General features: G+C 43.0%; 1 protein-coding gene across 1 annotated transcript; it reads right to left on the bottom strand.

Moving 5' to 3' along the window:
* Nucleotides 1–17,377: 17,377 nt before the first annotated feature.
* On the bottom strand, nt 17,378–50,360 carry MCUR1 (mitochondrial calcium uniporter regulator 1). The gene is made up of 9 exons (XM_034762371.1): nt 49,987–50,360; nt 47,812–47,934; nt 46,916–47,019; nt 38,568–38,669; nt 35,778–35,819; nt 34,508–34,579; nt 28,049–28,102; nt 24,436–24,550; nt 17,378–22,139 (listed from the first exon to the last, which is right to left on the bottom strand). Exons 1-9 carry the CDS (start codon nt 50,075–50,077, stop codon nt 22,084–22,086), a joined length of 759 nt encoding a protein of 252 aa, XP_034618262.1. The 5' UTR covers nt 50,078–50,360; the 3' UTR covers nt 17,378–22,083.
* Nucleotides 50,361–72,089: the final 21,729 nt, after the last annotated feature.

Genomic DNA, 72,089 nt, shown 5'->3' with positions numbered 1-72,089 from the left:
AGCCACAGAATGAGAATGGGCACGTGCTGAAATTAAGTACAGTAAATTTGGAACAAACAAAAGGAAGTGCTTTATTATGCAACATTTGTCAACCCATGCAGTTTGTTGCCGCAGGAGGAATTAGAGGCAAATAATTCTGTGGCTGGATTTGCAAAAGCATTGGAAAATTGTTTGACCAGGAACAGCATTTGCAGCTAGGGAAGCTAAGAGTATAATAAGGGTAACTACTTCATGCTTCTTTCCATAAACTGGTTGTCTGCAGGAGGTAAGGAAGGAATATCCCCCTCAGATCAAAGTGCAGTACTATACAATTGGCTACCCACATGGTTTCCTTTGTGGCCCTTCTCTGAAGCATCAAATATTGTCCCATGCTGTGCAATATCAGGCCTTTTCCAAGGATTAACAGTTGGAGCTAATAAGGTATTTATTCTGTGGGGTAAATTTTCAAAATGGTTGGGACAGGAGTATTCAGCTCTGGTTTGTACAGGCTTTAATGAAAGCTGTGCTACTAATATTTGAAAATATTTTTTCAGGCTGGTTGGCCAATAACGGCACCTACCCTCCAATGTGTATTTTTGCTGCACTCCATTTTGACCCCATCTTTCATTTTATTATGTAACTGAATAAATTTTAAACAATGCCATACTACTAAATACATTTCTATGCCACACTTCCTTATAGCATCTGGGCACCACTGCATTTAGTAGGGATACCATAGTAATGAGCAGTCTAAAACTAGATACGTTAGATTGAAAGAGGAACTCATATCACATCCTCTCCCTTTATAGACTAAGACCATTTATAGTGTTTCAGAGTAGCAGCCGTGTTAGTCTGTATCTGCAAAAAGAACAGGAGTACTTGTGGCACCTTAGAGACTGACAAATTGATTTGAGCATAAGCTTTCGTGGGCTACAGCCCACTTCATCGGATGCATAGAATGGAACATCTAGTAAGGAGATATACATATACATACAGAGAACATGAAAAGGTGGGAGTTGCCTTACCAACTCTAAGAGAAAATTTTTTTGTAGTGATAATCAAGATAGCCCATTTCAGACAGTTTGAGAAGAAGGTGCGAGGATACTTAACATGGGGAAATAGGTTCAATGTGTGTAATGGCTCAGCCATTACTTATAGTGTAGCTCTACTTTGAATAATTACTAAAAGCTACCTTGTGGTGTTTACATGTTTATTGCCTCCCTATGTATCAAAATGCGTTCAGTTTATAAGTAAGTGACACCCCCCGTCCCCACCTTGCTGTTTCTAAGGGCTTTAACATGGCTTGTGTAATCACGGCAGAGAGCTCTCCCAGCACTATAAAAACAAACACACACCCACCTCCACGAGGGGCGTAGCTCCCAGAGCTGGTGAACTGTCTACACTGGCGCTTTACAGCACTGAAACTTGCAGCGCTCAGGGGTGTGTTTTTTTCACACCCCTGAGCGAGAAAGTTGCAGCGCTGTAAAGTGCCAGTGTAGACAAGCCCTTACTGTCAGCTCTGCAAACTCGCCCTATGCTCTCAAAGTCCCATTGGATTCCTTCCTTCTCACACATCAGTGATAAGGGTTCTGTAGGCCAAATTAGGCCTTGTTTACACTGCCCAACACCACTGTTTTCAAGATGTGCCCTCAGCACTAGATACACAGGTATAGCTGATTGGAACTTAGTAAACTATTTTGATTATGATACACAAGATGGAATTGAATCCAGCTTCTTCTCTCTATGTTGTGTTGGTTCTGTAGAGATGACCGGAGTAAAAAAGCAGTAAACATTTGTTGTCATCACGAGTTAACAAGCCCAAAGTCAGTTGGTTTGATTCTGACTACTTACAGTAAGCCAGGTATGCTTTCAGAAGACTCAAATATAAGGGGCTCATGGTCAAAGGCATTCCTTAGGAAGATAGAGTTATGCAACTTGGAATCTAATTTATTCCCAATATTGTATGTTCTTGGGCAGAAAGCTAATGTCACATATAAAAATCAACTTTGTTTTCTTCCCTTTCGTTAAGCTTTAAAAATAAGGGTCAGGAAGAGATCTTGTACAAATATTTCAGCCTCTGTTGAATTTCTTCAGCTAAACTACAAACCTCCATCCAGTGTCTTCCAGACAGCTCTCCCCCACTCCCCAATCATGACTGGCAAATAACTGACTACTTGGTGGTAGTCTCAGAGACATTACCAGGATGTGGAGACTGAGCTATCATATTGTCCTAAAAGTTTTTCCTCCAGTTCAAGGATAAAGCACATGGAAAAGGTGATCTAGGAAAGTTTGCACTACCATTGCCTGGATGGCATATGTTCTGCAGATAGGTATCTGCAGTCTCCTAAACTGTATCTAGCCTCTCTCACTCCATCCCCTTCCCAGAGAACAAATGGAATTCTGACTTAATGGAGAAATGGACATCACCTGGAGTTCTCTGCTCAGTGTCCCATCCAATATGACTGATCACAACCCCCCCCCCATTTCCTTTTTGGTGACCCCAGTTCCTTTTTGCCTGCCCCCCTCATTAAGAGGGTGGTCATCTGTGATAAATGAAGGCGGGGGGGAGGGAGGGGAAGGTGTAGCTCAGCCAGCCAGAACACTATAAAATCCTTCTTAGTAGCTGTTCTCTACTTGTTTTACCTGTAAAGGCTTAAAAAGTCTCACTGCTATGCATAGGTAAAAGGAAGTGAGTAGGCACTTGACCAAAAGAGCCAATGGGAAAGCTAGAACTTTTTAAAATGGAGAAAAAAAACCTTCCCCTTTGTCTGTCTGTGGTGGTTCTCCCGGGGAGAGGGGGACAGAGCAGTGATGCTGTAAGAAGCTTTGGGCCAGGTATGAAAAATCATCTGCATCATACCTAGAAGCTACTCATTTGAAACCCCAGATATGCAAGTAGATCAGGAAATGTCCAGGAAGACACAATTAGGTGTATCATTTCTTTATGGCTTGTGGATTCCTCTGTGCTAACCCCAGGTACTTTTGTTTTGCTTGTAACCTTTAAGCTGGACCTCAAGAAAGCTATTCTTGGTGCTTAATCCTTGTAGTTGCTCTTTTAAAATCTAGCAATAGATGTATTTTCCTTCTTTTTAAATAAAATTTACCTTTTTTAAGAACAGGGTTGGAGTTCTGTGTCTTAAGCGGTTTGTGCACTTTTAAAAAAATTATTATTAGCTGGTGGCAACAGCTGATTCCTTTATTTTCTCTCTCTCAGCTCTTCCCCGGGGGTGGAAGGGGTGAAAGGCTTGAGGGTACCCCACAGGAAGGAATTCCCAAGTGTGCCTTCCTGAGTTCTCAAAGGGGTTCTGCACTTAGGTGGTGGCAGTATCTACCCATCCAAGGTCAGAGAAAAGCTGTAACATTGGGAGTTTAATACAATCCTGGAGTGGCCAGTATTAATTTTTAGAATCTTTGCAAGCCCCCACCTTCTGTACTCAAAGTGCCAGAGTGGGGAATCAGCCTTGACATCATCATTTGCTCAAAAAGAAGTTCTTTGAGGGGCCTTGCCTATTCCTTAACGTGAGATCAAATAAACTGGCCTGTCATCACCACTAAGTAGAAACATCTGGAAAGTTTCCCCAGGATCACCTCATTTCTTCCCCTCCTCACTCTTATAAACCCACACCATGACAACTGGCCCCATGGCTGAGTAGAGCAGGATACAGTTCTTCAGTAATGCAAGAACTATGCTCTTTACATAAAGGCTAAACCTGGTTACTTCCTTAGCACCCATGGTCCCTGTTGCTCCAGAGGAAGAGGTACCTGAATCCAGATGAAAAAGGAGTTATAATGGAAATGCTGACACAGTCTCAACAATTTAACCAATGGAGACATATGATATTGATGTCTTTAGTAATCATTTCTCACTAATGAGAATATGTACAGCTTGTGTTATACACAGGTAGTTAAAAATGCAAACAAGACAGTGTCATTTCTGTGTACTCCCACTACAGCAGGTTTGCAAAAAAACCCCAAAAACAAACAAACAAACAAAAAAAACCCACCCCCCCCCCCCCCCTCTCAAATGCATACTTCGTTAGGTTAGCTGCACAATGGAAAAAGCCCCGATAAACATATTTGCCACAGAGATCAGAACAATAGCCCATCAAGGCTGGCATCCTGCTTCTGGTAGTAGCCTATGCCAGTTCTTTAGAGCAGGGGTTGGCAACTTTTCAGAAGTGCTGTGCCGAGTCTTCATTTATTCACTCTGATTTAGGGTTTCGCGTGCCAGTAATACATTTTAAAGTTTTTAGAAGGTTTCTTTCTATAAATCTATAATATATAACTAAACTATTGTTGTATGTAAAGTAAATAAGGTTTTTAAAATGTTTAAGAAGCTTCTTTTAAAATTAAATTAAAATGCAGAGCCCCCGAACCGGTGGCCAGGACCCGGGCAATTTGAGTGCCGCTGAAAATCAGCTCACGTGCCGCCTTCGGCACACATGCCATAGGTTGCCTACCCCTGCTTTAGAGCAATATGAAAAGCTAACTCTGTACTAACCTAATTATAATGTGCTGCACATGGGGGAATAGGTCTTTCTTCCCACTGAAGAGGTAATGAGCGTTTATCCACATTTGTCATTTCCTCCAGTTATGTAGTTGATGAGTAATTTTATTGATCTGGACCATATGGTGGTTTGAAAAACAAGTGAAGAGACCACAAATAAATTAAGAGCACAAGCCTCTTGGGATATGGTTCAAATACCACACACTGATCTACTCTAGGACCTTCCTATGATTGGTGCACCATTCCTTGTCTTTACGGACTCTGGGATCTGATCCAGGAAGAGCCTTCAGCCCCCCACTATCACAACAGAGGACTGAGGGGCCACCTGCCACTCAGCAGAGACTCTATGTTGGGATCCTACACATCTCCAGTAGAGAACCTTCTGCGTAACCCGCATGCTGGGGTGGCAGGATGCTCTCTCACAGCCCACCCATTCCCTTGGTGGGGCCCATTTCTCCCTATCTTCAAGCTGGGGTCCACACTGGGAGGAGGCAGAACTCAGGCACTTGCCACCCCTAGCAGAGGGCTCTCTGAGGACAGGTCAGAAAGTACCCTTCTGCTTTGGACAGCTGGGTTTCCACTTAGCTCAGCTGGGATAGAACTGGGAGGACTGGTCTGATGTGGGTGGGGACAGAGCAAGGCAAGCAAGCTCTCCTCCTGACTCACAGCTCTGGGTGGAGTAGAAACTATTGCAGCTCCTCCCTCTTATAAAGCAGATACCTCACTCAGCAAGGAGCTCCTTGTTCCTTTCAGGCTGTAATAACAATGACCTCATCAAGTTATCATGTGATCCCTGAGCTCGGGGTCCTAGGCACAGACTTGTTACTTAATCAAGCCCTGCCTTTAGGGTATGCTAGCAAAAATTGCATTGCAAGCTCCTATCTAATTTGCTGTTTGTTCATGGTTACTTCTAGGTCTCTTAGCATTACTGCTTGCAAGGTTTCTCCATCCCACTTGAATTCTTTCCCCCCAGAAATATCAGTTTGCTTTGTACCGTGAAGAATCTAATTTTGATGTTTTCTGCCCACATATATAATCTCTCTCTTCATGGGTACTTGTAACTCCTTATGATTTAGTCTCTTCCGAGAGTTTCACCACCATACTGCTTATTCCTACTATATCATTAATGATGATTAAGCACACTTTCCTTTCAGTCATTGACAGTGTATACAAAAAGTATAGGTTCACGTTATGCCTAAACACCCTACATTAGAGTGACATTACATTTGAGATTTTAAAAATCAACAGAGGTGGACAATGATGGTCCACCCAGAAAATAATCTATAGTTAACTAAACTAAAGTTAAATAAATTTCTGACACACCATCGCCACTAGTTAAAAGAAGGGGTAGGCAGCCAAAGGCAGTTCAAATGCATTTGTTAAAGTGTAGCTCTCTACTACTACATGCATTCAGGCTTATTACAAAGAGCAATCAGGGGTACTGCATACCTCTACTCGTATATGGACTGTGGATAAACCACTTTAGTGATTTTTTTTCTCCCACTTGCTACTATTTAGTCTAATTAAGGTGTTTAAAAAGCCACCATGCTATGTGGTATAAACACCTTTTCATGCTTTTCTATAGGTATGTTTATCTATGTTCTTGTCTTACTCCAATACTAAAGTACCTATTGTGCACCAAAACAGCATGGCCCACATGTTGATGTTTTAACAGTACATTAGCTTTCAAGCAGCAAGTTGTTTAGTACAAAAAAAAAATCTGACTGATACAGATTATGTGTAAAAGTCTCATTATCAACTATCCCATTGACTTCAGAGTGTAAGGATTTGTAAGACAGAGGTCTCTGGGGGTATGTCTACACTACGAGAGTACTTCGATGTCACTTAAATCGAATATGTGGAATCGATATTACAAAGTCGAACGTGTGTTTCCACACTAAGGACAGTAATTCGACTTTGTGAGTCCACACTAATGGGGCAAGCGTCGACATTGGAAGCAGTGCACTGTGGGCAGCTATCCCACAGTTCCCGCAGTCCCCGCTACCCATTGGAATTCCGGGTCGAGCCCCTAATGCCTGCTGGGGCAAAAAATGTGTCGAGGGTGGTTTTGGGTAACTGTCGTCATCCAACCGTCACTCCCGCCCTCCCTCCCTGAAAGCGCCGGCGGGCAATCAGTTCGCGCATTTGTCTGCTGAGTGACAGCGTAGGCGCCACAGCACTGTGAGCATGGAGCCCGCTGCGACCATCGCTGCAGTTATGGCCGTTGTCAACACCTCGCACCTTATCAGCCACCTTTTCCAGAGGCAGATGCTGAGAAATCGGGCGAGGAGGCTACGGCAGCGCGATGAGGACATGAAGTCTGAGAGTGGCACAGACCTGTCACAAAGCACGGGACCCCGCGCCGTGGACATCATGGTGGTAATGGGTCATGTTGATGCCGTGGAATGGCGATTCTGGGCACGTGAAACAAGCACTGACTGGTGGGACCGCATAGTGCTGCAGGTCTGGGATGAATCCCAGTGGCTGAGAAACTTTCGCATGCGGAAGGGAACTTTCCTTGAACTTTGTGAGTTGCTGTCCCCTGCCCTGAAGCGCAAGGACACCCGGATGCAAGCAGCCCTGACTGTCCAGAAGAGAGTGGCCATAGCCCTCTGGAAACTTGCCACGCCAGACAGCTACCGGTCAGTTGCGAACCACTTTGGCATGGGCAAATCTACCGTGGGGGTTGTTGTGATGCAAGTAGCCAAGGCAATCGTTGATGTACTGCTGTCAAAGGTAGTGACCCTGGGAAACGTGGAGGCGATCATAGATGGCTTCGCAGCGATGGGATTCCCAAACTGCGGTGGGGCCATAGATGGAACTCACATCCCTATCTTGGGACCGGACCACCAGGCCAGCCAGTACATTAATCGAAAGGGCTACTTTTCCATGGTGCTGCAAGCACTGGTGGACCACAGGGGACGTTTTACCAACATCTACGTCGGATGGCTGGGCAAGGTTCATGACGCTTGTGTTTTCAGGAACTCTGGTCTGTTTAGACGGCTGCAGGAAGGTACTTACTTCCCGGACCACAAAATAACTGTTGGGGATGTGGAGATGCCTATAGTGATCCTCGGGGACCCAGCCTACCCGCTAATGCCATGGCTCATGAAGCCCTATACAGGCATCCTGGACAGTGAAAAAGAACTCTTCAACTACCGGCTGAGCAAGTGCAGAATGGTGGTGGAGTGTGCTTTTGGATGTCTGAAGGAGAGATGGAGAAGCTTATTGACTCGCTCCGTTCTCAGCGAAACCAATATCCCCATTGTTATTGCAGCTTGCTGTGTGCTCCACAATCTCTGTGAGAGCAAGGGGGAGACCTTTATGGCGGGGTGGGAGGTTGAGGCAAATTGCCTGGCTGCTGATTACGCCCAGCCAGACAGCCGTGCGATTAGAAGAGCCCAGCGGGACGTGCTGTGCATCCGGGAGGCTTTGAAAGCTAGGTTCCAGAGTGAGCAGGGTAACCTGTGACAATTTTGTTGGTTTACAGAGAAGCTGAACCTGCCCCCGTTTCTTTACCCAGTGACTGTTCACTATCCTCTCCAGTTTCATACCCTGTTCACCCCCTTCCCCACCTTCCAACACACGTTTAAAAATAAAATCACTGAAAATTTGTTAATGAACAACGTTTTATTTATTACTGTTTTCGCGGTAAAGTGTTGAAACTGGGACGCAGACTGTGGTGGGGAGCGGGTGTACAGTACTCATGCAAAGGACGCTTCTAAACTGGAGGAATGCCAGGCTCCTTCTTCTACAGTGGTCCGCACTGGCGGACTGATTGTTTGAACGGAGCCTGCCACCCCTCCTGTTCGGGACTCTGTGTGTGGGGGCTATGTGACTTTGTGGCAGGGGGAGGACGGTTACAGATTCCCTGCTGCGTGACTCTGTGATCCAGGATAAGGACCGCTGCATAAGATCTGTAACCGCCCTCCCCCGCCAAAAAGTCTCATAGCCCCCCTCCCCCCCCCCCAGACAATGAAAACCACCTCCCAGACTGACCAGGGTGCCTAGTGACTGCACTGTGTGTGTGACCTGCTGCTGAACCTGCCCCCGTGTCTGTACCAACCACCTTTCCCCCCGTTAAAACAGACTGTCCTCTAAAAAAAACCATGATGGAAACAGCAATTAACAGAAACGTATTTTTTATTAGCAAATGAACAATGAAACTGGGATGGGGGCTTGGGTGATGCGGGAAGGAAAGGACTGATCAAATTTTGGGGAATGACAGCCTTCTGCCACTTGAGCAGTCTGCAGGGGTAGAGTGACAGTTTTCACGGGCTCTGCAGCCCCTCCTTCTTGGTACTTTCGGTGAGGGGGGTATGGGACTTTGTGGCGGGGGACGGTGGTTACAGAGAGACTGCAGCGGGGCTCTGTCCTCCTGCCTCCAGTCCTGCAGAACATCCACAAGGCGCCGGAGTGTGTCCGTTTGCTCCCTCATTAGTCCAAGCAGTGTTTGAGTCGCCTGCTGGTCTTTCTGCCGCCACCTCTCCTCCCGTTCCATGTGTGATCGGTGCATCTGGGACAAGTTCTCCCTCCACTGACTCTGCAGGGTTGCCTCGGCTCGGGAGCAGCCCATAAGTTCAGAGAACATGTCGTCCTGGGTCCTTTTCCGTCTACGCCTAACCTGCGACAGCCTCTGGGAGTCTGATGACAGGGTAGGTCGGGAGACAGCCACAGCTGTGGGATGGGAAAAAGGGAGTGAATTCCTCAGAAAGATAAAATTTTGAGTGAACAATGAAAATAGTCTCTCTCTGTGAAAAAGACCATTCACAGCACCTATCACATGCGCACTCAGAACAAGGTAGAATTTTCGGCCTTCGCATTCAGTCCCTGGGGTCCTGCAGTGCAGATCACAGAATCGGAACAGCACAGCAGAATTTGGGTAGCGGGCTGACATGGTAAGCCGTAGACTTGTGGCAGCTTAAAACTTTCATAATAGCAGTGCCCTACTTTCACGTTCAAAGCAATGCTCCTAGCGTTGGCCAGTTCCTGCTGCCAGCAATCCGGCAAGCATGAACTCTGCCCCTGTCCCACCCCCTCGCGGCTGTCCCCGGGAAAGATCCCTATATGCTGCCCCTCTCCCGCCTCCACCGCATGGCTGTAAACCGGCAGTTACAGTTCTGTAAAGGAACAGGGAAGCAGTCCCAATACTAACATTGCCCTAATTCAAAGCAGGTGACCATGACCGACATCACTCTGATGCGTATTTCTGACAGCGAGAAAGAACGCATGCTTCGGGAAAGCCTCCAAAGACCAGGGCCATATGCTGCCATGCTGTGCAAGGCAATGATCCCGGAGTACTTGATGGTAGCCTGGCGCGGAAACGTTTCCTACTACGGAGGACACAACAAGGCCGCTCTCCCAAGGAACCTCATGCAAAGGCTTTCCAATTACCTCCAGGAGAGCTTCATGGAGATGTCCCATGAGGATTTCTGCTCTATCCCCGGATATATTGACCGAATTTTCCTGTAGCTGCACTGGCAAGGGCTAAACAGTACAGCGCCTAGGGCAAACCAATCAAGATTTACCGGACATTGTTTGATTTTTTTGCAGCAGTTGCACTGCCAAGGACTAGAACTTTAAGTGCCTAGGACAGTCTAATCATGAAAAAGCCAGAGTTAATATTTATATTCTTTTATAAATAAATGTTTACATGTTTAAACCACTTACCGGCTGATCCTTCCCCTGATTCTGGGTCCGGGTTAACGGCTGGGGACGGTTGGTAGGGGATCTCTGTGAGGGTGATGAAGAGATCCTGGCTGTCTGGGAAATCAGCGTTGTAAGCGCTGTCGACTGCCTCGTCCTCCTCATCTCCTTCCTCTTCTTCCCCGTCCACTACCATCTCAGAGGAAGCGGGCGTAGACAATATCCCATCCTCAGAGTCCACGGTCAGTGGTGGGGTAGTGGTGGCGGCCGCACCTAGGATGGAATGCAGTGCCTCGTAGAAACGGCATGTCTGGGGATGGGATCCGGAGCGTCCGTTTGCCTCTTTGGTCTTCTGGTAGCCTTGTCTCAGCTCCTTGATTTTCATGTGGCACTGCGTTGCATCCCGGCTGTATCCTCTCTCTGCCATGGCTTTAGAGATCTTCTCGTAGATCTTTGCATTCCGTCTTTTGGAGCGCAGCTCGGAAAGCACGGACTCATCGCCCCACACAGCGATCAGATCCAAGACTTCCCGATCAGTCCATGCTGGGGCCCTCTTTCTATTCAGAGATGGCATGGCCATCTCTGCTGGAGAGCTCTGAATCGTTGCCAGTGCTGCTGAGCTCGCCACGATGTCCAAACAGGAAATGAGATTCAAACTGCCCAGACAGGAAAAGGAATTCAAATTTTCCTGGGGCTTTTCCTGTGTGGCTGGTCAGAGCATCCGAGCTCGGACTGCTGTCCAGAGCGTCAACAGAGTGGTGCACTGTGGGATAGCTCCCGGAGCTATTACCGTCGATTTCCATCCACACCTACCCTAATTCGACATGGCCATGTCGAATTTAGCGCTACTCCCCTCGTTGGGGAGGAGTACAGAAGTCGAATTTAGGAGACCTCTATGTCGAACTAAACAGCTTTGTTGTGTGGACGGGTGCAGAGTTAATTCGATATAGCACTGCTAAATTCGACATAACCTGCTAGTGTAGACCAGGCCTGGGTTACATTATATTGCATTAAAATTACTTTGCTTTGTGTTAAAACCCTAAAATGAAAGGAAATGCAACTTTGTTGCCAACTCATGCTTTTATTGTGACTTTCACTATTTGGTGTTTTTCTTCATGTCACTGCTCCTGGATTCTTGTGAGTAGGTAAAATTCTCAGCTTTCATATTTTAAAAATGTATGTAGAGAAAAAAAAAGCTTAAATAGAACCAAGAAAGTTCAAAAACCAAAAGACAAATTAAAAGAATCCAATATATTAAAGTCTCATGATTTTTTGAGACTATGCATGATTTTATAATGCTTGAGGTCAGCAATATTCTATTTTTGACTGTACTGGGGTAGAACTACAGAAATGCCATTTTATTTTTTGTTTCTACTTGAAAAAATATATATTTCCTTTTTCTATACATATGTAAATATTGGCATGCATGAGAACGGCGGTGAAGTCCTACTAGACATTTACCCCTCAGACTACATGCCTTTGCTTTGGCAGGTGGTTATTACCCAAGTTTGCTATATCAAAGTAGATTAACTTCATTGGAAAAAAAAAAAAAAAAAAAAAAAAAGACACCCAACCCCTGAGAACACCTTGTTATCACAATCAAGTTTATAACTCTAAGTGCAATAAGGATCTGCCAGGCAGGTTAGGAAGAACCTGGTTGTCCAGCAGCCCAGGATAACCAAACATCTGATTTGATCAAGTGAAAGTTATCTGCTTACTGCCTGCTGGAACCAACACTGTTGACATTTCAGGAATCCTGGGTGCATTTGGACTGAGTAGTTAAAAGGGAAGTATGAAGGGAAAAGCAGCACCCTTTTGCCCCAGAGCCAGTCTTTGAGGTGTGTGACCATAACCCCATAGGTTCCCTCAAATCTGAGAGGGAAGGAAACCAAGCAACCGGTTGGATAATGTGCTGCATCATACACAATGGAAATTAACAACTATATTGGACGATATTACAACTTGATTTATTGTAATAAACATTTTCATTGAACAATAAAGGCTTTATGGATCTGACTGCAATATAGATGCAGTGTTTTAGACTACTACTGATGTCCAGATATTGCAATGAATATTAAAAGTGTGTTCTCACTCAAAAATTATGATTGAGCAGCAGAAAAAAGGAAAGAAAATGCCGTTTGAGTGATATACACGTCACAATGTTGACAGTTATAGCCAGCAGACAGACATGCAGATTTGCTCAGGAAGCAAGAATATGAAAAATCTCTCACTCGTTAGGTGTGGTCCTTAGGCTCCCAGCAAGTTACTGGTGCAGACGCCTCGGTTATAAACTCACGTTGATCACTCCTTAGCCTGCCACTTTCCTAACAAATTCAACCCTTACATAATATTCTAACAAACATTCTCCTTTACTCAGCCTAACAAGTCCACATTCATTGATGTCCTCTTTATAAAGGTGAGCATCAAATAAAAAACTGAAGTGGAATTAAGCACAGTTCTATGATGCCTGTCCCACTAGCCTGTTTGGGACATTTAGCAGAGAAGTAAGTTTCAACTCACCTTTTGAAAAATTCTTTTTTTCCCCTCCCATCTTTGAATTATCATGGTACTTCCTAGTTCACCACATGTATCCCAGAATGCTTCATTTGGTGACATCACAAATATAATGTTGCAATGACAGTTCTGGAATTTGTGAACTCACATTGAGATTCCTTCAGTGAAGAAACAGTAAGATTTTAGGGGAATTTTTTTTTTAAGTTAGTTAAATTGTATTTAGAACCCAGTTAGTGGGAACATTCAACTCAGAAACTTATCTCACTAAACAAAGAATGAGAGCTAAACTTTCACTATGGCCTCCTTTTGAAGACAACTAAGAAATAATACAGTAATTCCTCACTTAACGTTGTAGTTATGTTCCTGAAAAATGTGACTTTAAGTGAAATGATGTTAAGCGAATCCAATTTCCCCATAAGAATTAATGTAAATGAGGGGGTTAGGTTCCAGGGAATTTTTTTTCCCCCACCAGACAAAAGATATTTTACATATACATATACACACTAAGTTTTAAACAATTTAATACTGGTACACAGTGATGATGATTGTGAAGCTTGGTTGAAGTGGAGGAGTCAGAGGGTGGGATATTTCTCAGGGAATGCCTTACTGCTAAAATGATGAACTAGCAATTGGCTGAGCCCTCAAGGGCTCACACTGTACAAGACAGCAGGAATGGAGGGAGGGGAGACAGCATCACAGATAGAGACAGAGACACATGCCGTATGTGTGTGTGTGAGTGTGAGAGATGCACATTTCCCCTTTAAGTACACTGCCTTGTTAATTAGATCAGCTTGCTGAGACCTCAGCTGCTGCCAGCAAGCTCCCTCCATCCTGAGCCCTGTTTTGTGTGGGGGACCTGCTCTATGGAAGATGAGGTAAATGGGGTGCAGGAGCAGGGGGACACCCTGACAGCCCCCCTCTTCCTTCCCTCCCCCCCGCACAGCAAGCAGGAGTCTTGGGGAGCAGCTCCAAGGCAGCGGGCAGGAGCAGCTGGGCAGCTGCAGCACAGGGAATTTAGGGGAGCAGGGAGCTGATAGGGGGGCTGCCGGTCCACCCTGGTTCCAAGCCCCCACCAGCTAGCTGCAACGGGCTGCTCTTCCTGCAAGCAGTGGACAAAGCAGGCAGCTGCCAAACTACGTTAGAAGGGAGCATTGCACAACTTTAAACGAGCATGTTCCCTAATTGATCAGCAACGTAACAACGTTAACTTTAAGTGAGGAGTTACTGTACAAGGAATTATGGACATTTGATCCCTTCTTCCACAATTCCCAGAAGAATCCTAGGTTGAAGATCTCCCAGAAGCAACTGCATCAGTCAGCTGTAACTGGTTCTGTGGAATAGGAACCCAGCAGTGCGACTACATCTATGTAAAACAGCACTGGTTTTGCACCAAAAACAGCATGGCTCATGCGTAGGGTTACCATACGTCCGGATTTTCCCGGACATGTCCGGCTTTTGGGGGCTCAAATCCCCGTCGGGGGGGAAATCCCCAAAAGCCGGGCATGTCCGGGAAAATCGGGAGGGCTCGGTGGTGCTGGGCCGGCGGTGCGGGGCCGGGGGCATGGTGCCGGGCCGGGAACCAGGGGCGCAGTGCCGGGCCAGGGTCACAGTGCCGGGCCGGGCGCGGGGCCGGACGGGGAGCCGGGGGCGCGGTGCCGGGCCGGGGTCCGGGGAGCCGGTCAGCCGGGCCCGCGGGGAGCCTGGGAGCCGAGCCCGCGGGGAGGCGGGGAGCCGAGCCCGCGGGGAGGCGGGGAGCCGAGCCCGCGGGGAGCCGAGCCCGTGGGGCGGGGAGCCGGGGAGCCGAGCCCGCGGGGCGGGGAGCCGGGGAGCCGGGGAGCCGGGCCCGTGGGGCGGGGAGCCGGTCAGCCGGGGAGCCGGGGGCCAGCAGTGCTGGGCGGGCCGGGGGTGGTCGGCCGGGGCCGGGGCCGGCACCCCAGGGCCCCAGCCGACCCAGGCTGGAGCCGCCGGGGGGCCAGCCTGGGCCGCGCCTCCTCCCCCCACACTCCCCCTCACCTGCTTCAGGCTTCCCGCGAATCAAATATTCGCGGGAAGCAGAGGAGGAGGCGGAGACTTTGGGGAGGGGGCGGAGTTGGGGCGTGGGCGGGGCTGGGGGCGGGGCCGTGGAGTGTCCTCCATTTGGAGGCACAAAATATGGTAACCCTACTCATGCGGACATACTGCACTGTTTGTGCTATCTCACTAAATCAGTTTTCTAGTGTAGACAAGGCTTATGGCACTAACTTGTCTTCCAACAATTCTCCAAAACTAAAGTAATTGGTTAATTCAGTCAGGCCTACTCATTGACCTCTCTTTTGCCCAGCTACTCTGTAAAACAAAGGATCTCTGCTGGTCGGACTACAGCCAGAGTCCACTCTTTTCTGTAAGCCTCCACACAAATAAGACTGTGCTTAATCCACAAAATCCCCTTAACTATTGTAGGCAGCCATTTAGGGGTCCTGTCAGCAAGGCTCTGTACATTTGTCCCTATGGAAAATTTCATACAAATATTTGATACAATCCACATAATGTATTTAACTGTACCTTTGCCATAACAAGATGATGGATAATGGATAAAACAAGAATTGCTTAGGACTAAATTCTGATGCCCCCTCACTACAGGGCATAATACTTCAAAAAGTTGCATTGTCTGCCCAAAGAGTGCCACACAACATCCTGACAGAAATTACTCAGGAGCAACAGAGAGGGTGCTTATGGATTACAAGCTGGTTAGACATATTTTTATAAACACACTGACTTTATCTTTTACCCCTAGGCCCTGCCCTGCTCTCCAATCCCACCATTTCCCTCCTGGTTATGACTTTGAAGGCCTGCATCGAGATGCAGGCCAAGCTAGGTCTTGGCTTCTAAATTTTCCAACACATACAGGGATATTCTGCACCTGCAGCTAAAATAGCTTTAAAGCCATGAAAGTGAGTCTAATTTTGAGCTAATGAGGGAAATTCTTTTCAAGGCAGTGAACTGTACATACATTTATCTATGTACATTATAAACATTAGGAAAGTTTTAAGTATCGTAACAGTTTGTGACCACATGCTCTTCCATGTCCTAGGCAAACACCAGGCTTGAGTAGGACACAAAAATGTCTAGTTATTGAGGCAGCTTCCCACACCTTACCTGTGAAGGGATTCTCTGCAGCAGTCTTAGAAGGCCCCTCAGGCCTCTCCCAGGTAGCCCTGACTGAGCCAAAGTCCTTTTATAATTAAGCAAAGAGAAACTCAATAGCTTTGGCCACGCCTACCTTCCTCCACAGGGCTCTGGAGTCAGCAGTGTCTGCAGAGATCCTGGCCTAATCCTTTCTCTCAAAGAGCAACACATAACAGATCTGTTCTTCTCCTCCATCAGCCAGCTACTGAGCTGTCCCCCTCCCCTTTTAACTTCCCCTTCATTACCTGATTGCAAGGGCAGCTGTAGCTGTTTGGGGCTGAGTGGGCCCACAGCAGCTCTTTAGCCCTTGCTGGCTCAATGTGGCCTTGGTATATCCCATCACACAGTTCAATTTAAAATTCTCGGATAACATTGTATACGCACAACTTATCCTTTAAAAAACATCTGCCCAATATCTGTAATGTGAAATTTTACAGATACAGCAAGAAGGGACTGTCCATTTAATGTTAATCACAACTTTACTATTACAAAATCTGTAATAAAACTGAGCAACCAATGTGCTTTTAAAAAAGAGCTTGACAGGAGGTGGGCATAGGAAGACCTGCAAGGAGAAGTTAGCATAATTGGAATATTAGGCAATGTTCATCTACCTTGAGGACAGGAATAAACATTAGCCAAAATTATAGATTTTTCTGTAAAAAAATTGTTTTTCTGATATCCTTTGTTTTGATTTGTTACCAAGTAGGCATCACCCCAAGAAATTAAGTCTCCATAGGAAACAAGTCTTTAAGGACAGGGTGTGGTGGGGAAATGCTACACTAATACTCAGCACTTTTTATCCCAAGCCTTGTTACCAACCGTAGATTTTTGCAAGTGTAGACAACAGGCATCTACTGGTGGTGTTGAGTTTAGAGACATGCACAGACAAAGATTAGCCATGTTGTTCTGCACTACTTCAGGAACAAGTTAGAAGCACATGTTGCAAACACGTCAGCAATGTAGTTTTCGTAGTGTAGTGTAGACAAGGCTTCATTTAGTGCCAAGTCACTCAGAAAAGAAAGTAAGTGTAGACAATACTTTGTTATTCCTTAGCTACCAGCTTAGTGGCTGCTCTTACCTTTACTTTCCACAGTGTATGTATGCTTGATTTGACTTCTCTGTTGCTATAAAAACTTATTTAATGTAAGCCACGCTGATTTGGATACCTGACTTATCTGGTGCAGTAGTTGGCATCTGGAGAAAACTGACTACAGAAGAGACAGATGAAGGTAAATGTCTGCATAATGGATCACAGGAACAGAAAAGGCAGGACTCAGACCAAACTTCCTATTTCCTCTAAAGCAGTAGCAGAGAACAGCTAGTGAAGACTATTGTGGGCACACAGAAATCTGAATTCTCTACAGGGAAAAAGGCAACAATTATTTCTAAATAACTTCTGTCAGGAGCATAACAGTCTTTGAAGTGGTAGAGGAGCAATGTTCAGAAAAATGGTAAAATGTGATATGCTGCTAAAAAGTATATTCCACTTATCTTGTGCTAGGAAGAATAAAATTCTCAATTATATCAGCTTTGATAAAAATAATAGGCAAGTCATTTTGTCAGCATATATGCTTTTATTTCAGATTAAAACAAACACCAAATATTCCACGCATTTCATTAATGGCAAAAGTCAGTTTTCTATTTATGCACTTAACATGAACAGTTGATGATGTAACAATTGCTCAAATGGAACACACTTTTTTAATCTGTAAAAATATAAATATAAATTCAATAGCTGTACAATTAAAAACAAGATATGATAAAAACAATTAAAATGCATTATGAAACTAAAAAGTGATCAAGGAATATTTATTTTTCAAATACAATTCTGTTCCACTATATTTTAAAAAAATCAGTATATCTATTTTTATCAACTTTTAATTTATAATGCAATTATATCATGAAAAGTGACTATGTATGCATTGTGCTGTTTCACGTTCAGTGTCTTTCAAATAGAATTTGGTTAGTTTAGAAGCAAAAAAGTTCCCTCTATTTGAGCCTTGAAAACGTACAATGGGATGTGAAAATCAGTCTTGCCCATGCATTGTGACCAGTAATAAATTGGCAACTGGAATTCTGGCAATTGGAATTCAGCTAACAATTATACTGATAGAAAAAAATAAAGTTGTGCTGTGTTGACTCTGCAGGAGAGAAAACACAAAACAAAACACTTTTTTTCATGGAAGTAAAGCAGACATGACTTGCAATACATGTAGGGTGAAATCCTGGCTCCACTGAAGTCAATAAGGAATTTTGCCATTGACTTCAGTGGGGCCAGGTTTTCATTCAGTGAATACATATGTTAAGAGAGAAAATGTCATTTTATATGCCATAAACACCCTGTAAAGCTTTTAGTATATTTTTAGTATAGTCAAACTTTTGGCTTGAGATATGATCCTAATTTTAGATGGTTTTAATGATCATTCTAGTATTTTGGTCAAATTGCAAGATCCAAGGCAGTTAACATAGAAGCAAACAGTTTAAAAGTGAGACAAATAGATGAAGTGTTAGTGACAAGACCTTGAGTGGCTAGATTGTTTGCTGGCATAGACACAGAGAGGCAGAAGAATAGGGAAAAGGATGCAGATTACCTATGCCAGGGTGTATAAAAATGGATAAAGAAAGAAAGAAAGAACATTCAGCAATTATATCAGAGGAATCAGGTATACGTAGTTAAAAGCAATAGACTGCTTGTGGTGCTGTGAAGACAGATACACAGTACCTTAACATTAAGGCAGATCATGTGTGTAGAAGAATCAAGGACCATTTCCAGTTAATGCAAAGAAAATATCTAGTTTTAAACAACTCTTCTTTCTCTACTCATGGTTTTAGCACATAAGCCCTTAACACCACACTTGAAAAAGGACACAATCAAGATTTTTAATATCTACAGGGCTAGGGTAATTTAACTCTAAGGAAACAGAAACAGGTTAGAACTTACTAGGGAAAGAGGCCTTTTTTGGTTACAGATTTTAACTAAAAAACAAAAATGTAAGCAAAATAAAAAAGACTGTAAGAACTCCCATCTCAGTTACTTCTTCCTACTAGTATATTTACATGTAAAGTTTGTTTTGTGAGAGGTCCTCCTTAATTCACATTTGCTCCCCAGAGCCCCAAGGCTTATTATAGGATCAACCTGTATTTCTGGCAGAGGAAGACTGCAATGCTCTCTCCGCCCTACCCCCCCCCCCCATACAATCCCCTCTGCAGAATTTTCTATTCATGCTGGCCTAAAGGTACTCAGAACCTGAACTCCCATTCCCTGCCCAGCAGCATACTGTACTATTGACAGAAAAGTAGGCTGCCTTGAAACTTTCAGAATTGCAGTGGTTTCATAGAAAGACAAAAGCCCACCCAGTTTGCAGCTATGCCAGACAACCACACCTTCTGAACTGAGATCTGCCAGTACAAAGCCAAAATTTTGAAATCTGATACGGAAATCCATTTCAAATTCTGATGAGAAATATACTATAATACTGAAGACATTATGTAGCATGTGTGCAGAAAAAAGCTTTTAGAGAAATTAAGGAATGGAAAATTAATGGCAGTGGAGTTGGGTTTCCCAGTTGCTGCTTGTAGTTATCATTTGTTCTTTGGATCAAATCTTAACATTCCAAAAACTAGTTCATGGGTTGCTGATGTGCTTGCTCCTCATTGATATCAGTAAGCTGGATTTTGATTTTAAGGATCAGATTGGAAGGGATTTATTTGAGCATTTCAAATGTAGAAAGGGATTTTGCACTTTTTTTTAATGCCAGTGCAGGTAAAGATATTACAGCTTGTGTGAATGTGTCAGAAACTATCATAACTGATCTGCAATGGCTTTTAAATGCATAGCAAACTGTACCATGTTCCCTGGTCAATGAAGGTTTTGCATCTAACAACATATCTGATTTAGAAATTTCATGGCCTTGAGCACCATACTTGGAGACTTTATAGGCTTGGAATACTGAATGTTTCCTATTTTTTATGTTGCCCCTTTTCGTGAACTTTATTAATTCCAGTCTACAGCAAACATTGAAAGTGCTGTTTTTCCTTCAAGATCCATTTCTGGAGCAAAAAACAAAAACAAAAAGCAAACAAAAAAAAAAACCCTTACAATCTTGCAGCTTTATTTCACTGCAAAAGTCTCAGATCCTCTTGTAGAAGAATCTCACTTTTCAGCAGAATTCACTCATTTGAAATTAAATATGCAGATTAAATTATTTACAATTCACTAATATTTTAGTCATATGAAAATTCACTAATTGCTCAGGCATCCAGGTGACCAGAGATATAGTCTTGCTACCCTGGAATATATAGTTCCCACTAACTGAAGTAGATCACACCTAACGTTTACCTAAATTATAATGCCTGACACTTTAAAATAGTGACATTTTAAATAAATATAAAAATCTAGCTTTAACACAACCCTTAAGAGTTGCATAATTATTATAGCTTTTCCACACACACAAAACCAATTCAAAAGATGCTGGTAATTTGGAGGATGTTGTTTTGTAATACTAGCTTCCTTTACACTGCCTCTTGAATGTTCTCTCCTTTTCAGTGTTTTATAGAAGTATTTTTATTTATGTTGTTTCTTAACTCTTAGCAGCTGGGGTAAGGTTTACTAAATTAAGAATCACTACTAATAGGAAAGACCAAATAATTATTTTTATTAAGAGTGATTAAACTCAGATTATTATTATTAGTTACATTTTTAATGATTATCCATTAGCTGTTAAGTCCAGCGTAGTTCTAGCTTTTGTAAGATACTTTTATCTCCATCTGGCCTCCTCTCTGCCTTCATATAACAAATGGTAGCCCCAACAGCCAAGGATGTTCAATGGCTACTTGGGTACATATACACAAGTTAGCCAGCCTGCCAGGACTTCAATAAACAAAGTAGGGAGCAAAACTGGTATGGTACCCTGCCAGCCTTTACCATCAGCCCACAGAGAGGGAAAAAACAAAAAGAGAAGCTAAGCAGAGAGACAGGACCCTAGGTTAATGAGAGTGATCGAACCTGGCAGCTCTATTTGGTGGTTGACCCTGGACACATTAGCCCCATTTCTCCTCATTGCTACCACTAGTGGAAGCATTAATGTAGAGAAGGCATTGATATTGTAACTACCATTTCATATGGCCTTGCTCTGTGCAGGATTAAACAGTGGATAGTCTACATTAGTGCTCCTACCATTGCTACCAGTAGAGGAGCTGTACCATTTGTAGAACCAGTGGGAAACTTTTGGGAAAATGGCTTGTGTAGATGGGTGAAAACATTATTCCCTTAGTGAGCACAGCCCTAAGGCTGTCACTCTAGTAAGTGATAGCCAATTGCTCTTTCCTCACTAGAAGAGAACTAATCAGCTTTAATTCTCACCTCAAGAATAAAAGAAGCAATTCTCTTCTATCAATCAAGCAGTGACAGAGAGCAGTTTGTATCTCTACATAGGCTTGTAGAAGAGATTAATATCAGCTATTAGATTTTACTGCTCTTCAAATGTCTATTCCAGCTTTAGTACAAAATTTACAATTAGCATGTGCAATGAGTTTCAGAACGTTGTGTGTCCTAAATATGAGTTCTTAAAATGCTATGTAAAAAACCAAAAAGGTCTTAGAGACACTGCTTCATGAAACGTAATTGTTTGTTTGGATGGCAATTTGGAAAACAAACCATGTTGCAAACGCTTTAAAAATTAGCGTAACAGATAGAAAAAATATTTCTTTACAATATATGAATACATTTTATTAACAAAGAGGAAGTGTGTGGACTGTGCGTTAATTCAGTAACATTTCACTCCAAAGGCCTAGGTCCAAAATTGCCATAAGGTCACTAATTAAATACATTTGGCAATTTTAAATGTATGACCAAATTCTGTTCTGATACATACAACTGCTATTGCACACGCATATCTCAGCAGAGTCTGGCATAATTCCTAGTGCATTCTTTGACACATCACACAGTCACTACACCATTTGGTGTAACTTGCAGTTGGCTTAACTGAGGCTCTAAAACTACAATAGGAAAAGGATGTTGCAGGTCAGGATTGAGGGGAATTGGCAGAGCTGTGTAGACTATGCCTGGTTTGTGCCAGAGGTAATCTTGTCTCTATATTTATTCCCAGGCACATTTTGGTTACATTTTCAATATAGATTATTTTAACAAATAAATATAAATAAAATAGTATCGACTCGCTTTAAAGTGAAGACTGAATTCTTGAAGCTAGGAGAAAACATTCTTGATTTTCATAAGGCAAGAGAGGCACAAGTCCTTTTAAACAGATGCTTTATTATATCCACAGACGATAAAATCCCAGTGCTACAGTAAGACATGTAAATACTGAACCTGAAAGAAAACACAAGAGTTAGCGTGAAAATGAGAAAAGGCGAGAATACATTGTTAGTTCTTGTATTGCTCCCTCAGGAAGCAGTATTCCAACAGTTAATTGCAAATACAATGAATTTTTACAAGTTATGGCTAGATTCTTTATTTTTTATTTAAGAAAACAAGCTATTCATCTCCAAAGTACAAACACAACTTCAATAGGGAGGTGACCACAAAATGACAAAAGAGAAGAAAGGAAGGAAAGAGGGAGTGAAGGAAAAATGGGCCGGAAAGCTATCAGTAGTATTGAAAAATCCTATCATTGCTTACCATTCCAAATAAGTAAGATCAAGTTACGGTTACGAAATGAGGAAATAAAGATAATATAAATATTAGTAGCAAAGTTCAATATCTTGCAAATGCTATAGTTTTTTAAACCTCTCTTATAAAGAGTAGATATGATCAATTTAATTAGTTGAAAAGTTTATCCCTTAACAAGTTTGCAATTCTGTCTTTATGAGCCCTCATCTCCTTCTCCCAGTCACCCTCCAAAAAGTAAAGAGTGTTTTACCTTTGTCTTTAATAAGAGTAGTTACACAATGCTAAGTGATCACACAAACATAAGAACGGCCATACTGGGTCAGACCAATGGTTCATCTAGTCCAGCATCCTGTCTTCAGAAAGTGACCAATGCCAGATGCTTCAAAGGGAATTAACAGAACAGGGCATTCCAGTTCCAGCTTCTGGCTGTCAGAGGCTTAGGAACATCCAGAGCATGAGGATGCATGCTTGACCATCTTGGTTAATAGCCACTGATGGACCTATCCTCAATGAACTTACCTAATTCTTTTTTGAGCCCAGTTATAGTTTTGGCAATGTGTGTTGTGTGAAATAGTAATTATTTTTCTTTGTTTTAACTGTGCTGCCTATTAATTTCATTGGGTGACCTCCTGATTCTGTTATGTGAAGGGGTAAATAATACTTCCTTATTTATTTTCTTCACACCATTCATGATTTTATAGATGTCTATCATACCCCCCTTCCCCCCCTTAGTTGTTTCTTTTCCAACCTGAACAATCCCAGTCTTTTTAATCTCTCCTCATATGGAAGCTGTTCTATTCCCTTAATCGGGTTGCAATCACTTTGGAGGACAGGACTAGAATTCAAAATAACCTTGACAAATTAGAGAACTGTTCTGAAATCAACAAGATGAAATTCAATAAAGACAAGTATAAAGTACTTCACTTAGGAAGTGCAATCAAATGCACAACTACAGAATTGACTAGATGGTAGCACTGTTGAAAAGGATCTGGAGGTAACAGAGGTTCACAAATTGAATGAGTCAACAATGTAATGCAATTGTGAAAAAAAGGCTAATATCATCCTGGGGTATATTAACAGGAATATTGTATGTAAGATGTGGGAAGTAAATATCCCCACTTTGGTCAGCACTGGTGAGGCCTCAACTGGAGTTCTATGTCCAATTTGGGTGCTAGGCTTTAGGAAATGTGTGTATAAATTGAAGAGTGTCAAAAGGAGAACAACAAAAATGATAAAAGGTTTAGAAAACCTGACCTATGAGGAAAGGTTAAAAAAACTAGGCATGTTTAGTTTTGAGAAAAGAAGACTGAGGGGTGAATTGATAACAGTCTTCAAAAATGTTAAGAGCTGTTGTAAAGAGGACAGTGATCAATTGTTCTCCACGTCCACTGAAGATAGGAAAAGAAGTCATGGGCTTAAGCTGCAGCAAGGGAAATTTAGGTTAGCTATTAGGAAAATTTTGCTAACTATAAGGGGAGTTAAGCTCTGGAATAGGCCTCCAAAGAAGGTTGTGGAATCCCCATCACTGGAAGTTTTCAAGAACATGTTGGAAAAACATCTTCAGGGATGGTTTATGTTTATTTGGCCCTATCTCTTCGCAGGGGGCTGGATCTGATGACCTCTCAAGGTCCCTTCCAGCCTTACATGTCTATGAAATTGTTCTTTATGTACAAATGCCTGAAAGCTGAAAAACTTCAGCACAAGTATAAATACACAGGACAGTATCGTACAAACTGAACCGTTCCAATTAATGAATAAGGTTTCCATTACATCACTAACCACTCTTGACAGTTAATCAGATCATTTCTCTTTTAATGTAAATAAATTTAAGCACGATTCAACGAGTAAGCATGTGCCTAACTTTAAGCACACAAATAATCCCACTAAAGTCAAAGAGTCCACTCAATGTGCTTAAGTACCTTGCTGAATCAGGCCTTTAATAAGAGAGCTGAACACAACTCTAACATGAGTGCATATATTTGTCAGAATTCCTTACCTGCTAAGTATTTAATATTATCAAGTTTGTGCGATTCCAACATTGTTTTCAGTCCTGCAACTTCTGTGTCTATTTTCCTATCTGTTCGAGTTAGAGCTCGGTCTTGTTGTGCATGCTAGAAACAAAGCAGAGTATTAAGTTATTTGAACACAATTGAACCTTAAAATAAAAATAAATCTGTTTCCTATCTGAATTATTTTTTTGGCTCTCCCTTCACTCTTGCAGATTTAGTACTTTAACAATGTATTAAAAACTAAGAATAAGCCTTTCTCAGGAGGCTTCTGTAGTTATACTCCTCCCTCTAGGAAGTATGACGTAATGTTATATTTCTTAAGACGCCAGAGGTTTCCCTTAGTACTGAAAATTCATACCACCACATTTAGGTGAACACAAGTATAAAACTTACTGCTCTGCTGTAATGTTTTTTAAAGAGCTTATAAAACATATATTTCCTGATGGATTTATTACAATGGTGACTTCATATCGAATTTACAATTAGCTGTAAATTCCATCATAAAACCCTATTCATAGGGCTTGTCTTTAAAAATTCATGCTGACTATACTTGACCTACAGCTTTTGTGCCTGATCCTACAATCCTTACTCAAGCAAATTTCCAACAAAGTAAAATGGGAGTTTTGCCAGAATACATATAAATAATCTGGCCCCATTTTTATCTCACTCATCTGTCCACTTTCTTCCCAGCACTAGTTAAGGATGCAACATCAACATTCTCTTCTTTGCTGTTGATGATTTGTATCACAACTTGGAAGAGGTGCAGATTAACAAGGTGCTGAGAAACTGGCAATATAAATGAATGGTGGACATACTGAATATGTACCAGTCTGGGAAAACAAAGGTGCCTGGGCTACTAAGGGATGATCTGACTTTATTGAGGCTTGATCCTGGCTGATCTTTCTGATCACCTTGTTTCTGAGGAGAAAAGGCATGGAAGCTTAATCGGGGAAATGAAATGGTGTCCATTCTCCAGGCCTGCGGGAGCTAATGCTAGGAGCAGAATCTCACTATTCCTGTTGGTTTGGTTTGTAAACATCTCCACCATGGAAAGAACTACCTTGATATAATCTGATCAAGTTTTTGTTTGGTTAGCTCCCACTGTTCTACCATTCGCTTAAGACAACTAAGCAAATCAACATGACTGTTGGGCTTGCCACAGATGTACGTGGCTTTGTTGGGCAGACCCAGGTGTTCCAATTATGGAAGAATTTTCTGGCGTCTCTTTTTAGACTTTCATTTTCTGGTCCATCTTCGCAGTTTATAGGAGCCTAGTAGTTCTGCTGTCACCTTCCAAGCGAATAGTTGCAGTTCCCAGAAGGCCCCTTGGGAGGAAGCTGACTATTTCATTTCCTGCTTCCCACAGCTCCAGGAGGTTGATGCTGAGCTGGGATTCCTGGGGAGATCACTTGCCATGACTCATGTCCCATCTAAGCTCTCCTTCCCAAAAGTTGGTGTTGGTTGCCATGCACACTACTGGTGCATCTGCCAAAGCTATGTCCTTGTGATCACTACTGAAGGGACTGGACATCTGAAGGGACTATCAACACGTGGTCCATATCCTGAACCAGGTACCTCCAGGCCTGATTGGGAAGTTCTGAAGGAGATGAAAGTTGGAGTACTCAACGTACTTTTCCCTTCCTCACAGGCCTTTATCATATGGATCAGCTGAATGCACTAATGTGCTGAGGAATTGCAGCTTGTGTTATGTCAAATTTCTCCTCCGACAGTACCAAAAGACTCAGGTTGGTTTGGAATTCCTAAGGTTGGGTAAGAGAACTCTTCTGATGATTCACTATGCATCTATTATGTTCCAGGAACTGGATGATTTGGTGAACATGGCAAGCTCATATGATTGCACCTTTGCTAGCAGGTTATCCAGAAAGTGGTAGAACTGGATGCCCTCTTATCTCAGAATAGCAGAAAAATCATTAACTTTGTGAACACCCCAGGGCTGGGCAACAGACTAAAGTACATTGCTTGACTATGATAATTGTTATTCCTGACCGTAAAATATAGGAACCATTAGTGGCAGGAATGTTTTGGAATGTGATTATTCTTGAGATCTATGAAGTTTAAGAAATAATTCCCAAGATTTCTTATGCCAGATCTTTAAATCTCCATCCTGAAATGAGTTCTGCACACAGAGAGGTTGAAGATTGACAAGTCCAGTTTTTTTGGTCAAGGAGCGGGCTGACAGTTCAAAGAGGTGAACATCTGAACAAGAGCCATTTGATATAGTTGGCTGGGTACCACTCTTCAGCGGAAGCAACTGAGGATCTACTGTTAGGCTTGGAGTCCCCTACCTTCCTCAAGGTGCTCTCCCAAAGAGTCTCTCTGCCAATACAAACCACACTGGGAGAAGATAGCAAAACCTCCCGAGGAAAGGAATTCTCAGAGAACTGTTGAGGAAATCTCTGTTTCTGAGTACAGAAGCAGAAGACTGGGGAGTCACATTAATGTAGTTGACTAGTTGTGCCTGTTGAGGATGCCAACAGACAAATTGCATGTGGAGGGGGGAGCAAAGAGGCTAGAGAGGATCCTTTTGTTGGGCTCAGATTTAGAAAGGGTAGAAAAACCCAGCAGTTTCAAGCAGTTTCCATGATAGAGACAATGTCACACACAAAAGTTCTCAAAATAACTTAAACATATGATAATTGAATTGAATATTTATATATGTTCAGGGTTTTGAGAACATAAAACTCCATGTGAGCTTTGCTTTCATGTGTTTCATGTATTCCTGGGGGAATTCTGCTCCACTGCGTGAATTCACACAGTAATTAATGTTATGCGCAGAATTTCCTTTTCCTCCCACAAAAATGGGCTGCAGAGCTGCTGGCTGCCACTAGGGGGTACTGGACCCAGCTGAGCCCAGCTCACAAATAGACGACACTACCGGGGGAAGGGGAGGGAGCTGGAGGGTTCCCAGCAGCTCCTTGCCCTGAAGGAAGGAGCGGTGTGCAGGAAACTCCGTACTAGCTTGGGACCCGCATTGGGCTGTTTCTCCCTCTGGATCTCTGGGGGGGTAAGGGGTGTGGGTATCTGGGCTGGGGGGTGCCCCGTGGCTGAGATCTGGGGGGTAGGGAGTATGTGCGAATGTCTGTGCTGGGGAAGGGGGAGGGGCGCGCAGGTAGGGTCTGGGGAAAAGGGGCAGAGAAACAGGAACTGAGTTGTCGTAGGGGTTTCTTTAATTCTCTACTCCTGGGGGAATTTATTGTGTGTCTGTATTGTTACAGACATAGTTGCTGCCAGGTATTTCAAAATAAATTAATTGAAATTGGCATGATTATGTTGTGTTATTTTGACAAATAAAATACGCAGAATTTTACAATATTGTGCACAGAATTCCCCCAGGAGTATTCATGTATGTACAGCATTATATTTCAGTTACCTGTGTAGTAATGTCATAGTACTATATATAAGTACACAACAAACTATTTAAAACTAGCTAAAAACTGAGTTTTGTACATTTAGGATACCTGATATATGGACATTTAAATACTACTCATGTTAAAGATTTTTGTGCCTGGTTACAGTACACAAATACAATAAGCCTTATTATATCATTCAACAATCCATTCTTAAATTCTAAATTCTTACCAATGCCACGATTTCTGTCCTTATTTCCAGCAGTTTTTTTTCATTAACTGAATACTGAAGAAAAAAGCAAACAAAAAAAAGCATTATTCTCTCTTCTGAATTTCTTCCCAGCTTCACATTAGTACTTTTGCTTAGTTTCCAACATCATTGTTATAATTCATAAGCTGGAATTCAGTATTCTTCTGTGTTTGCCAACAATATTTAGAGTTACCATTGTAAAACAGATGTTGCTCTTTGGAAGAAAAGAAAGTTTAAGCCAAATGTTTCAGCAAATCTCAAGTTGTAAGGGCAGCAGATCTTCTACCAGAAACTGCCCTTTAATTATGGCAATATGTTTGCTGATTGGCAATGGGAAAAGATTGCAGACCTGCATTTAAAAACACACACACACGTCTCGTAACTGAGGCTAGATTTAAATATTCTGCTGTGTTCACTTATGCATGGCTTAAAGAGGACAAGGTTAGAGAGGACAAGGTTAGACTTTAGCCACTTTTCTCACCCCCCACTCCCCAGTACGAAGTTTTAAAAGATAAAAGCAGATTTAATTATCATATACAGTTGTTTAATCAGGATTAGATTTGTTCCCCACTTGAAATTTTGGAGTGACAGTGAAAGAAAAGATGGGTAGCCCTTCTTTTAATTAGAAATTAACACTATTAAAAATTATTGCATTTGTCAACTATACTATGTTTATGTCTCATGGTAATCCATTAACTGGTTTATGAAACCGGAAGGATGCATCACAAATCCACATAATGTTTTTGAGTTCTATCTGTGTCTTTGATTGAACTAACAGATCACATAAAATGGGGGACGGGGGGGGAAGGGGGGAATATCACATGTTGCAAAACAAAAAATTACTGCATGCTTGCAATAACTGAAACACATCAGTATCATTCAAGTTCGGAGAGACTCTGGTGAATGGAGTGGGGGACAAAAATACCACAAACAAACATCTTCACCCTTTTTTTTTTTTTTAAACAAGTGATAAAAGGGCAGATTATCTACATCAGAACCTAATTTAAAAGTGCAATGTTTTTCAATCAAAGTTACAAACCATCATGACAGGAGACTGAACATTACAATAGTAAGTAATAGCTGATCATCACTACCTGGTGCCATGCTCAAAAGAACAATTACATTTAAAATGATTCCATAATTTAAGAGTGAAATTATGCACAATACATATTTTAATAGCTTTAGCTATGTTTAAGGTTGCTAGAACTTCCATTCTAATGGCCCCTTTTTAGTAGTTTATATTTTTTAACTTTTTTGGATGAAATTTTGCAGGTCTGACTCTGTTCAAAGTTTTTTTGTTTGAAATTATTCAGATATTTTAAAAAAGAATAAAGACAGAGAAATGCACACTTTCAGCAGTAAAGAAGTCAACAACTACTTGTAACAGCTCTAGCACCTAAGTAGATTGGGGACAGAAAACTAAAAGTTGGCAGGGAGATGGCCCTTAGGTTTGATATGTGTTTTCAGTGGTTGAGTAACAATCCATAAAAGTTAAAAGTAAAGGTCCAATAACAATAATATTCTTTTAACGTTTTATGGCATTTCCTAGAATTTTAAAAAGTAATAGAAAAAAATCCATAATGTGGATTAATTTGCTAAGCAGCAAGGGCTGGGCTAATGGAGTAACTGGTAGTAGAAGATATCAGCCTACTATTATGTTGATCAGCACTAGAGGCAGGTGGTGCACAAATTTTATCCAGGAGTTTATCCAGTGTCTAATGTGGACACTAGAACAAATGGATATAAACTGGCCGTCGGGAAATTAGACGAAGGTTTCTAACCATCCAGAGGGGTGAAGTTTTGGAATAGCCTTCTGAGGGAAACAGTGGGGGCGAAAGACCTCTCTGGCTTTAAGATCAAGCTTGATAAGTTTATGGAGGGGATGGTTTGATGGGATACAGTGATTTTAGTCAATAGGGCGATAACAATGGTCAATGATGGGATATTAAAAATTACTACAGAGTACTATTCCAGAAGGTCTGGCTAGAGAATCTTGCCTGCAATGCTTGGGGATTAGCTGATCGCCATATTTGGGGTCGGGAAGGAATTTTCCTCCGGGGTAGATTGGCAGAGGCCCTGGAGGTTTTTCGCCTTCCTCCGCAGCATGGGGCAGGGGTCGCTTGCTGGAGGATTCTGAGCGACTAGAAGTCTTTAAATAATGATTTGGGAGTTCTACAGCTAAGTCAAGGGAGAGAATTCTTCCAGGAGTGGGTGGGTCAGGTTTTGTGGCCCGCATCATGCGGGAGGTCAGACTAAATGATCATAATGGTCCCTTCTGACCGTAGAGTCTATGAGTTTTACAGATATTTGCTGACAAGAGAATTCTTGGTTCCGGAAGGGAGTCTGCTGCAGTGGTTCTGCCCGTCCCCCTCAAACCTATGTCTATCCTCCAACCCTTGTCCCTTACAAGCCCCACTCCTCCTAATGCCCCCACCACCCTGACTCATTCTGTCCTTGGCTCCTAACCCCCTTACTCTCTGCTCCTTCACATCCCTCAGCTTCTTCCCACCATCCTCTTGTTGTCCCTCACCAACCCCATCTTCTACCCACCCTCTGCCTCTGCTCCTATAAATCCCCCTGCCTGTCCCATCCAATTCCCCCCTCTGGTTCCTGCCTCTCCCCCCTCCATCTACCCTCCACATTTCCCAGCTTGTGCTCCCCACATGCCTCCCCTAATACTCCCTCTGCTCCTATTCAACTCCGACTCCTGGCTCTTATCTCTCTCTTTCCCCCATGAATACTGTCCCCCTAGCCTTCTGCTTCTCCCCACTCTCTGGCTCCTGCAATCCCCCTTTTCCCTTATCTCATCCCCGTTCGTTAGCCCTCTGCAGTCTAAATCAGGCTACTCCTCCTCCTCACTGCCTGGGTACCAGCAGGGGGTACACTGAGAGCACAGGGGAGAGAGTCTCCCTGCTCTCAGTTCTGCTGCCACAGTATCCTGGAGCAACATTTGCAAGAAAAGTTCTTCTCAGTCTCTGCAGCACTGGACTAGAGCATTCCCCATATTTTTTTTCCATGGGACCAGCATTTTTGACACAAAGACCACCCCTTTGCCAAATTGCAAGTCCCTGTTTCAAAACATGGAGCCACTACAACATCTTAAAAAGTCTGATAAGCATTTGTTTACAGGGCAAAACATTGTATTTTTCCCTAATTTTGTCCACAGAAACCACTGATCCTATTTTTTTAAAGAAGGAGGTTCACCCTGAGGCAGACACCCAGTATGGAAAAATTCAGCCCAAATGGTTAATTTGGCAGGGTTACCAGCAAAACAGAGTCTTACAATGTGTTGGGCAATCTTAACTAAAGACATTACTCCTGTGAGGTCTATAAATATGTTGAATACTATAGTAAATTTAAGCAAGCTGTAAGATTAATTTGAACTAATTTTATATAAATTGCCAGGATTTTCAATTCAATTATATGAAAGAGAAAAGATCATTCTATTCTACAATACTCATGGCTCCACTTCTTTTGTTACACAGACTTGAGATATTTTCTTGTGCGATAAGAGCAGGTAAAGCAAACTGCCAGAATGTTCCTGGCAGATGCCCTAGTACCAGTGGTTCCCAAACTGTGGGTTGTGGCCCCAAATGGAGCACGCCATCAGCAGGTGAGATTCTGGTGATGCCTATTACATGGAGGGTGCCATTTTGCTCTGCACAGCATGACCTTGCATGCACCATACATATGAGGTCACGCTGTGTGGAGAATGCTTTTTTGTATTGCAAAATGGTGTTGTCCATGCGGGGTGACCTCGCACATATGGTGCATGTGAGGTAATGCTGTGCAGAGGACACGCTTTCTCTCTACAAAATGGCATCCTCCATGCTGTCTGGGGTCCTGGCAGGAAACACTTCATTAAAATGGGATCGTGCCAGGAAAAATTTGGGAACCTCTGCCCTAGTCCTAGGCTCAGAGCAATGAAAAGCTCCCCATTTGCTCACTTCTCAACAGCCTTAGTTTGCCCATTCAACTCTGAGTCTTTCTGGTTATATTTGTGACTGTCCCTCCCAACTTCTTTATGTGGGCTTTTGCCCCACATTTCAGTCCGCCTCTCCTCTTCCCAAACTGGATTCTTGGATGCAGCAGAAGGAAACATTGATTAGCTATTGCAATGTCATAACCTAAATAATGCTCTTCTGCTTCCTATCTTATCACTAGAGAAACTTTCCTACCTTGCCTTTAAATGCAGAAGTTGAAACCAGATAAATAACTGTAATACAAGTACTGTATATATATTTATATTTTAAACCGCATGCAGATGGAATATTAGCTCACCATACTTTGGAAATATTTTAGGAGTAAAGCCACTGGCTAAGCCTTTACTAATTTAAGTTACCTCAGGTATCTTCCTAGGTAAGTGTGCTTTATTTTTCTCTACAGCTTTTATAGGACTCTGGGCATTCAAGTATAGGGCTCACCTGTGTCCAAGTGCATATGCCAATAATGCTTTCACTAATGCAGAAGAAACAACATCTAGACATAAGCACAGGTTGAAGAGAGGTCACAGAACTTTCACCCAGCCCTTTATTTTGGGTTCTCCACTTTCCTATTATGTACAAATAAACCTTATTTTGTATGTAGCATCATGTTCTCCATTCACCTGCCTCTTTCCCCATTCTATGCCAGAGTTCTGGCCATGCATGATGTCTGTTGACAACAACTAGCAAGCAAGCAGTCTCCTTGAAAGATACAATGCCCTGTATAACAACAGACTGCAATGGAATACATGACTGTAGTTTATAGTTGTCTACTTCTTCACATAAAGGTTGGGGTTTCATCTAGAAAAGCAATGTAGACTAGTGCTTTGAGCAAGAGACAGAGTCCAGATTCCTGGGCTCTATTCCTGTCATCCTGGACACATCACAAACTCTTTGTGCCTAAGTTAACTGATCTGTAAAATGCATACAATAATGCTTACCTACCCATAGAGATATTGTGAGGCTTGCTATTTAAGTAGTTAAAAGAACTTCAGAGGAAAGGTGCTACGTTAGTGCAAAGCATTATTTTTGCAACATCTGAAAAATCTACAAGTTCAAAAGTTTGAAGGCCTCAGTTTGTTCTTCAACCCAATTCTCTCATGGTGCAGCACAGAGGGCTACCCACAGTACTAAGTCATTGACCCAACCCAGGATAGCTCGTTTGACAACTATTATGAGTACAGGTCTGTCTCATCTTAAGCGGGGGTTCCGTTCCGCGGTTAGCGCATAAAGCGAAAACCGCATATAGCTGAAACCCCCTTGAGTTCAATGGCGGGCAAAATTGCCCGCACTACAGGTATAGTATTAAAATTGTTGTTTTTCTCTCTCTCTCTCTTTTTTTTTTTTTTTGCCGACCGCATATAGTTGAAATCACGCGTAAGATGCGGCAGACCTGTAATCACTTTCAAGGGCACATCTACCAGTTTTGAAAGAATAAAGATTAGCAGTATCTAAAGAATATAAAGCTTACTGCCCATAGTAATGGTCAATATTATTCCCTCACTACACATCTATGAAATATAAATGTTAAATGTGATGACTAGGGAAAATAAAATCCGTAGAAAAATGTCATTCAAAAAAGACTATTCAAGTTAGGCAATATAATTTTCTTTGATTTGCTGAAATACATTTTGGTAATGGCATTTACAGGAGCTTAAAACAGAGTTACATATAATACTCTAAAAGAGAAAAAAAACTTGCCAATTTACTGTAACCTTTATTACTCCAGTTTAAGATCATAAAGATTTTCAGTTCTACCAGACATTTGAAAGTCAGAAGTCACTGGATCCATACCAGTTAGGACAAGATAGTGTGAAAATCACTTCAATCAAACTGTTAGCTGACATACTGGCTACGATGTAATTAGTCCCCTATTGGAGCAAGGAGAGGCTTTCAATTTAGGTAATTTAACAAAGTATTTAAACTTAATTTGACTAGATAAATTTAGAAAAAAAAACATTATTTCTTCATTAATCTTGATATTAAAAACAATGTCAAAATATGATAAAATATTAAAAGCGAATGGTGTCACATTATACTACAGCATGTAGTTCACACTATCTTCTGGCCAAAACCATGAAAATTACATTCTTGACCAAACAATTTCAAATGGTATTCACATTTTACATACTTCTAGAACAGGGCTAGGCAACCTGCGGCATGCAAGGTGATTTTCAGTGGCACTCTCACTGCCTGGGTCCTGGCCACCGGTCCAGGGGGTTCTGCATTTTAATTTAATTTTAAATGAAGCTTCTTAAACATTTTAAAAACCTTATTTACTTTACATACAACAATAGTTTAGTTATATATTATAGATTTATAGAAAGAGACTTTTTAAAAACGTTAAAATGTATTACTGGCACGCAAAATCTTAAATTAGAGTGAATAAATGAAGACTCGGCTCACCACTTCTGAAAGGTTGCCGACCACTGTTCTAGAAGAAATCCATAAAACTTACCAGTTCTTTTACTCTGCTCTTCTCCAGATTGAAGCCTAATTTGTTATCTGCACGAACTTTGATAACTTCATCCTAGAGAAAAATTATGCAAAATATATCAGGAAATTTAAAAAACCAACAACATTTTCCTTGTACAATTCATGAGCTAAGTAACGGAACAAATATATTGTGCCTTCCTACTGCAAACCTCAATAAAAGGACTTTTTTCCTGATACTGTGAAACTGATGCAGCCTATGTGGGGACCTACTTTGCCCCTTCAATCAATGGAAAATACTCATGACTTCTGGGGTGAATAGGATTCCTGAAAGCCACGACAACTAGCAGCTGCTTTTGAGACTAAAAACTGACATAGCAGATCCAGGGCAATGTAACATGTCCATCCAATGAAGCTGAGAACATTTTTTGTGTCCCAGGTACTACAAACTTAAACTTAGAACAGCACTAAAAGGACCATTAACCCTGAAAAAACAAACAAACAAAAAAACCTTTTCATGTAGTCTGTATACTCAACTTCAGTAAAATGTAATTATATGGGAAGTTTGAAGAGAATTTTCATTTTTCTGTTATTACAATCATTTGGATAAAAACATGGTCTGGCACATGGGGTTAAATTTCATAAAAAACTATTTTTAAATTAAAATTAACTCAAATAAACCAATTTACTTGCAGATTCTCAGAAAACCAATTCTGTGCCCAAAGAGTAAATGCTGTAAATTTGTGGATGATGCCATGCAATTTCATAGGTAACAAAGTGGCCTTAAGAGCAGAACTCAATTCAGCCTGAACTAGGGTGACCAGATGTCCCGATTTTATAGGGACAGTCCCGATTTTTGGGTCTTTTTCTTATATAGGCTCCTATTACCTCCTGCCCCCGTCCTGACTTTTCACATTTGCTGTCTGGTCACTTTAGCCTTAACCATGGAACTGCAACTGACACTTTCTTAATTCAATCAATGAAATGCAAATAAAGGAAAACTGCTAAGACAGTGAAAAATAAATCCGATTTAAAACATATTTTTAGGTTTTAATAGTTTCAAGTACCACTAAGAATACATACATGAAGCTGCCTTTGCTGCAGTCTCCAGGATTTGGAGATTTCAGTCCCCCATACAAGGTACCTGCAGCACAACAACTAAGCACTTTAGTAGCAGAGATGAGTAAAAGCCTTTTAAAAGCGAACAAGATAGATATTTAAAATGGCTCTCTAAATTCTTCATGTTCATTATAGTCATATTGCATCTAAGTAGTAATATAAATAATGTATCTTACCATTACTTGCTTCTTTAGCAGCTGGAGTTCAAGTTTTATTTTCTTAAAAAAAAAAAAAAAAAAAAAAAAAAGTACATATAAATAAAAGTCCTAAGAGTACTGGTGAATCTGCATTACAGCTACTAGCACTGTATTAATGATCAATAAACTATGAATATTTCTGATTTCCTTTTCATTTTATAGATTGTCTAGTCCTAGCAAATGTGAGACAGGTTACAGTATCAATTAGTTATTTCTGCAAAAACACTTTTTAAGAAGCATGTGTATCTACAGCTTCTTTCTGCTATTAACACTCCAGAATTGTTTTTTTAAGGGTTCCAGTTTAATAAATTGTAAGGCTGTCAAGCGATTAAAAAAGTTAATTGCGATTAAGTGCACTGTTAAACAATAATAGAATACTATTTATTTAAATAGTTTTGGCTGCTTTCTACATTTTCAAATATATTGATTTCAATTACAACACAGAATACAAAGTGTACAGTGCTTACTTTATTTTTGATTACAGGTATTTGCACTGTAAAAAAAGAAATAGTATTTCAATTCACCTAATACAAGTATACTGTACGGCAATCTCTATCATGAAAGTTGAATTTACAAATGTAGAATTATGTACAAAAAAAACTGCATTCAAAAATAAAACAATGTAAAATTTTAGAGCCTGTAAATCCACTCAGTCCTATTTTTTGTTCAGCCAATCGCTCAGATCGCTCGCTTGTTTACATTTGCAGGAGATAATGGTGCCCACTTCTTGTTTCCAATGTCACCTGAAAGTGAGAACAGGCATTCTCATGGCACTGTTGTAGCTGGAATTGCAAGGTATTTACTAATACCAATGCTAAACATTCATATGCCCCTTCATGCTTCAGCCACCATTCCAGAGGACATGATTCCATGCTGATGACACTTGTTAAAAAAATAATGCATTAATTAAATTTGTGACAACTCCTTGGGGGGAGAATTGTATATCCCCTGCTCTGTTTTACCCGCATTCTGCCATATATTTCATGTTATAGCAGTCTAGCATGATGACCCAACCCATGTTGTTCATTTTAAGAACACTTTCACTGCAGATTTCACAAAACAGAAAGAAGGTACCAATGTGAGATTTCTAAAGATAGCTACAGCACTCGATCCAAGGTTTAAGAATCTTAAGCGCCTTCCAAAATCTGAGAGGGACGAGGTGCGGAGCATGCTTTCAGAAGTCTTAAAAGAGCAACACTCCAGTGCGGAAACTACAGAACCCGAAACACCAAAAAAGAAAATCAACCTTCTGCTAGTAGCATCTGACTCAGAAAATAATAATGAACATGCGTCAGTCTGCACTGCTTTGGATTGTTATCGAGCAGAACTTGTCATCAGCATGGACAAATGCCCCCTGGAATGGTGTTGAAGCTTGAAGTGATATATGAATCTTTAGCGCATCTGGCACGTAAATATCTTGCGACACTGACAGTGCCATGAGAACACCTGTTCTCACTTTCAGGCGACATTGTAAACAAGAAGAGGGCAGCATTATCTCCTGAAAATGTAAACAACTTGTTTGTCTTAGCGACTGGTTGAACAAAAGTAGGACTGAGTGGACTCGTAGGCTCTGATGTTTTACATTGTTTTGTTTTGAGTGCAGTTATATAACAAAATATCTCTACATTTGTAAATTGCACTTTCACGACAAAGATTGCACTACAGTACTTGTACAAGGTGAATTGAAAAATACAATTTCTTTTGTTTACAAATATTTGCACAATAAAAATTATAATAAAAAATAATGTACACTGAATACAATATATATGAAAGTGTAGAAAAACATCCAAAATATTTAATACATTTCAATTGGTATTCTTTTGTTTAACAGTGCAATTAAAACTGCGATTAATCACGATTAATTTTTTTGAGTTAATTGTGTGAGTTAACTGCGATTAATCAACAGCCCTAATAAATTGTGTTTCCAATTTATGTATGTTAAACACAGTTCAGAAGCACCTTAAGTAAACAGTCCCATTATTTTTTCCTTGTTCATTCACCTCTAAATATATGAGATTAAGGATAAACAAATCTTCCCTTCTCAACAGCCAACAGAATATCTTCTATTTTGTTTCCTTTAATTGTGACCTTTGGCATAATTGTTAACAACCTACCATGCTCTACAAGGTTTCTTTCAACATCATTTTGCTCGCTGTAAATTTGTTAAACCGCATCTGCCAACCAGATGGTAAAGATTCCTCCTCTTCAGCAGACTAATTTCACTTCTTTGGACTGACTGACAGGGTCCCTATACAGCAAAAGGATATGCTCAGCTTCTAGGAAGAGGAGCAATGGATATCTGAAATATGCCAGGAGCGTTTTAATTCTGTCCGCAAAGGAGCCTAAAAATCTTATAAGACATGGATTCAACTATGGATTATATAACTACTACTGGATCAAATTTTTTAATGCTGTAAATGATTAATTATATTATATTACTACTTCTTCAGGTTACTGGGAGCTCTGCAAGCAAATCTCCACACTTGATACTATGATTCCTCTACTCTTGGCTTTCCCTCCCCTCCTCCCAACACAGAGAAGTTTTAAAACACAACAACATAGCTTGATGCATGGCTTTTCTCTAAGCTATGTGTTCTCAACCTGGGGCTCATGACCACCTTCCCTTACTTTATGGCAAATTGGGAGGGGCATCTCAAAGCTTTTTTCTGTTGTAACATGAAGTCATGGTATGGAAAAAGTTGAGAACCACTTCTCTATGTGGTATACAAAAAAAACAGTGCTACTGTAGTTTGCATATGTGTTTTTTACCTCATTTTCAGCTCGGAGTGCTGAAAATTCACTCTTTTCTAAGATAATCATATCCTTTTTCACACCACTAATATGAGACATTATTTGCTGAAGAGTGATTTCCTTTGAAAGAAGAAAGAAAAATTCAATACCATACCATAACAATTGCAACATCCTAAAAAAGTTCTCACTTGTGTACAAATATAGTATTTAAAACGCTATTATTTCAGTGTCTGTGTCACTTAATTGAGACTTGGGATCCAGCCATCTTAGACTGACCAATTTTCATTCTGGATATGGAACACACATTTTTTAAATGAATGTGGTAACATAAGATGGCTAATTTAAGCTCAGAAGCTAGCTAAATTTTAGAGCTAGCACAAACCTCTAGCTATTTCTGAAACATCTACAGGTTGGTGGAATTGTAATATCACTGGTAGTTCCTCTCTTCACATTTTCGGCTTTTCTTTCTCTTCCTGCTGCAGCTGTATGTGTGGTGTTGTAACATTAAAGCAACTAGTGGCTCCAGTGATGCAAAGAGCTGGAGAGGATATGGGGAAAGAAGTGCATTCAGACCATATCAGTCATATTGCACCTGCCAGCTGTAATGTCTGCAGACTAATGAATACATGTAACTTAGAGAATTTTTTTTCACTTCAAGGTCCCAGAAGCAAAGACAAGGTTTTCATCTCGAGGCCAAAAGACCAATACTGTACCAAGTCAAATAAGAGAGGGCATTTTACTGTAGGGATGTACTTAACCTAGAATACGAATAAGAACTTGCGACAAACTGCTCTTTTCCTCTTACAATAAAATACAAAAAGATGCACACAACAGCATATGAAGACAGCACTTCAGTAAAATGTTCTTTCCTACTTCAGCCAAATTCAAGATACCAGTTTCAAGAATGCTTACTTCAGCACTCCAGAGAATACAATTTAGGTGCTGCAACTACTCAGGAGTGCTCAACAGGTCCATTAGTCACACCAATACAAAGCAATGATAACTTGCATTTTTCTTTTTTTTTTTATTGTTACAGCCAATGATGACCATCAACTGGCTCTGGTTATGAAGACGTGTCAATAGCAGTAGTACTTCAAAGTTTAATCTAAGTGAAATATTAAACAATGCCTAAATCCTGATGTCTTCCCTGTGTTTATTTTAAATAAGCAGAATTATCTTATACATATTTTCAATTTCACTGAGGACAGCAAACAGGACAGAGAACACAAAAAGTGGAGAAAGGTGGCCTGCTCCCACCTGTTTTACTCTATCTTTCATCCTCTCCAGTTCTTTCTGTAATTGTAGGCATTTTTCTATAACTATACTAACATTCGTTTTTACACCATCCAGGTAGTAATGGAGGTAAATATTTCCCCCCATGCTATATATGAGGATGCTAAGGAAGAGAGGCTATATGATATGACCAAGTCCACAGAGGAAGTCAGCATCAGAGCCATAATTAGAACACAAAAATTCCTTGCTCTCAGACATTCATATTACTAGAACAAACTTTCTTATGCCATTGAGTCACCCCTTGTGACCAAAGGCTAGAGATGAGCTAGCTTCTATAAGCCATTTGCTGGTGGCTGGGAGGGTGCTTTGAGCAACCCTAGCACTACTGGTCTACTTCCAGCTGCAAATAGGTCTGGGGTCTTCCCAGAACCTCCCTCCAAAAAAATTCAAGACACAAAGAACTGCCCTGGATAGCTGTGGAGGACATGAAGAATAATCCATGAGTTTCAGGAAATAATCATAGTGACAAATCATATCCTGTATGTGATGGAAAACACTTCAAGCCAGGGGGTACTAACGCACCTCCAGCAACACTGATTCAGGATCTATTTGAACAGGACTTCTTGTCCAAATTTAGCATGGTTTCTAGATTGCTGAGAGACTGCTTAGCAAGAAGCAAAAGCGTGACATGATGACCAAGTTGCCACCTTGCAAATGTGCATGTTAGCCAGAAATGTCACAGAAGTTGCTTGAGATCTAGTCAATGTCTCAGTACTCTATGTGGGGTTAGCCAACTCATAACGCAGGTGAATATAACTGGATATCCATGACAAACTCCTTTGCGTGGAAACAGGACAACCTTTCATTCTGACTGCAAAAGCAATAAACAATTTAAACAAAGAATGGAAAAGTTTAGTCTGTTCTAGATAAAATACTACAGCTCTTCTGAGATCTAGGGTGTGCAATCTCTCCTCTCCCTTATTACGGTGAGGCTTTGGGAAGAAGGTTGGTAAGAAAACTGCTTGGTTGATCTGAAAAGTGGAGACCACTTTTGTACACAAGCTTAGATGGGGACGAAGGTAGAGTTTATCTGTGTTAGAAATCATAAACGGAGAATCTGATACTAGTGCTTTCAACTCTCCCAGCTGATGTAATGGCTACTAAAAACACTATCTTCACTGAAAGGTGCAACAGAAAACAGGACACTAATTGCTCAAAGTGGGGACCCATCAGCTTTGTTAAAGACTAGATTCAGGCTCCATGGTAGAACAGCCTGTCAAAACCCTTTAAAAATCTTACAGTTATCGGTTTGGAAAAAAGGGAGTGGTTATCCACATGAGGGTGGAATGCCAATACAGCCACTAGGTGTAATGTGATTGAGCTAATTGCCAATCCTTGATATTTCAGATATAAAAGATCTATTCAGCATAGGCTGGACTAAGCAAGAATAGAGGAGATCCCTTTCAGCTTCAACCAGATGGAAAACCTCTCCCATTTATCAAGATAAATTGTCCTAGTTGATGGTTTTCTACTGCTATTCAGCAGTACCTCCTGCATCTCTCTAGAGTAGGACACCTCCACTGAAGTTAACCGCGAAGTCGCCAGGCGTTCAGGTGAAGGGCCTGAAGATTGGGGTGGAGGAGGCAGCCATACTTCTGAGAAATCAGGTCTGTGTGAAGTGGGAGTAATAGTGAGGGACTGATTGGGAGGTCCAAGAGATGTGAAAACCACTGTTGATGGGGCCATGCCAAGGCAATCGCTGCGAGACAGGCCTTATCCTGGTTGGCCGTGTACAGAACTTTGGAGCAAGAGAGAGAGGGAGAAAAGCGTACAGCAGACCCTCTGACCCAGCAGTAGAAAAGCATCTGTTAATGAACTCAGGCTCAGTTCTGCTCTGAAGCATAACGGATGAAATTTTGTGTTGTCCTTTGTTGCAAAGGGATCCATTTGGGGAGTTCCCCAGAGCTGGAAAATGGACCTTGTTACATCTGGGCAAAGGGACTACACATGGTGATCATTAAAAAACCTGCTCAGGTGATCTGCTAGCATATTCCAAATCCTCAGGAGGTGCGCTGTTTTTTGAAGCATAAAGGTGTCATTGCAGAAGTCCTAGAGGAGTATTGCTTCCCAACAAAGTAGTGGAGATGGGGTTAGGGTGACCAGATATCCCGATTTTATAGGGACAGTCCCAATTTTTGTGTCTTTTTCTTATATAGGCTCCTATTACCCCCCACCCCGTCCCGATTTTTCACATTTGCTGTCTGGTCACCCTAGATGGGGCTCCCCCCCATTTGTTTATATAAAACATGGCGGTCATATTGTTGGTTGGCACCAATATTCCCCTTCCCCTAATGAGAGGAAGGAATGTCATACAAGGTAAGCAAAACTCCTTGATGTTTACATGTAGGCTGAGATCTTGGGGAGATCAGAGACTTGCATCTGCAGGGGTCCCACATGAGCCCCGCCCCAGCCCAGGTCTGACTAAAGTAAGAGATTGTTGAGGCGGGGTGAAAGGAACTTCCTTGCAGATGTTGATTGGGTCTTTCTACCAATCTAGGGAAGATAAGATGTGACTTGGTATGTGCATTAACATATCTATATGGTGCTTTTTTAGAGAATACACCTCTGCCAACCAGCCTTGAAGGAGTCTGAGACACAGTCTGAAGTACTGGACCACATAAGTGAACTCTGCCTTGTGCCTAAACTTCCACTCCGGGGTGAGAGGATAAGCCCTTAAATCCAGAATGAGGTTCTGCATTGCCTGAATCCTTGTTTGCAATAGTAAGGTCCTGGCTGCTGTAGAGTCCACGACTTCACTCCAATGAATTCTGTACCACAGATAGGACTGACTTTTCTGAGTTGATCAGTAGGCCAAGTGCATTGAAGGTGGATCAGATTATGCTTATACTGGACATCATCTGCGACCTGGATTGACCTCTCATCAGGCAGTCATCTAAGTAAGGGACTATATGACCACGACCTCTAGAGGAAAACTTCTTCTACTGCCATGCACTTTGAAAAACAAGTGGTGCAGCCAAGAGACTAAAAGGGAACCATTGTAAACTAAGGGCTGGTCTACACGGGGGGGAGGGGGGGAGGAGAGAGGGAGGGAGGGAAGGAAGATATGCAACTTCAGCTACGTTGAAGCATCTTAGTTCGACTTACCTGGCCATCCTCATAGCGGCAAGTCGACCGCTGCGGCTCCCCCATCGACTCCGCTTACTCCTCCTGCTGAGGTGGAGTACGGGCGTCGATTCGGGGATCGATTTATCGCGTCTAGATGAGACGCGATAGATCGATTACTACCCGCCGATCCGATCCGGTGGGTAGTGTAGACGTGGCCTAATAATGTCAACTGCTGACAATTAATCTCAGAAATTTTCTGTGGCTCTGATGAATCGCCATGTGAAAGTAGGTGTCCTTTAAGTCAAGAGCAGCATATCAGTCCCCCAGCTCCAGGGAAGGGATTATGGAAGCTAGAGTGACCATCTGGAATTCTGATTTTTGTAATAACTTGTTTAACTGCCTTAGATCTAGACTCCCTTTTGCCTTTGGGATCAGGAAGTACTGGGAGTAAAGTCCCTTTCCCCTGAACAAAGGAGGGACCACTCTACAAAGAGAAGTGATTGTATTTCTTGTAATAATTCTGCTTCATGAGAGGGGTCTCTGAAGAGGGACGGGGAAGACGGATGGAGAGGAAGAAATAAATTGGAGCCTATATCTCACTGCCACCATGCTTAGAACCCACCAATCTGTTGTGATGTGGGCCCAATGACAACAGAAGTGGGACAGGCAGTTTGAAAAAATTGTAAAAGAAAAAGAAGGCACTCTTAGACCAGTAGCATGCTCTTGACCTACCCATCAAAGTGAGCTCTTGGAAGATGCTGCCTGCCTTGATGAACTGGTGGCTGCTAAAGCAGAGGGCAGTGGTGGGCGCCTTTTGTAACCTCTGCTCCTTTTCCTTGACAGATCTTGGGCTTGAGAGGCAACCCTCCCAAAAATTCTGGACTAATGAGAACAAAAGGTCTCCCGCTTCACTGCTGAGGTACAAATGCCCAGGGATTTCAGGGCTGATCTAGAGCCCGTGAGAGTATGCAGAGTCTTGTCCGTCTTTTGTGAGAAGTGCTATTGCCCTTCAAAAGATAATTCCTGGATTGTCTGTTGTACTTCTGTAGGGAGGCCAGAAGAGTGTAACCAGGATGAGTGCCTCATCATGATAGCGGAGGCCATGCTGCAAGCTAGAGAATCTGCTGCATCAAGACCTGCCTGCAGAGCCATTCTGGCAACCAACTTGCCCTCCTCTATCAAACACTGGAACTCCTGTTTCACCTTGTCTGGGAGCTTGTCTTTGAAACCATATCCCACAGGATGAAATTGTAGCACCCCAGCAAAGCTTACTGGTTTGCAATATGATGCTGTTTATTTCTTTGGAATAAATCTTCCTCCCAAGTAGCCCAGCTTCTTCTCCCCAATTTTTGGGAGTTGTTGCCTTGTGTCCTGTCTGTCTCTCTTTCTCATTGGCTGATGCCACAACAAGGGAATCTGGAGGGGGGTGATTACACAGTGCTTGAACCCCCTGAAAGGGAACACAGTACTTCCTCTTTGTTCTTTCTGCAGTCAGAGGCAGGGAAGCTAGGGTCTGCCAGAGGACCTTGGTAGGCTCGAAGATAGCTCTCCCTATAAATGAGGCTATTCTGGTTGGAGATGCAGATGTCAAAATGTCCACTAGCTTATATGATTTTTCCCAGGCCTCCTCTGGGTGGATGTCTAAGTCCATAGCCATCCTCCTCAACCGTTTCTGATAGGTCTTAAAATAATCAGAAGGCAGATAAAGAGGCTCCACCAAAACTGCCTCATCAGGAGACGAAGAAGAGGATGCCACCAGTATTGGGGGCTGGTCATGAGAGGGATCCCGAATCTGTTAAGAGCAAGGCTCAGTACTGATGATAGGGTGCTTTTGGCACTGATGCACCCAATGACCAGTAGATGGAGCCTACTAAGGTGGCTGTAGAAACGCTCTCGAATGAGGGAGGAAGCCCCACAGGCTCCAGAAGGGCTACTGCTATGGCTCCAGCCCCCAACTGTGTGCAGCCCAAGAGTCCCTTCTATAAACCCCTTTCTGGAACTAAGGCTGAACCCATGTCAGGCAGGTGACATACTCCTGATGGTGGGACTGGTTAGGTTGGGCTACACAGGATCCCACTTCAGAGTCTGATGAAGGAGATGCCTCTTCTTGTGACCATGACAGTGCCACACCCATTGGTACCAGTGAAGAAGATTCAGAGTCTGAAGAAAGGGGAGCAGAGAAGATCATCTTGTGGCTGTCCCCTAGACAGTACCCCTTTAATCAATACTCTGATGGTTGAACCCAATGGAATTGCCTGGTGCAGAGGTTAAGGCACTGACGGTGGCACATTGAGCACCGGTGCCAGGTGAGTCTCTTGAACTGATGATGATGATGACAGCACTGAGAGATTTAGCAACTCTCTTGCAGCCTCAAATGCTCAGGAGTAGATGGCACCAGGAAGACACTCTGTGGTACCATGCTGCAAGGAGACGCCAATGAAGGTGCTTTGGGAGCTGGTCTCAGCAGGCCGATACTAAGCTCTGGAGTCAGTAAATTCCCATTTAGAGGCATGCTCTGGGGAGCGGTTCCTCCTTGAACACACTCCTGTGTCTTTAGAAGAACTCAACCTCTTCACATCTTCCAGTGAACCTGGCACACAGTCTGATTTCCAATGCCTCTTCCTCAGTATCAGCAACACCAATCTGCCTTTCAGTACTGGTAGTGCCAGAGGTGTGCTACTGGCCAACACCAAGGTGCTCAGTACTTAGACCAAGATAGACAGCTCAAATGGAGGATATAGTGCCAATTTGAGCAGCAAATCTTTTAGTCTGGTTGCTCTGCCTTTTTTAGAATGGGACTTGAAGGCTTTGCAAATGGCACACTGGTCACTCATGCACTTAAGGCAGCTGGGATGAGGGTTACTATTAGGCACTGCCTCATGATAAGAATGGCAGGGCTTGAAACCCAGAAAGTATGGTATAGCTCCAGTACCAAGGCTGGTACAGAGACAGGGCGCCAGAACCACACAAAATAACATTTTTTTTTTAAACTGACTACCTATTAAACTACACTAACTATACAACGATTACTATAGTACACCCTCGCTATAATGCCCTTCATAATAACGAACCTTCAGCTATAATGAAGCTGGACCCTGGATTCCACTTCGAGGCCTGCTGCAGCTGCAGGGCTGGAGGAACTGTCAGCCACCCCACCCTCACTGGCACTCTTTTGCTATAACAAACCCCTGGCTATAATGAACAAATGGCTTGGATCCCAACGTGTTTATTATAGCGAGGGTGTACTGTATTTATAGGATTTGACTAAAAATTGAAGAAGCAAGAACAGGAAACTAATAACCATCATGGGTGATGGGAAGGAAATGAGGGGGGTCGGGGCAGCTTGACCCTTATGCCTATGCATAGGTGTGAGGCAGCAAACAGAACTTGTGATGCCCCAATGGATACCACTAAGGGAAAATCTCTCTGAGAACTGTGCACTGGAGTGCACGAATGCCTACAGTGGAATGGACAAGTGCAATCACTCAAAGAAAACTGAGAAAACACTTACTACTTTGTGATAGCAAATGGGTTTGTCCTTCTTGGGAAGACTTGCACTATTCGCTATACCTCATATGCCAGTCAATTTGTGTGTGTCACATACCTCATCTATCTCAGTCTCTTACCCAAAAATTCTCTAGTCAATTACCATTTCAACCCAAAAATGAGGGCATGTATTGCACTTGAGCTTGAAAAGTGTGCATCTGGCCTGTGCACTGAATCACAATAGTTGAAATTCAAAATCCATAGCAACACTTGTTTGTGTATTTGAGAATAGGGGAAAAAATCAGGCCTCAAAACTAAATATAAATCAAGTATCCAGTCTGAAAACACCCAGAAGATATATAGGGATGCTTACATTGTATTTTTAAACCCAAATTTCTTTGCTGTTGAAAATGTAAGGTACAATTTGAAGCACAGTCATTCCTTAAACACCAGGTTATGTTTTACTAGTAGAAACATTAAATTTTGGTTTTCTTTAACTCCAACACCTTCTTGTATCTCACCTGCTGTACTTTGGTGACCATGTCCTTGTAAATCACATCCATGTTGGTATTCATAATTTTCACTAATGCAGATACAATGATCTCTGATTGCTGAGTAGTGAACCCTAAGCAAAACAAAATACAGCAAAACATGTTCAGCACTATCCCTCAACAACAATATAGGATGCTGGTATTTTATTTATTAAAACAGATGTGGGTACAGATGAGAATGTCATATTCTCTCTTTCATGCCTGCTTAGTTTTTTTTGAACAAGCACGTTATTGAAAGTTACAACCTCTTCAAGAGCAGGAATCTGATTTTAGTACACTACTTGTTCAGAAAAATGTAAAAGGTATGCACAATCCAATAAATCAGAACAAAGCTAGTTGGTCTGTTTTAGGTCTACCAGTCTTTGAGACTCTGTAAAATATAACAATATGTAAAGTGAAGTGTATTATGATTTAACTCACTACTGCAGATTTTTGTAACAGTTGCAACATTCTACTAAGATATTTTGCAAAACAATAATCCCCCAAGAAGTACTTTCAACATTTGCAGGTTCATAATAAAGGCAGTGATACAATATTATGGATGAGAATTAAAAAAAAAATACAGAAGAAGGGCAATTATAAGGTATGTAAGAGTTAATTAAGTGTTATATAGCAGGCCTGGCCAGTTTCTGACCTCAGTTACACAGATGTAAATCCAAAATAACAAAGGTCAAAATTTGATCTTAATAGTGTCCTTTTAAGCAATCTTTATAAAAGCTATCTCACTAAGAATAACACTTTTAAATTAAGTGAGACAGGGAAATAATTGCACAAGTTTAGTACTCTTAAATGATAATGAAATCATACAGCAGAAATAAGTTATAGATAACTCTATATATTTGAATAATTTGTAACAGAAAAGTTACCATTTTCTTCCAACAGGCACACTAGAGCATGGGTGTCAAAGAATAGCTTTCTACTCCCTGATAAGGAAAATTTCCCCTTGACACTGTGAGTTTGTAAAGATGATGCCACAGAGATGCTTAAGTCTACAAAAAAAACCACATACAAGTTAGTGTCAATATGAAATGAAAGTACATTCACTAAGACACTTTTATTCCTGTAAGAAGTTCACTACATGCTTTCAATAACTAAAATTTATTAAATTTTATAGCAAATTAAAGTAATGCTAATCTCCCCCAACATACATTATTGCAACATGCTCAGGATTCTGGAGTTAGACTGCAAAGCACCTTGCAGTCAGCTATTCTGTTCACCTTTTTAATACAGTTGTACGCCATCACCATGGTATCTGAGCACTTTCTAGTATCGTATTACCCTTCTGAGTAATCTTGCTGAACTCAGTGGGACTACTCATGCATAAAGCCACATTACAAGTAGTACAGCAGTGTAATTGCTCTGCCACTGTAGTGTAGACATTTACTATAGCAACAGAGAGCACACCCCCTTAAGACGCAGTAGCTGACAGAATTCTTTCATTGACCTAGCGGTGACTACACTGGGGCTTAGGTCAGCTTAACTACATCTCTCACACGGTGTGAATTTTTTACGCTCCTAAGTGACGTAGCTAGGTCAACCTAAATTTTAGGTGTAAATGAGGCTTACACACACACACACAGATGTTTGCTGGATTAGGGTTTAAATAATGCCATCAGCACCTACTCAAGTCAGTGGGAGTGGAGGGCACTTGGTATCTTTGAGGACTAGGTTCACAATCTTAGGCCAGACCTACACTATAAATTTACATTGGTGTAACTATGTCACCAAGAGTGTGAAAAACCCACATCCCCTGAGCGACACAGTTATTCCAACGTAACCCCAGGTGTAGACAATGCTATGAGGGCTTCTCCTGTTAATATAGCTACCACCTCTTGCGGAGGTGGATTACTACGCTCATGTGAGAAGTTCTCCCCCAGCATAGTCGTGTCTTCACTGAAGTGCTACAGTGACGCCGCTGCACTGGTACAGTTGCATCGCTGCAGTGTTTTAAGCAGAGATCTGCTCTTACTTCATTAGCAGTTAGTTCCTATTATTTATTGAAATACAATAGGACCTCGGAGTTACAAACTGACTGGTCAACCACACCCCTCATTTGGAACTGGAACTATGCAATCAGGCAGTGGAAGGAGGGGGAGCAAATACTGTACAATACTGTGTTAAACAAACTACTAACTCTGAGGTTCTACTGTACTTGATGACCCTTCAAACTGAAAATATTTATTCACAATCAGATATTTACCATTGTAAACAAAACTTAAAAACATACACAGCAGCTATTGTTGCAGTTTGGTTTTTTTCGAATGGGGTGTGAGGAGATGGGATTGTCCTGGGGAACGGGAGATAGGCTGGAGTGCTGTGGCTACTGAAGACTTGTGATAAAGACGACACCCATTTTATTATATGTAACAACTCCCACCAAAACTGTAGAGAATATATAGTTATGTTCAATTCAAAACTCCTGTAGAAGTGTTCAAAGTGTAACAGGGTAGTTTTCTGGATTAACAATAACTGGAAAAAAAAGTAAACATTTATTCCTTACAGCTGGCAGAAAACAGCATTTCCGCAGGAGGGTGCATTGTCTCGTGTGAAGCAACAGCTGAGACCCTCCAGCTCAGTTTTACTAAACGCGGCTTGCCACATCACCGGCCCCCGGATGAAGGCGCCTGTACAGTTGCACTGCGTTTGGAAACGAGCAGGCCCAGCCCAGCAGAGCTCGGGCTCCTGTCACAGGTCTCCTTCGCTAGCTCACACCGGAAGCCGCCTTTGCCGTCAGGGTGGGGTGAGGGCAGCCCGTGCGCGGAGAGCGCCCCGGCCGGGGGCAGAGACCTCCGGCCCGCAGCGCTGCGGGGCCTGGGGTGCAGCGCGCACACGGGCTCCCGGCTCAGCTGGCGGAGGGGAGCAGACGGGGCGGCCTCCCGGCTCCCAGGACAGGCCCATCCCGCCGCTCCCGCAGGCGCACGGGGGTAACTGCTAGAGCCAGGCGGCGGGCTGGGCGCGACACGGGGGGACCCCCGGCCCGGGGAAGTCCCGCTCCCCCTTCCCCAGCCGGGCTGCGGCGCCCGCGAGACCCCCGTTCTCACCCCGCTCCCCGCGCGGGCCGCAATGGCGCAGGCGGCCGGTCCCCGCGGCGGCGGCAGCGCCGAGCCCGCTGATGCCTTTACTCCAGAGCATGGCGCCGGGGGCCGCACCCCCTGGCGGCGCGGCGGAGGCGGTTACTAGCGGGCGCGCGTGCGCCCGAAGCTTGTGGCGGAAGCCCGGCAGCTTCCAGTCTCCAAGGCGACGACGCGGGCGCGTGGATGTCACGTGAGGTGGCGGAGCGGCCGCCTCCCCGCCCTGGCGGCTGGAGCAGGAGGACTAAGCACAGCGGAAGTCTGACCCCCCCGCTCGCATCACCCTCCGCCTGAGGGCGGTACTAGGGCTCTGGCCACAAATCCCTGCGCCCCGGCTTCCTAATTCCGGCACCAACCCAGTTGGGCATCCAATGCGCATGCCAGCCACGCGGAGGCGTTTCCATATGACGCTCGGTGATGTCATGGTCTCCCCTTGACTAACTCAGAGGCGTAGGCGTGGCTGAGGCCTGGGGAGTGCCTGGGAGCTGGCCAAGGGAGAACGCTGCAGGCGGGCCGGGCTATGCCCCTGCTGTATTGGATCACCCCACACAAGGGCAAGCAGACGAGCCAGCCATGGGGCTGTATGTTAACTGGCGCCCACCTGGGCATTGTCTGATGCTTTATGAGCTAATGCCAGGGTGGCTAACCTGAGCCTGAGAAGGAGCCAGAATTTACCAATGTATATTGCCAAAGAGCCACAGTAATATGTCAAAAGAACAGGAGTACTTGTGGCACCTTAGAGACTAGCAAATTTATTAGAGCATAAGCTTTCGTGGACTACAGCCCACTTCTTCGGATGCCATATAATATGTCAGCAGCCCCCAGCTGCTCCCCCCTTCTCCCAGCGCCTCCCACCCACCGGCAGCCTCCACCGATTAGTGCCTCCCCTCCCTCCCCCTGCACCTCCCGATCAGCTGTTTTGTGGTGTGCAGGAGGTGCCGGGGGAAAGGGGACAGGAGCGAGGGCATGGTAGGGTCGGGAGGGAGCTGGAAGGGGTAGAGTGGGGGCAGGGCCCGTGGCAGAGCCTCGGCACATTGGAAAGTTGGTGCCTGTAGCTCCAGCCCCAGAGTTGGTGCCTATACAAGGAGCCGCATATTAACTTCTGAAGAGCCGCATGTGGCTCTGAAGCTGCAGGTTGGCCACCCCTGAGCTAATGGGTGGGGGAGTTTTGGCACCGGCTATGAATGCTGCCTTGCTTGGTGCAAACCACTAAGGAAACTCTGAATTAGACCTTTGTTGTGGGCAAAAAAGCCAGCAACAAAAGTAGGGTGTAACCACCCACCCACCCACCCACACAAAAAGCAGGTTACTGACACTATAACAAAGTACTCAGGGAAGGTTAACTGAACTGACTACATTGCAGTGAGTTGCATTGGATCCTGTGGCTCTCATAGGTCTGTCTGTGTAGCTATGGTTCTCCTAGTACACCCTGCTGGCACCTGTTACTTACATTGGAAGGTATAGGGAGCAGTGACCATGGAGTTCTAACATTGGAAAGGCTGCTGAGCCTGGGATCTTTGGTCACGTAGGTTAATAATGCTTTGCAACATATAAGCTTGTTGCCTGAATAAACCTGTGATATTCTGGTGCATTTCCCAATGCATTTCCTGAGCCTTTTCTCTCCTGCTGCAACCAATCCCTCCATTCTCAGGCCTTCTCCATGGTCATATGGCTGCTCCATATGTGTTCACTGTCAGCAACCATAGAGGATTGGAGTATCTTGCCTAACATATCCACCCTAGTCCACTTTCTCCTCCTGATCTGGGTCAAACATTCAGCAGGAGCGGAAGGGGGACATCTGAAGGCCAAGATCCCAGTCTACAGATTACAACATGAAGATATACCATTAGATTTATAGTCACGATGGAAAAGGAAAAATAAATTTCAAAAATCCCTTATATTATTCCCATAAAGACCTTTAATAAGAAATGTGGGGTAATGGCTCCCATCAAGTATAGCATAGTTTGTTGTAAAAGCAGCAGGTGTGTTGGGGGCAGCACCAGATTTCTTGTTGTCCGCCCTCACCTTTTGGTTTGTTTGCTTTCATGCAGTACCACTGCTGATCTCCATCATGCCCCAGTTTCAGCATCCCCTCTGCTATCAACTTGCAGATGTCAATATTTTTATGGTTATTCGGTAACTGTGTTTGCACAGACTCTTCTCCCTCCAAGCCGAGGAGATCCAAGGCTTCTTCCTAGCTCCAGGCAGGAGCACATCTAGTAGTTCTCTGGCTGCATGGAACTGGCATGGTTGGATGCACACAGGAAAGGTCAGCTGGTAGGCATGCTGACCAAGGTCGGGGAGTGGGGGGCAGTCTTCCAGTCTCTTTGGCTCCTGAGCAAGGGAATTCAAAACTGAGAGTAGTATAGCCACTTTTGCCAGGACAGGGCCAGTGTGGGACAGCTGCTTGAGGACTGTTAGGGTTGACACTGATAATGCAGTGTCTACACTCACACTGCATTATCCTAAGTAGGTTTGTGTCACTTGAGAAAGTGGTGCTATTGCATTGCTGTAAGGGGGTGCTTACAGCGGTATGGGACAAATTTAAGTGTAGATACGTCTCAACCTAGTTGTGCACACGTTGATTTAAGTTAATCTAACTTTTTAGCGTAGACCAGGCTTCACTCACTAGCTGGGTGGGATGGGAAGAGGATTTGGTCTCATAGGGTAAATCTACACTGCAATTAAAAACTGGGACTGTCCTGTGCCATCTGACTTGGGCTCACAGGGTTTGAGCTAAGGGACTGTTTAATTGCGGTGTAGACATTTGGGTTTGGGCTGGAGCCTGTACTCTAGGACCCTGCGAGGTGGGAGGGTCCCAGAGCTTGGGCTGTAGCCTGAGCCCAAACATCTACATTGTAAATAAACAGCCGTGGGAGCCTGAGCTCAACTAGCCTGAGTCAGCTAGTGTGGGCCAGCCACGGGTGTCTAACTACAGTGTAGATGTACCCATAATGATCATCCCAGAGGTTTTATAAAAATAGGATTTGACAAAACCTAAGATCAATATAAATGTAGCCATTTATAGCATGGATTTTAAAGGAAACAATTTATTTTAAACATTTCCCTGCCATTTACAACCCAAGCATTAGGTACTAACATTGTGTGAATATATAAGAATTTGAAAGTTGAACTGGCTTTGGCAAAAGTCTAACTGACTTGTCCATTTCACTGTTGAAGCTGACAAACAGTAAACAAATAGGCCAAAATGTATTTTTCCACTATATTGACTTGCCCAAAGTTACACAGCAAGATGATGGCAGAGCTGGGAAATAAATGCAGGGCTCCTGACCCCTCATCTAGTGCCCTGTACAATAACAGCTTGGCTCAAAGATGGAGATTCCCTTTAGATCAACTGAAGCAGTGGCACAGACAAGTAGAGCCGATTGAGACTTTTTCCTGAGAAGAATTTTCTGATAAAAAAAATACATTTTTTGCCAACAAATTTTCTTGCAGAAAATTTCAGCCAGCACTATGGGAAAGCTCTAGGGAGAAGTGAGTCTAAACCTACCTCCTAAAGAGAGGACATCTGTGTTCTTATACTGAACAGACTTCCCCCTATATCCCCTACATTTCTATACATTATACAGTTAATGGGCCAAATTCATCCCCCGTATAACTAATTAAGTCAATGAGATATGAATTACCTAGTAGTTTTTAAACAGGTATGTTCTGCCAATTCCCCTTTGAGTCCAAGTATTTTTTCAACAATATCTTCAGTGTTCCAATGCTGGGTGAAGATAGCCTTGTAAAAGAGAAATTTATATTCTAGAGCTGCAGAACTGTCTGATCCACGCTGAGACTGGTGCAGACTTAGTTACTAAAGTAGACAGAGAGCCATAATTATTCTAATCTATAAGCAGTATTTCACTTGCAAACTTTGGTTGGGAATGTATGTCTCATTCTGTTGTTAAATGTTCAATTTTAAACACAAATGCAGTTAAATATCCAGAAAGAGCGAGAATTACAATCTGAAGGAACCTGTTAAATCCAGTGTCATTTCATTTCTGCTGGCATTCCGCATTTTATAGTAGCTTTGTCTTTTCAGTTGTGCATAGTTACACACAAAACATTGTAAAGTCTTTAATTAGATAGATAGTCTTCTTATGGCGGTGCTGTTCATCATGCAAAGCATCCCCACAACACTACTAACGCTGGACAGCCTGTCAATGTAACTGGAATCCTCTAAACATCTTTGTTTCCTTCTACAGAGGAGAAAAACTGGAGTATCTAGGGGAATACATTGAATGATGACCTTTAATTGTCATTTTGCTAAAGCAATGCTGCACAAGCAGTCACTAAATAAATAGTTTACTTTGTAATTACTTTAACTTACTTTTACAGAATATAATAGTCCACAAAAATGCTGTTAAATGAAGAGAGCAAACAATTGTGTTAATACATCATATATGTTTTCATTTAAAGGGATGCAAACAGGATTAATACACCTGTTTCACTGGATGCATGGCATTGCACTTGTCTGTGCAATTAAAAAAAAGGAACTTTTAATTGAAAAGAGCTTATCCATCACTTAGGGCAGTGGTTCTCAACCAGGGGTCCCTGGGGGGCCGCAAGAAGGTTTCAGGGCGTCTGCCAAACAGGGCTAATATTAGAGTTGCTGGGGTTCCGGGCAGAAAGCCGAAGCCCCACCACATGGGGCTGAAGCCTGGGGCCCTGAACCCCACCACCCAGGGGTTGAAGCTGAAGCCTGAGCAATGTAGGTTTGCAGGGTATCCATGCAATTGCCCTGCTTGCTACCCCCAAATGCTGGCCCTGGCTTTTATATGCAAAAAACCCAACGGTTATTATGGCACAGGTAGGCCATTGAGTTTTTATAGCATGTTAGGGGGAGGGCCTCAAAGAAAAAGGTTGAGAACCCCTAAGGGCAAACATTTAAAACGTTTATTTTAAAGGGTTATACCCATTGTCCGTATCAAGAATACTCTTCAGAATACATTTCCTTTCTTGAACCTAAAAATATCCCAGAGGTAGCTACATTTCAGTGCTGAATGAAGGGATCCCTGTAGGCATAGGGCCTCATTTTGGCTTCACTTGCATCTGCACAAGTTCAGTGACATCAATGGGCTTACACAGACAAATGTGTTTGCAGGGCTATAGGTGAGGTGAGAATTCAGCTAATTGTATGTACAGCAAATTTGAACCATATGGGTTTAAAAGGTATTGTATGAATCCCACAGTATTAGCAGCAGTAGTAACTTTTGATATTTATGAGTCCACAGACAATTGTCTTTTCATCCTGAAGTGTTCAGTAGCTGCAGCATGATATTTTCTTTGATATTTATTCTTCAAAGATCTCTTTCAAAACCCTTACGGTGATTAAAAAGCAAATGTGCAATTATTGAAGCATCTCCTTTCATGTCATCTGCCTGTTTGTAGTGGGTTTCAGAACTTGTATTTGTCAGCAGAAAATATATGCAAGAACCACTAACACAGATGGAGATTGATTCTGAGTGGGTTGGGTTGTGGCTGCAAATACACAAGCTTCTGCTGTCTGTCTCAGCAGTGTCCATTTTTGTCCTCTTCTAGGGCAAGCAAGGTCTTAGATGATGCTTCACTGCTTACTGCCTCATCTTACATTACTTCTAGCCTTCACAGATTACCTGAGGCTACTGACTTTCATCTCCATGTCAGAGATCATCTTATTCACTTCTTCCCCCACTTTGTTCTTCCAGGTCCACTTTTTCCATCATACGATGAAACAACCTTCAGCATAGACAATTGGCATTTTAGGTGTTCAGATCTCTGAAGGCTGTTTCAGAAATTGTACCTGTAGATCCAAATATTTCAGACCTATCTGTTCTACTAGCTGGAGAACAAGGGCTAGCTTCTCTGTTGGACTACCTCAGGGGTGTAGCACAGCAACAGGCGTAGACAGAGGGAAGGGGGCAAAGGTAGCTTTATGCCAAACTTGTGCCCTCTAGATTCTGCATGGCAGTAGTGCTGAAATGGCTTCCAGCATCAATTAGAGCAGCCCTGGGTGCTCAGCTTACTGCAGCTGTTGCTTGGCTGAAGAGTAGCCCAGAATTATTGTAGTTCTCATTGCTATGGGCTCATTCCCTTCACTAATGTCCACTGTACACTACTCCTGCACTGGGAGAATTCTCCTCAACTTCTTGAAGCTCATATATGGCATATAGGAGCTGGATTTGGGTCCAGAATCAGCCCCCAAAAGAGACTTCAGAGCAGTTTGCCCTAATATAGTCTGCTTGATAGCGGGTATCCAGGCGAACAATTGGAAGGTACCATACATCACACAATCTATAAAACAGATATTTCTATTATGCATCACCAACCATGACAGCCAGTGAATAGTTTCATCAGTAGCTCAGCTGATCCTAATCATGGCCCTATTGTCCTTTCCTGGGACAATCCTCTCTCCAGCCTGGGCTCTCTCTCACAGTGCCTTGCTAGTGACCAGCAGAAAACCCCTCCAGGTGCCGTTATCACTCAACACAACCACACGTGGAGACCCCACACCCAGCTAGATTGCATGAATGCTCCCAGAGCCACTCATGAATCATATAGAGAAAGACACCAGAGCCAAATCCCCCAGTTCCCAGGAATATACCATCTTGCACTGCTCAAGATGAGCAATGCAGATTTATTAATTGGTTCACCACTTCATCAATGGATAGTGGATAAACACCAGCCTTTGTACCCTGAGCAGATTTGCCCCACACTTCATACAAACTCACTGGTAAAGATAAACAGTTACATAAATTTATTGACTATAAAAGACAGATTTTAAGTGATATTAAGTGATAGGCAAAAAGTCAGAGTGAGTTACCAACAGAAATAAAATATAAGCACAAAGTCTAAACTCTCAACCCTGTTAGACTGAACAACAACTAGACTAAGTAGTTTCTCACCCCACTGGATATTGCAGTTCATAGTACACAGATTTCTCCCTTTGAATCTGGGCCAGTCCCCTCAGTTGGAGTCTTTAGAGTGTCCTTGTTGCTTGCAGTGTAGATGAGTGAAGGAGAAATGCCCAGCATGTGGCCACTGTCTGTTTTATACCCTCAGTCCTCACCCAGGCATGTCTGGGTGCATTGCTGAGTCTCCAGGCAAGGTTGAGCAATTCCCCTGGTGTGGCCTCATGCAGGGGAGTCATTGCATTGTAGCTCCCTTGCTGGACAATGGTTGTTGATGGGTTGATTGACATCCCACCCGGCCGTTGCTTACTTTCCTTGCTGTTGTTGCCTCTGGGGAGCTCTCTGGCTGATTCCCCAACTTACTGCATGTTTTAGTGACCACCACACAACACAATTCTCATAACTTCATGTGCATTAATGATATGCATAAATGGATAGAGAAATGGCTTTCATCAGATCATAACCTGTCCCCTGATACCTTACAAAGCATGCTTTATATGTAAGATCATGATTATATAAAAATTAGGAATATGGGGTTCCAGGACGCTCCCCCAAGGTATAAAATGTCATGACTTGCACCTGTACGGGGCCCCACTGAAGTCAATGGAGACCACCTGCATGGTTCTTAGTACAAAGTCAAGATTTAAACTGTTTAGGCAGGCTGTAAAGAAAACAAGACCCATCTTTCTGTTCCTCCTCTAGTCTGTTAAGTGTCACTTTCATAGCTGTTGCACTGAAAGCCTTGAGATTTTGAGACACGCCTGTGATATTCCACAAAAGCCTGATTCTTAGGTCAAAATGCCTGACGTTAGGGAGGTATGGCTATGGGACTGCAAGGTCAGGGAATTATTTGATTTCATCATCCCTTTTTAGGTCATCCTTTCCTAGTAGTCTAAAAAGTTTACTGCCCATATCCTGCTATCACTATTAAAGCAAAATAAATAAATAATCATCTTTGACTTCGATGTGAGCAGAATTATCTTCTAAGAGTAAATGATAAGTGGCCTGGTCCTACTCCCACTGAAGTCATGGAATCAGGATTGGGCCACATGCATTAACTCTTCAGTACAGTTGCCAGCAAAATGGAAGCAAGCTACAACATAATTATCAAATTATGTAATTAGGGATGTGATTTTACTTTGCAAATTTATTTTTAGGAAAAATTGATGGTCATTGTGAAAAGGGCAAAAAGGAAATAAAGTTTAAAAAAATCAAAAACAATTTGCATTATTTAGCCCCTCCAATAACTTTTTTCTATTTTAGTTCTACTATCAAGAAAAGTGCCTATGGCATGGTTAACAGTGAACAGTTATGAACACATACCAGAGAATGCCCTTTTGTAAACCCAACTTGATTCTTCAAATTGAATAAAAGAAGTTGTAAAGTTTATTAACAATTGACTTGATTAAGGAACAGTGTTCAATAACAGATCAGTTCATGTCAACACAGAAATCACTGAAAAAGAAAACAATAAATTACAACCAGACTAAGAATTTGCTGAAGTCCAATTTCAAGTGTATGTGTAGGATATTACAAAGACCATTAAAAATACAAGTTTTTCTGAAGTGGATCACAAAGACTGAAAAAGGCACACTTTCTTACATTAAAGACATTTTAAAAGTGTAGTGGTAGGCCAAATCAATTACAGGGTTTTAACTTCGGGTTCAGTTCTGCCATCCTTTCTTGCATTAGGTAATGGGACTAATCATAGAATAAGATACTACACAAACTAGTGGTGGAATCAGCTCCCTGGTTACTGGAAGGAGCTCAGATTGTGTTTTTGGGAGGTAACCTCATAACCATTTAGAAAATTAATGCACCTAGCTTCAGTAATTTTTTTGCCATAGTATTGTCATAGTACCTACTAGCACTTCCTGCAAGTTGCTGAGTGTCTCCAACCCCTGTTGAGGTGAATGGGAACTGTGAGTGCTCCACACCTCTCAGAATCAGGCCCTAACTTTGATGTACTGAGTGAAATTTGTTCCATTGCTATCATCACATCGATCCTGTCAACTATGCACATACAAAACCCCAAGCCCGTCACACATCAAATGTCCTGGATACTTTTTAACTAAAGGAATCCATGGCAAATGTCCCGATTTATACATAAACATAATCAATAACCTTATTTTAAAAAGAAATCATTGCACTGTAAGCCTCATGTTTTGACTCAACTTGGGATGGAGTCCATACTTCTAACAGAGGCCAAAAATCGGGAGTTTGAAGTCTTGAGTGAGTACTAACTAAAGAGAGCAGTTCACAAAATGCACGGCTTTCTAGCAAAATCACCAATTTTCATAATATGTAATGTGCAATTAAATAAACACTGCTTTTTGAATGTTTGAGAATTGAATATATTTGGCTCAAAAAGCAGTGCATTCTGTGGCAAGGAGGGGGCTGTCTAAAAAAGCCTGCCATTTCACATCAAATAGCATTCAGAATGTAAAGACTTTCTCTGAGCAGATGTGCCTTTTTAATATCAGCTGTTAGAAAAAAATAAATGCACTACATTTCTTATTTTAAAATGCTTTATTGATTTTATGCAACCTCTAAATGTTTCATAACAGAGGAAAATATACAGTACAACTTATTAAACCAATGTATATTTACATACTACTAGGCAGGCTACAACTTTCAAGAGGTATAAACCCTGAATGCTTAACTTTAAGCTTATGAGTAGTCTCATGATAGTCAATAGAACTACTGTTAGGCTATGTCTACACTTACAGCAGTATGTAGAGTACAGACACTTTGCACCCTCCTTCCCCTCCGCCCTCCATCCTGGATATAAATAGCAGTGTAGACATTGAGACACTGCTTAGGGGAGTAAAGACACACCAGAACCTTAGGGCAGGTCTACACTAGGGTGGAGGAATCGATCCAAGATACGTAACTTCAGCTATGCGAATAGCGTAGCTGAAGTCGAAGTATCTTGGATCTAATTACCTGGGGTCCAGATGGCACGGGATCGACGGCCGCGGCTCCCCCGTCGACTGCGCTACCGTCGCTCGCTCTGGTGGAGTTCCGGAGTCGACGGTGAGCGCGTTCGAGGATCGATATATCGCGTCTTAACGAGATACAATATATCGATCCTGGATAAATCGATTGCTACCCACCGATACGGCGGTTAGTGAAGACATATCCTGAGACTATGCACCCTACACAGTTATGTACATGCCCAATCAGTGCCTCCCATGTCTACAATGCTATTTTTAGCTGCATAGTAGCCCCTTGCTGGAGCCTTTTCCTGCTGCAATGAAAGGCTCTAGCAGGAGGGAAAGGCTCAGCATTCTGCCGCCTGAACCTTTTGCTGCTGCGTGTAGCTACACGCTGGAGTGTAGATGTACTCTGCTTGTTTTCACTATCGGATGTTGCTCTGTGTATCCTATACGCTGCCGCAAATGTAGACAAGGCCAAAGGCTTTAAGTTATGCACATGCTTAAGTGCTTTGCTGTTTTAGGGCTAGAGTGTTCAGCACCTTGTAAGATCGCGCCCCAGAGGCATAAGCCCACCATTGACACCTGGGGTTAGGAGGGAACTTCCCCCATAGGCAGGTTATTACATAACTGCGCATTGTAGGCGTCTTATGCTTTCTTCTGAAGCTGCTGGTATTAGCCACGGTCAGAGACAAGATACTGGACTAGATGGACCAATGGTGATCTGGTATGGATTCTTATATTCCAAGATATTAAAGAAAAAGTAAATCCTTGTGGGTTTAGTCCTAGCATGTAGCCAGACAGACATTTGAATTGTTCAAAGTCTTTCCCCCACTGTGACACACAGGGCCCTTGGCAAAGATTCCCGTTCTTTGCAAACAACTCTTGTCTCAGACCTGACAAATTCACTACATCCGATACACGGCTTACAGGGTATTTGTCTATAAAGGGTAACAACGTCTCTATTGAAAGCTTGCAACTTATTGATGTTCATAATCATGGTGTGATATATGTATTGGTAATATTTAAAGAATAATGTCACTATATTGAATATATATGGTCTTAAGTTTAAAAGGAGTCACTAGGGCGTATTATTACTTGGTGACAGCCTGTTCAGACAAGAAGGAGTTGCCACCCCTCCTTGGTTAGGTGGTGATGTAATGCAAGGCAAAGACAGGGCTGGCATAGCCCACAGGAGAGTGCTAACACCAAGTTACCACAAGCAAGACTATCTCAAGCCTGAGGCAGAAGGAACAAGGTGGCACATAGTCCTGGGCACCCAGAGAACCATCATACCTCACCTTCCTCAAAAGAGCTGTTTAGATAAAAATGTTGCCATGGACGGGAAACGCAGGTGCAGTTATCCTGAAAGTAAGACACTTTGCACTGTTTTTTCCCCCCTCCCTTTTTCACTGGAGAAATAGAAGTCAACGCCTCCAATGCCCTTTTCCCGATCATATTCATTTATGTATGATGTGGGTGTTATTTTGAATGAACAAATGCTGGGATAGTTCCTAACAAAATAAGATAGAGTTTTATTATAGAGGCAAGGTGTGTGAAGTAATCTCTTTTACTGGACCAACTTCTGCTAGTGAGAGAATCACAAGCTTTCAACCCACACGGAGCTCTTCTTCAGGTCTGGGAAAGGTACTCTAAGTCACAGCTAAATGCAAGGTGGAACAGATTGTTTAGCATAAGTAGTTAGCACATACAGTAAGGGACCAGTCCAGGTAGAGTGGCCAGTGAACACTTTCTGCAGTCATAGGACAAAAAGGAGGGGAGGTGGGTTAGTGGGTTACAGATTGTTGTAAGCCATAAATGCAGTGTCACTGTTCAGTCCATGATTTTTAGTGTCTAGCAGAGGAATGAATTTAAAACTCCCAGGCTCATCTTCTGAAAGCGTTGTGTGCAGGTTTCCTTTGAGGATGAGGACTGATAGGACCATTCAAGGAAGAGTGGCCCCTTAGAATATGGGTTTAGCATAAGTAGTTAGCAATCTGTTCCACCTTGCATTTAGCTTTGATGCTTGGAGTATTTCCAAGTATGCTCGGAGACCTGAAGAAGAGCTCACCCATCTTGTCTCTAATATCCAGGGGCCAACACGGTTACTATACTGCATGCCGTTTTATGTAATTCTACCCATAGATGGCAGTAATAAACTGCAAAGCTAGGTGAGACTCATAACTGCCTTAATGATCACTAACTCCTACCAACAAATGATTCTCTATGTTTAAAAAAACCCAGAGGAAATTAAATGGCAAAAAACTTCATTAATGCAGAGTTAAGGTTGCCCTTCCAGAACATTGAGTTCAGCAGAACTCAAACTTTTTAAAAAAGGAGGTTACTTACCTGTAACTCGAGTTTCTTCAAGATGTGTGGTTCCTGTCTGTATTCCACTGAGAGGTTACGTTTGCGTGCTGTGCATCCGGAGTTGGAGAATTTGAAATTAGTGTCCATTGGTCCACGTGTGCTTCCAGACGAGGCAATAAAAAGCGGGGTGGACTGACAGGCTGGGGACCGACTGTCTAAGCAGCAGTTCTGCAGAAAAGGACCTGGGGATTACAGTGGACGAGAAGCTGGATTGAGTCAGCAGTATGCCCTTGTTGCCAAGAAAGCCAACGGCATATTGGGCTGTATTAGTAGGAGCATTGCCAGCAGATCGAGGGAAGTGATTATTCCTCTCTATTCAGCACTGGTGAGGCCACCTGGAGTACCGTGTCCAGTTTTGGCCCCCCTACTACAGAAGGGATGTGGGCAAATTGGAGAGAGTCCAGCAGAGGGCAACAAAAATGATTAGGGGGCTGGGGCACATGATTTACGAGGAAAGGCTGAGGGAACAGGGGTTATTTAGTCTGCAGAAGAGAAGAGTGAGGGGGGATTTGATAGCAGCCTTCAACTACCTGAAGTGGGGTTCCATAGAGGATAGAGCTAGGCTGTTCTCAGTGGTGGCAGAAGACAGAACAAGCAGCAATGGTCTCAAGTTGCAGTGGGGGAGGTCTAGGTTGAATATTAGAAACACTTTCACTAGGAGGGTGGTGAAGCACTGGAATGGGTTACCTAGGGAGGTTTTTAAGGCCCTGCTTGACAAAGCCATGGCTGGGATGATTTAGTTAGTGTTGGTACTGCTTTGAGCAGGGGATTGGACTAGACCTCCTGAGCTCTCTTCCAACCCTAATATTCTATGATTCTATGACAGTCTTCAGTTCCTTCTCTACCGTGAAGTGACCAATCCACAGCAAAGGGGAAGCAGGTGGGAAGCGTAATACAGATAGGGACCACACATCTTGAACAACCTCCCGTTACAGGTAAGTAACCTCCTCCTCTTCTTTGCGTAAAGGTCCCTATTGTATTCCCCTAATGGTTGTGTGAAGAACTGCTGTGCTGAAAGAGGCATCTGCCTCCAAGTCCTGCACTAAGATGTAGTGCACTGCAAAAGTGTGTGCCAAACTCCATGTGACTGCTCTACATATGTCTACAAGCAGAACGGTGGAAGCTTGAGCTCTGTTGGAGTAAGCCCATACCCCTGTGGGGGTAGGTAGGCCTGATAGTTGGTAGCAAAAGTTTAATGCAACCAGAATCCATTTGGAGATTCTCTGGGCAGACAGGGCTTGTCCCCGAGTCCCTGCAACAAACAGTCTAGGGGACTTCCTGATTGGTTTCATTCTCTGGAAGTAGAAAGTCAGAGTTCACCATACGTCGAGGGAATGCAGTAGACATTGCTCGGCAGAAGTGGGTGGTTTCGAGACAGAACCAGATAAGTGAATGGCTTGGTTGATGTGAAACTGGAAGATGATCTTGGGCGAATTTTGGGGTGTAGATGTAGGAAGACTTTATCCTTGTGGAACACCGTGAAAGGTGGGTCTGCTATCATAGCTCCGAGCTCACCGACCCGTCTCGCAGAAGTAATGGAACCAGGAAGGCGATTTTCATGGAAAGAAGGGACATGAAGCATGAAGCTAATGGCTCAAAGGATGGCTTCATCAGCATAGAGGAAAGCACCAGAAGCATGTCTATGATGCAGTGGAGAAGGGGGAGCCAATGGAGGGACTCAAAGGGGGCTGGGTATTACTAGATCAGAATGAGATGTTAGGAAGATAATCTTAGACGCAGCATTTTGAATGGATCTGAGAGGCAAAGTGAGTGTCAGGAAGGCCACAGGGGAGAGTTGTTTGGGAAGGAGGATGATAGAAGAGACTGGTCCAGAATAGGGAAGTGGAGGGAATGGCAGGTGAGAAGTGGCTGTCAAAGGGCTGGTCTACACTGGGGGGGGGAAATTGATCTAAGATACGCAACTTCAGCTACGAAAATAGCGTAGCTGAAGTCGACGTATCTTAGATCGATTTACCTTGGGTCCTCACGACGTGGGATCGATGGCAGCGGCTCCCCCGTCGACTCCGCTTCCGCCTCTCGCTCTGGTGGAGTTCAGGAGTCAACAGGGAGCGCATTCGGGGATTGATTTATTGCGTCTAGACGAGGCGTGATAAATCGATCCCCGATAGATCGATTACTACCCGCCGATCCGGTGGGTAGTGAAGTCGTACCCAAAGACTAGCAGTTAGCCTATGAGATTGTTCAGCTCTTCAACTGATTCTCTGCTTAACTATTGTGTAGACTAGAGAATGAGTTAAGCAGCTATACAGAAAATCTATTAGATAAAATGGGGGAGAATCAACAGCAATAAGTCAATTATGCAGAAAACTAGTACCAGAAAAAGAGAGAGAGAGAGAAGGTAGGTGAGGTAATATCTTTTATTGGACCAATTTCTGTTGGAGAGAGTCAAGCCTTTGAGCTTAAGCTCACAAGCTTGTCTCTCTCACCAACAGAAGTTGGTCCAATAAAAGAAATATTACCTCACCCATCTTGTTTCTCTAACATTCTGGGACAGACATGGTTACAACACTGCATAGTACCAAAGTGAGTCCGTTAAGTAGAGAAACAGCTATACAGTGAATTGGTGAGTGAACAAATTAGTGAACTAATTATGCAGTGCATTAATTATTCAGAGACTCCCTTTGTGATAAGAGGCATGTTTGAGGGAAATTCATGTACAGCAAATAAACTCCAAAATCATAACATTAATTGGAGAACTAACAAAGACGTGAGTGAAACACCATTGCCCAATCACTGTGTGCTTGTGGCATGCCTCCTGCATCTTTTGCACTGGCTTCATCCCTTTGCCAGTGCTAGGGACTGAAGGAAGGAAGTTTGACCCAGATCCTCAAAAGGTATTTATGTGTCTAACTCCTATTGATTTCAGTGGCAGTTATGTGCCTTTAAATACCTTTGAGGATCTGGAGTTCTGGACCTTTGTGTCTCCCTATTCTGGGGCTGCTGGGGCTGTTTCAGGGACACTGCAAGGATGCAGAATTGCTGGGGTATCACTGCCAAGCCACAGGCCCCTCCCACCTCCCACTGCTTGCTCTGGAATTTCACCTGCTTTTGGGCAAGGAGGAAGTGGAGGGACATAGGCGAGGATTGGTCAGAGCTGGCTCTGTCTCCTGCAGTGGGCCTCCTGCATTAGGAATATTCTGAGGTGTGTATAAGAGAGAATTGTGATCTTGTGCCAGTTTAAAGTGTGCAAGGAAGCTGAAGCATAGGGTTGAATTCCTCTGTGTGTCTGTCCCCCACCACCTTGCAACCATTTACACTTGTGCAAAGTGGGTGTAAAATGCATTCCAATTGGGTAGTACATTACGCTCACTTTGCACAGATGTAAATGACAACACAGCATGCAAGGGAGTGGAGAATCTGGCGCCAGGACTTCATTCTTATCTGTAAAGCACCTGTGGGAGTAATATAAAGAACTAGAAATGCTGCATACTATGGACAAGTTGTGTAGGATTTTTGCTCTAATTTTTTCCTGCTGAGGAGTGATTAAAGAGAGTTTTTAAAAAAATCTGCAGCATTACATGAAACCACCACATTGGGCTTGTTCTCTCACACCATACCCAGGCAAGACTGCCACTGAGTTCAGTGAGAGTTTTGTCTGAGTAAGGACTGCAAGATCAAACCCATAACAAGCACTGAACTAGAATGCCTTATAGTCATCACAAAGTCCTTTCCAAAGCTTTGACACTAATTAGACTCTTCAGACTGAATGTGACAAAGTCCTTATGCTAAAAAAGTTCAGGTCAACTGGAGCTAAGCAATGCCTACATAAAGAAGAATCTAGCCAAGCAACTAGGGACTTATCCAGACATAATACAACAGGAATGTAAAGAATTTCACATTACAAAAAATTCAGACTGACACAGACAAGAAATATAATTTCAGATGCACGTAGCGTAGCTGAAATTCCTGTTTTTGAAGGCACGCAATAGGGCAAAACGGTGTCACTATTAAATCTTTCAGAACTGTTATGCTGTGGCATCATCAGGGATACTGTTCCTGACAGCACATCATCAGTGATCTACAACCCATCCTGGACAACAATCCCTCGCTTTCACGGGCCTTGGGAGGCAGGCCAATCCTCGCCCACAGACAACCCGCCAACCTTAAACATATTCTCACCAGCAACCACACACTGCACCATAGTAACTCTAACTCAGGAACCAATCCATGCAACAAACCTCGATGCCAACTCTGCCCACATATTTACACCAGCGACACCATCACAAGACCTAACCAGATCAGCCACAACATCACCGGTTCATTCACCTGCACGTCCACCAATGCAATATATGCCATCATGTGCCAGCAATGCTCCTCTATGTACATCAGCCAAACTGGACAATCCCTATGTAAAAGGATGAATGGACACAAGTCAGATATTAGGAATGGCAATATACAAAAACCTGTAGGAGAACACTTCAACCTCCCTGGACACACAATAGCAAATTTAAAGGTAGCCATCCTGCAGAAAAAAAGCTTCAGGACCAGACTCCAAAGAGAAACTGCTGAACTTCAGTTCATTTGCAAATGTGACACCTTCAGCTCAGGATTAAACAAAGACTGTGAATGGTTAGCCAAGTAGAAAAGCCATTTCTCCTCCCTTAGTGTTCACACCTCAACTGCTAGAAGAGGGCCTCATCCTCCCTGATTGAGCTAACCTCATTGTCTCTAGACTGATTCTTGCCTGCATATTTATACCTGCCTCTGGAAATTTCCACCACATGCATCTGACGAAGTGGGTATTCACGCATGAAAGCTTATGCTCCAATACGTCTGTTAGTCTATAAGGTGCCACAGGACTCTGTCGCTTTTTACAGTTCCAGACTAACACAGCTACCCCTCTGATAATAGACTACAAGTGGACTGATTTTCAAAGGTGCTGAGCATCTGCAGTTCACTAGGACTTGTGGGAGCATGTATGAATGTCAGGCCACTATTATTTAGGTTTAAAAGGCTATCATTAGGCACCCAGGTTTGAAAAGCCTTTGCTTATGTAATTTTCCTGAAGTACAGGAACTATCTGGCAGGTCCAGGAACTGAAATTTTGTGAGCCCCAGTCCCTTAAATCACAGGATCAACCTTCCTTTTACAAATAAGAGGGTGACATGGAGGAGGGAAGTGTGTAGACATCACCAGAACTGACTGACTGCTTGAGCTTTTAACTCCAGGTTGAAGTTGGCGTAATCTCTGTGGACATCACTGCTCCCCTGCCCCCTTGCGACTTGCCCAAAAGCTACTCCTATCTCTTAGATGGGTACGCCTCATAAAGACACCAATCTGAAGAAATGTTTCCAGAAAAGGAACTCACAAGGCAGCAAGAGCAGGCTGAGCTGGAACAATCCAAAATGGTGGCCACTGAGCCCAGGTCCCTTGGGGGAAGAAGGAGCAGGAGAGAGGGATCCGTGTCACTAAAGATTTGAGTTTAGATCCTTAAAAGTCCTCTCTAGATGCCAAATTGGATTAAATGAAGGCGAAATGGAGATATGCAGGGTTGCCACCTCTGAGGTACAAAAAAACTCAACCCAACACCTGCCCCCCCCCCAGATATCCAGGATGATCCTGAGCCCTTAAAACTGGACAGTTGGCAGTGTGTACTGAGCACCCTTACCGATTTCCTGGGACAGATGGCTAAAAAAAAAACGTGAGGGTGGGGAACAATCCTGGGTAAACCTAGACAGGTTGCAACACTAGGCAAGAGGGACTAATCTGGAAACAGGCATATGGGAGAGAATGGAGGTAGAGGCTTTGCTGCAGAATAGAATTAAAATACTAGAAAAAGAGAGAGACCTGACGGGGGGGGGGAAGGGAGGAGGGGAGATAGAATAGCTGAAGTCCCAGCAGTATTAAGGGAAGCTTGTATTAGAGAGAGATGACCTTGCCCTTTAATTCCTCTTCACCCATAAGGAACAGACATCTGATTCAAGAATAGAAAAAGAGGGGCATTAGGAGGACCCTCACAAGAAGGCAGTCCAGACTCCCATGAAGAGACAGCCATTGAACCAGCAAGCCAAAATGAAGACTGATAATTCGTCAAATCGAGAAGAGAGATCACCCAAAAATAGTAACAGTAAAATCAAGAAAAAGACTCATAAGGAGATGGACATCCAAGATAAATCTGAGGAAGAGGAAAGAAAGTAGCAAGAGAGCAAGAAACAGAGTATCCATTTTGCTTATGAAGTACTCTGAACTATTTCATAAGGGTATTATTTAAATACCAGAATATAATGGGGAATGGAAATAAGGATTACAAATATGTGCTAGCTGTATGATTGGAGGCGGGGGAGAGAAGAAAGGGCTCTGTAACCACATGCTAAAAAAGGATATAAATGGGGGAGAGGGAAGGGCTGAAATATTGCTTACTGCAACTCCCCTCCCCTCGTCCCCTGCTCACATATTGGTCCTTCCAAAAAAAAATTACAGTGCCTTGGCTTCACATGGGGTGGATGTTGAGGTCTCCCCAGAGGGAGTTAACCACACCAGTGGAGAAGGCAGGTTTGCCAGATCCATCTAGGACTTTGGTGAATCTCACATTATAAAGGGGGAAGGGAATTTTTATTTTTTATTAGTGTCAGTATACATTGGAGGCTTGAGGGGTTTAGGGTGGGGGGAAACATGGGGGAAGGGATTGGGGAAATTAAGAATAATGTTCTAATGTTTAACTTGATATGTATATTGAATTTCTTCATTTTACATGATTGTAGAATGAGGGGAAGGGTGGACAGGCTGGTTGGTAACTAGTCTCAAGGAAAAGGTGGGAGGGGAGATAAAGTTAAAAAATGTAGGGTTTGGGGAGGAAAGTTGGGTAGGGATATTTAAAATAAAGTCTTCAGATTCAAACAAAAATTTTAGATTAAAAGAATGAAAATGGATATTTAATGCTGAATAATATTTTTTGTTCAATGAGTGGAGAGACCAACTAATGGCATAAATACACTTATTTTTTTAAATTTTTTAAAATATAATAAGAAAAATCCAATCATTAGAATTAGGGCTTTAGATATTTGGCTTTACTTTTTCTTCATACAATCTTATCTACCAGCTAACAGTCTACATCTCTTATCATGACTTATACAATTACATTCTATACCAGGAATGGCCAGACTTACTGATCCTCTGAGCCACATACAATAATCTTCAGAAGTTCAAGAGCCTCAAGACATGCACAACCTGCCCCGTGGGGCAGCGCCTGCCGTGGTGTGGGGCTAAAGCCCTTAGACCCCCCCTCCCTGCAGGGCAGAAGCCCCTAGTCCCACCACCCATAGGTGCCAACTCTGTGGGTGCTCTGGGGCTGGAGCACTCACAGGAAAAAAATGGTGGGTGCTTAATACCCACTGGCAGCCCCCCATCAATGCCTCTCCCTCCCCCTAGGGCAGAAAATGTCTCCCTTTTTAGAGGCACATGCCAAGGATGCCTGTAACAGGGTGGCTTGCCCCTTATAGGCTGGAGGACCTGCGGCCAGTCAACCTTATTTACTGAAGAAGCCACAACAGGGAAAGATTAGGTGATTTCCCTATAAAGAGGGGGGGGGGGAAGGAAGCTGGACAGAGAGGGGAGATACTTAGGGAGATCAGAGACTGCTAGGAATGAGCAGACTCCAGAGTCCTGGGATGTGAGACAGACTAGAGGCAGGAAATGCCTAAGAGCGATCCCACAAGAGAGTAAGCTGGGTGGATTTTGTTTTGGGACATTGAGTGTTACTTGAGTTTATTTTATCTGGATAAACCCAGACCCCAAGAGTGGATGTTGTGAATTCACAGAAAGGGTGTGTGGAGTTTAAAGAGCCCCTAGATGGGGAAATTGAGGCAGGCTGCCTTCACCGTGACACCAGGCCATGAGGGAATGCTTAGGAGGTGACCAGCCCAGTGACTCTGCCAATTATCATCTCTTCCTTTTGCCATAGTATTAGAGTCATTTGTCCAATCAGAAATAATCCTAATAATAAATGGAATTACAATAGGAAACAGGGAACACAAATTAGCCTCATATGCAGATGTTATGGTATTTGTTGTGAATCCAACTCACATGCTACTAGAATTACAAGATGAAATCTTAATCTGGCCAAGTATCAAATGTTAATGTAAACTACTATAGGTCAGAAACTCCTGGATGTAGGTGCGGGCTCCCATCTACAGAAAGATATAAATGGGTAATTACATCAATAAGATACCTGGAAATACACATTTCTAAAAGATGTCAAATCCTATATTAATTATACTCCTTTGATTAAGAAAATCAAAACAGATTTGGAAAATTGGCCAAAATACAAAGCTTCATGGTTAGGAGATATTACAGCAATTAAAATGAATCTCTTAGCCAAAATTAACCCACTTTTCCAAAACACTTCTGGTTTAAGTCCCTGGAAATCTCTTATATCAATGGCAATCCATGATAAATTCATCTGGGGAAATAGAACCCAGGGTTAAGCAATGTATTTTAAGGCTATGGCAAAAGGGAGGATTGGCTTTACCAAACATTAAGTATTATTATCACTTAGTCATTTCAGAAGCCTGATGTATTGGATAACAACGAACCCTAATAAGCACTGGATAGAGATAGAACAAGCTCATTGTTGTGAAATCAAACTCCACATGAAATTCTGGTTAAAGAAATCCTATAGGACAAAAACCAATAGATAAGCCATCCTTTTTTGAAAGCAACAGTAGAAACTTGGGGTAATTTATCTAGAAAGCTAATCCCATTCCCATCACATCTAATGCTCACAGCAAATAATACAACATTTAACCCCAATATAAATCTGGCAAGTTTTGACATTTGGGAATTTATAAGTGTCTCTCAATTTTGCCGGTTGTTTAGAGACAGACAATACATTTAAATTACTTGATGAAATGCAACAACTTGCAAAAGACCAGGATATCAATACTTACAGATAGGGTTGCAAACTTTCTACTCTCACAAAACTGAACACCCTTGCCCTGCCCCTCCTCTTAGGCCCTGTCCCCGCTCACTTTATTGCCCCCCGTCACTCGCTCTCCCCACCCTCACTCACTCGCTCGCTCATTTTCGCTGGACTGACTTAGGGGGCAGGAACGGCACCAGGGTTTTTGCCGCCCTAGGCGGCAGCTCCTCCTCTGAGCATTTGGTGGCAGGGGTCCTTCCGCTCTGCGTCTTCGGGGCACTTCAGTGGTGGGTCCCGGGGCGAGTGAAGGACCCGCCACCGAATTTTCGCCGAGGGCAGCAAAATGCCGCCCCCAAAATCCTGCCGCCCTAGGCAACCGCCTAGGGTCGCCTAGTGGAAGTCCAGGCCCTGTTAGGGGTTTGGGGGTGTGTGAGGACCCTGGGGTGGGGCTGGAGAGGAGGGGTTTGAGGTGCAGAAGGGTGCTCCGAGCTGGGACTGAGGAGTTCAGAGTGTGCGAGAGGGATCAGGGTTGGGGCAGGTGGGTGGGTCATAAGGGGAGTGAGAGCTCTGGCTCGGGGTGTGGGATCTGGGATCGGGAACCTTTTTTCTGTCACATGCCATTGACCCACAGTTATAAATCAATCGCAGGCCACTCACCTATAGGTGGGAGGGGGACACAGAGGCTCGGGGCTTCCTCCCACAGCGGGATGGACCAACGCAGCGGTTCCAGCCCTGCGGGGGATGCTGAGACTCAGAACTTCCTCCCCGCAACGGGGCGAGCCTGCACTCGCAGCTCCAGCCCCATGGGGTGTGCTGCTGGCCAGATTAAATTAACCATGGGGTCAGATCTGGCCCGTGTTCCCTAGGTTCCCCACCCTGGTTTACGCATAGGAGCTAGAGGGGAAACATGCCAACTGCTTCCCGGGAGCTGCAGGGAGTGGAAGCTAGCAGGGAGCCTGCCTGCCCCGCTGTGCTGTGCCGCCAACCAGACAG

The sequence above is a fragment of the Trachemys scripta genome, chromosome 2 (assembly GCF_013100865.1).
Source record: "Trachemys scripta elegans isolate TJP31775 chromosome 2, CAS_Tse_1.0, whole genome shotgun sequence".
Lineage (NCBI taxonomy): Eukaryota > Metazoa > Chordata > Testudines > Emydidae > Trachemys > Trachemys scripta.
Note: the sequence above shows the minus strand (reverse complement) of the source record. Positions and strands in the feature narration are given on the sequence as shown.

Excerpts from the sequence above, each read along its gene's own strand:
- MCUR1 (XM_034762371.1), bottom strand. The coding sequence starts at position 50,077 with ATGCTCTGGAGTAAAGGCATCAGCGGGCTCGGCGCTGCCGCCGCCGCG. Across the intron at positions 47,020-47,811 it reads GTGCCTGTTGGAAGAAAATG|GGTTCACTACTCAGCAATCA; the intron begins GTAACTTTTCTG and ends TGTTTTGCTTAG. Across the intron at positions 38,670-46,915 it reads TGGTCACCAAAGTACAGCAG|GAAATCACTCTTCAGCAAAT; the intron begins GTGAGATACAAG and ends CTTCTTTCAAAG.